Genomic DNA, 72,089 nt, shown 5'->3' with positions numbered 1-72,089 from the left:
ATCAAACTGAACTTGTGTTTGGAACTGAAGGGGCCCGAGCTTGGGCAAGGGAACCCTGAGAGGCCTAAGTGAAGTAGCGTTATCAAACTGAACTTGTGTTTGGAACTGAAGGGGCCCGAGCTTGGGCAAGGGAACCCTGAGAGGTCTAAGTGAAGTAGCGTTATCAAACTGAACTTGTGTTTGGAACAGAAGGGGCCCGAGCTTGGGGAAGGGAACCCTGAGGGGCCTAAGTGAAGTAGCGTTATCAAACTGAACTTGTGTTTGGAACTGAGGGGGCCCGAGCTTGGGCAAGGGAACCCTGAGAGGCCTAAGTGAAGTAGCGTTATCAAACTGACCTTGTGTTTGGAACTGAAGGGGTCCGAGCTTGGGCAAGGGAACCCTGAGGGGCCTAAGTGAAGTAGCGTTATCAAACTGACCTTGTGTTTGGAACTGAAGGGGTCCGAGCTTGGGGAAGGGAACCCTGAGGGGCCTAAGTGAAGTAGCGTTATCCAACTGAACTTGTGTTTGGAACTGAGGGGGCCCGAGCTTGGGCAAGGGAACCCTGAGAGGCCTAAGTGAAGTAGCGTTATCAAACTGAACTTGTGTTTGGAACTGAAGGGGCCCGAGCTTGGGGAAGGGAACCCTGAGAGGCCTAAGTGAAGTAGCGTTATCAAACTGAACTTGTGTTTGGAACTGAAGGGGTTCGAGCTTGGGGAAGGGAACCCTGAGAGGCCTAAGAGAAGTAGCGTTATCAAACTGAACTTGTGTTTGGAACTGAGGGGGCCCGAGCTTGGGGAAGGGAACCCTGAGAGGCCTAAGTGAAGTAGCGTTATCAAACTGAACTTGTGTTTGGAACTGAAGGGGCCCGAGCTTGGGGAAGGGAACCCTGAGAGGCCTAAGTGAAGTAGCGTTATCAAACTGAACTTGTGTTTGGAACTGAAGGGGCCCGAGCTTGGGGAAGGGAACCCTGAGGGGCCTAAGTGAAGTAGCGTTATCAAACTGAACTTGTGTTTGGAACTGAAGGGGCCCGAGCTTGGGCAAGGGAACCCTGAGAGGCCTAAGTGAAGTAGCGTTATCAAACTGAACTTGTGTTTGGAACTGAAGGGTTCCGAGCTTGGGGAAAGGAACCCTGAGAGGCCTAAGAGAAGTAGCGTTATCAAACTGAACTTGGGTTTGGAACTGAAGGGGCCCGAGCTTGGGCAAGGGAACCCTGAGAGGCCTAAGTGAAGTAGCGTTATCAAACTGACCTTGTGTTTGGAACTGAAGGGGTCCGAGCTTGGGGAAAGGGACCCTGAGAGGCCTAAGTCAAGTAGCGTTATCAAACTGAACTTGTGTTTGGAACTGAAGGGGCCCGAGCTTGGGCAAGGGAACCCTGAGAGACCTAAGTGAAGTAGCGTTATCAAACTGAACTTGTGTTTGGAACTGAAGGGGCCCGAGCTTGGGCAAGGGAACCCTGAGAAGCCTAAGTGAAGTAGCGTTATCAAACTGACCTTGTGTTTGGAACTGAAGGGGCCCGAGCTTGGGCAAGGGAACCCTGAGAGGCCTAAGTGAAGTAGCGTTATCAAACTGACCTTGTGTTTGGAACTGAAGGGGGCCGAGCTTGGGGAAGCCCTGAGAGGCCTAAGTGAAGTAGCGTTATCAAACTGACCTTGTGTTTGGAACTGAAGGGGTCCGAGCTTGGGGAAGGGAACCCTGAGAGGCCTAAGTGAAGTAGCGTTATCAAACTGAACTTGTGTTTGGAACTGAAGGGGCCCAAGCTTGGGCAAGGGAACCCTGAGAGGCCTAAGTGAAGTAGCGTTATCAAAATGAACTTGTGTTTGGAACTGAAGGGGCCCGAGCTTGGGGAAGGGAACCCTGAGAGGCCTAAGTGAAGTAGCGTTATCAAACTGAACTTGTGTTTGGAACTGAAGGGGCTCGAGCTTGGGCAAGGGAACCCTGAGAGGCCTAAGTGAAGTAGCGTTATCAAACTGAACTTGTGTTTGGAACTGAAGGGGCCCGAGCTTGGGGAAGGGAACCCTGAGAGGCCTAAGTGAAGTAGCGTTATCAAACTGAACTTGTGTTTGGAACTGAAGGGGCCCGAGCTTGGGGAAGGTAACCCTGAGGGGCCTAAGTGAAGTAGCGTTATCAAACTGAACTTGTGTTTGGAACTGAGGGGGCCCGAGCTTGGGCAAGGGAACCCTGAGGGGCCTAAGTGAAGTAGCGTTATCAAACTGAACTTGTGTTTGGAACTGAAGGGGCCCAAGATTGGGGAAGGGAACCCTGAGAGGCCTAAGTGAAGTAGCGTTCTCAAACTGAACTTGTGTTTGGAACTGAAGGGGCCCGAGCTTGGGCAAGGGAACCCTGAGAGGCCTAAGTGAAGTAGCGTTATCAAACTGAACTTGTGTTTGGAACTGAAGGGGCCCGAGCTTGGGGAAGGGAACCCTGAGGGGCCTAAGTGAAGTAGCGTTATCAAACTGAACTTGTGTTTGGAACTGAAGGGGCCCGAGCTTGGGGAAGGGAACCCTGAGAGGCCTAAGTGAAGTAGCGTTATCAAACTGACCTTGTGTTTGGAACTGAAGGGGTCCGAGCTTGGGCAAGGGAACCCTGAGGGGCCTAAGTGAAGTAGCGTTATCAAACTGACCTTGTGTTTGGAACTGAAGGGGTCCGAGCTTGGGGAAGGGAACCCTGAGGGGCCTAAGTGAAGTAGCGTTATCCAACTGAACTTGTGTTTGGAACTGAAGGGGTCCGAGCTTGGGGAAAAGAACCCTGAGAGGCCTAAGAGAAGTAGCGTTATCAAACTGAACTTGTGTTTGGAACTGAAGGGGCCCGAGCTTGGGCAAGGGAACCCTGAGAGGCCTAAGTGAAGTAGCGTTATCAAACTGACCTTGTGTTTGGAACTGAAGGGGTCCGAGCTTGGGGAAAGGAACCCTTAGAGGCCTAAGTCAAGTAGCGTTATCAAACTGAACTTGTGTTTGGAACTGAAGGGGCCCGAGCTTGGGGAAGGGAACCCTTAGAGGCCTAAGTCAAGTAGCGTTATCAAACTGAACTTGTGTTTGGAACTGAAGGGGCCCGAGCTTGGGGAAAGGAACCCTGAGAGGCCTAAGTGAAGTAGCGTTATCAAACTGAACTTGTGTTTGGAACTGAAGGGGCCCAAGATTGGGGAAGGGAACCCTGAGAGGCCTAAGTGAAGTAGCGTTATCAAACTGAACTTGTGTTTGGAACTGAAGGGGCCCGAGCTTGGGCAAGGGAACCCTGAGAGGCCTAAGTGAAGTAGCGTTATCAAACTGAACTTGTGTTTGGAACTGAAGGGGCCCGAGCTTGGGCAAGGGAACCCTGAGAGGCCTAAGTGAAGTAGCGTTATCAAACTGACCTTGTGTTTGGAACTGAAGGGGTCCGAGCTTGGGGAAAGGGACCCTGAGAGGCCTAAGTGAAGTAGCGTTATCAAACTGACCTTGTGTTTGGAACTGAAGGGGTCCGAGCTTGGGGAAAGGGACCCTGAGAGGCCTAAGTGAAGTAGCGTTATCAAACTGAACTTGTGTTTGGAACTGAAGGGGCCCGAGCTTGGGGAAGGGAACCCTGAGGGGCCTAAGTGAAGTAGCGTTATCAAACTGAACTTGTGTTTGGAACTGAAGGGGCCCGATCTTGGGCAAGGGAACCCTGAGAGGCCTAAGTGAAGTAGCGTTATCAAACTGACCTTGTGTTTGGAACTGAAGGGGTCCGAGCTTGGGGAAAGGAACCCTGAGAGGCCTAAGTGAAGTAGCGTTATCAAATTGAACTTGTGTTTGGAACTGAAGGGGCCCGAGCTTGGGCAAGGGAACCCTGAGAGGCCTAAGTGAAGTAGCGTTATCAAATTGACCTTGTGTTTGGAACTGAAGGGGCCCAAGCTTGGGCAAGGGAAACCTGAGAGGCCTAAGTGAAGTAGCGTTATCAAACTGACCTTGTGTTTGGAACTGAAGGGGCCCGAGCTTGGGCAAGGGAACCCTGAGAGGCCTAAGTGAAGTAGCGTTATCAAATTGACCTTGTGTTTGGAACTGAAGGGGCCCGAGCTTGGGCAAGGGAAACCTGAGAGGCCTAAGTGAAGTAGCGTTATCAAACTGACCTTGTGTTTGGAACTGAAGGGGCCTGAGCTTGGGCAAGGGAAACCTGAGGGGCCTAGCAAAGGTGAACTTTTATTTGGTGAAGCAAGGAGGCATACGCTTGGGGAAGGGAACCATGAGAAGCCTGGAAAAAACAAGTGTAATATTTTTGTATTGTCTGAGACTTGGAAGGATTGAAGCTTGGGGAAGGGAACCCCCAGGAACAAAAGACATTGGCAGTTGTTTGAACAGAGTGCAAGAACTTTGTGGAGAACAATCTCATTTTGATTGTGCTGAACTTTTATGATACTGACCAGGACACACCTGGCGAGAAGACCACCTGAAACCAGTCTTGGTATATATTTCTTTTGAATCAGTATTTTTCTTTCACATTTTATCAGAGAGTGAGGGCAAGCATAGGTTTAGACACAGACGCATTTTGGTTTTGGACTTTCAGACATTGACGGTCCTTAGAAACAACAGTTGAAGGATCCATCCCTTTAGAGTTAGGGCCAGTTAGGTATTACACCAACCCCTGCATTATAGTAAACAAAGGTTTTGAAACTATAACACTTGATTCTGTGTCTCTCTTGATGCCATACCTGTCTCACATCGTCCGGGATCCGCAACGTGCTGACATCATCATAGTGAATCCGATACAAGAAATGCTATTGGAGGATTCCGGTAAATCAGCGTATCACAACTATCTTGTTGCCGTGGCACTAGTACTGCTTTCTGAGTACTTACCCTTTGCTCCTCTCCAGTATGCTGTCCCTCCTGTTTCCACCCTCCTATTCTTCTGCCTTGTCACCAAGGTGGCTCATTTCAGCCCTTTGAAAAAGCTGCTTGTGGCAGAAGTGATGATCCGTTTGTTCTTAAAGGAAATATTCTGTCTACATGCACCGATAGGGGCACACAGTATACCTGCAAGTTCTGGACTGCACTATGCAAAGCTCTGAGAATCCATAGGTCACTCTTGTCAGGGTATCACCCTGAAACAAATGGATTGACAGAACAAACTAACCAAGCACTAGAGCAATACCTCCATTGTCTTGCCTCGGCTACCTGCAACAAATGGGCTACTCTATTACCTACAGCAGAGTTTTCTTATAATAACTCGTATCCTTCTTCCTTATGAATAAGCCCTTTGTTTTGCTCTTATGGCCATCATCCTCTGTTGGCTACCCACATCTTAATCCAATAGCACCAATGTACCATCCGTGGACACAACGATACCAAATCTATACCTAACCCAATAACAGGCCCTGGATAATCTGCAAAAGGCTCAGAACAATGCAAAAACATATGCTGACTGCAAGTGCCCGGATTCAAACATGAAGATCAGGTTTGGCTATCCTTCTGCTATTTACCACCATATCTCACCCCAACAATGTTCTCGCCTCAATACTACGGACCCTTCCAAATCATAAAGAAAATCAACCCATGGCCTACAAACTGCATTTGCCCACAAGTTGGAAATAAATACATCCAGTCATCCATGCATCCTTACTCAAACCATAACTCACTGCTCCAATGCGCTACAAAACTAGGAACCCATCTACACCTACACCATTCGATTCCTTGCTTCAATATGAAATTGAACACATTTGTGACTCCCATTTCAATTGAGGTGTCTTGCAATATCTCATTAATTGGAAAGGCTACCCTACAAGCGGCACTTTCCTTGGATCTTGATCACCTGGCGGGTTTTTTCTCCCCTGAAAAGGTTTGTCTTGCTTTTGGGTCTGCACCCCCTGGACAGAACGCAGGCTGTGGTGGCTAGCGAGATGGAAAGAAACCACTAACGCCCACACCAAACCTCCTCCAGTTCCAAGGTAAGGAGTGACTCTGACAGGTTTTCTACTAGACCTTCTGTTTCTCATGATACATGACAGGTCCCTGCGAGATCTGATTTTTCAGGATTCACAACAGGTCCCATTGGACCTTTGTTTTCAGGGTTCATGACCAGTCCACTCGGGATCACAGATTTAAGGATTCACAACAGGTCCATCCTGGACCTCAGGTTTCAGACTCATGGCAGGGTCTTCCTGGACCTCGGGTTTCAGACTCACAACAGGTCCCTCCTGGACCTTGGGTTTCAAAGGCACAACAGGTCCCTCCTGGACCTTGGCTTTCAGACTCACGACAGTGACAGGTTCCTCCAGAACCTCGGGTTTCAGACTCACGACAGGTCCCTCTTGAACATCGGGTTTCAGACTCATGGCAGGGTCTTCCTGAACCTCGGGTTTCAGACTCACAACAGGTCCCTCCTGGACCTCGGGTTTCAGACTCACAACAGGTCCCTCCTGGACCTTGGGTTTCAGACTCACGACAGGTCCCTCTTGAACCTCGGGTTTCAGACTCATGGCAGGGTCTTCCTGAACCTCGGGTTTCAGACTCACAACAGGTTCCTCCAGAACCTCGGGTTTCAGACTCACAACAGGTCCCTCCTGAACATTGGGTTTCAGACTCACAACAGGTCCCTCCTGGACCTTGAGTTTCAGACTCATGACAGGTCCCTCCTGGACCTCGGGTTTCAGATTCACGACAGGTCCCTCCTGGACCTCGAGTTTCAGACTCATGACAGGTTCCTCCAGAAGCTCAGGTTTCAGACTCACGACAGGTTCCTCCAGAACCTCGGGTTTCAGACTCACGACAGGTCCCTTTTGAACCTTGGGTTTCAGACTCACGACAGGTCCCTCCTGGACCTCGGGTTTCCGACTCACGACAGGTCCCTCCTGGACCTCAGGTTTCAGATTCACGACAGGTCCCTCCTGGACCTCGAGTTTCAGACTCACGACAGGTGCCCCCTGGACCTCGGGTTTCAGACTCACAACAGGTCCCTCCTGGACCTTGGGTTACAGACTAACGACAGGTTCCTCTAGAACCTCGGGTTTCAGACTCACGACAGGTCCCTCCTGGACCTTGGGTTTCAGACTCACGACAGTTCCCTCCTGGACCTCGGGTTTCAGACTCACAACAGGTCCCTCCTGGACCTTGAGTTTCAGACTCACGACAGGTTCCTCCAGAACCTTGGGTTTCAGACTCACGACAGGTCCCTCCTGGACCTTGGGTTTCAGACTCACGACAGGTTCCTCCAGAACCTCGGGTTTCAGACTCACGACAGGTCCCTCCCGGACCTTGGGTTTCAGACTCACTACATGTCCCTCCTGGACCTCGGGTTTTTTTTTAATTTATTTTTTTATTAAAAGTTGTTTTATAAGTTTGATTAACAAACATTTACAACATCATCAGATTCAGTTTATAAAATCAATTCATATAAAAATAAATGTAAGTATTCATTGAACTTCATATTACATATTTCAGTATATATCCAAAAAAGTAGGACAATTTCATACATTTCTTATACGTATGAATTACTAAAAAGATTTACGTCAAAGATTATTTCATTTTTCTTTCTCATCTAGTTCCAGTTCCAATTTTTCAAGAAATGCACATAGTAAAACAATTACTTTTATTGAGTATCCCCACATGAATTTTTTCCAACACCAATCCCTCGCTTCCTGTGTCATACCCAGCACCTGTGGTCCAATTAGCGTGTATCTCAAGGGTTCAAAATGTTCACAATATAAGGTAAGGTGTTTTAGGTTTTCTATCCAGATTTTGCCCTCACAAAATCTACACCATGGGTTCTGTCTGACGTGAGTATCTTTTTCCCATTTAATAGTTTTCTCAAAAGTATGGAACTGATTAAGTTTAAATCTCAGATACAAGTATTTCTGTTTTTTCGCCCGGAATTTAGTCAAATAGGCGATGTTGCAAATTTTGCAGCTTCAGAGTATAGTCTTTTTGTTTGCATTTCCTCTATTGTTGCTAACCAATCCTGCTCGTATAAGCGTTTCCTTACATGTCTCACGCGAAATTCAAGATCTATTGGTTTTAAACCACATTCAGCAAGTTTCTCTATCATACATTTTGAAAACACCAGCAACGATATAGGAACACGATTCCCAATCATAATTAAGAATTCCTCATACAATGGCCCTCATTCCGAGTTAGGACTACACCATGGAGTAAATAGCTCCATGGTTGGCAACCATGGAGCTATTTACTCCATGGAATACCGGCATGGTGAATGGAGTAATTTCCAGTCCATTCCAAGGTTGGATGGACCGGTAATTCCCCATTCACCATAGCCCTTCCCCATTTCTGCCCCCATAGGGCTCAATGGGAATGGGGAAGGAGGTAATTACGGCACCATAAATTACGGTGCCGTAATTTACTCCAAGGTCACTTTGCGGGTCCCGTAATTTACTCCTGCTAAAAGCAGGAGGTAAAGAGGGACCCGCAAAGGGAACTCGGAATACGGAGGTAAGGGATTACCGCCATCGGTGCCCTTACAGGTGCCGGTAATCCCTTACCTCCAACCTCGGAATGACCCCCAATGACTGTTGCGGCGGAAACAACATCTTCCCATAATTTGTTAGCTGTCGCCAATGAAACCTGGTTGATAGGACGGAGATTCCCAACTCCTGTCGTAAGATACAGTTTGGGAGTGATTTTGGTAATCTCAAAGTCGCTTTCCACAATTGCCCTTGGATTTGATCTAATATTGAGTCTATGTTACATAGACATAAATCAAGTCCATAAAGTAGAATTGTTTCCACTTTCAGCATGTAGAATTGCAAGAGTGGTTCCATTGAAAATCTACAATGTTTCATGAATACCATCCGCATTTGTGTCGTTAGAACATTTTTTTTTACGTTTAGATTTGCAAACCACGTTTTTCTTGAGGGTGAGTCAATTACATCATACCCCAAGTATCTCATGTTTAATGCAATGGGCATGTGGATAGCGTTTATAGACCATTGCATCTTAGGAAGTTTCTTTTTCATGTTTTTTAGTATGAAGATACTTGACTTCTCGACGTTACATGTTAGATTGTTTTTAAAAAGATATGCTGCAAATATTTCCAATTTTCTTTGTAGGCCATATGGGGTTCGATCAAAAATCAGCACATCATCTGCAAATGCAATCCATTGGATACGCAAATGTGCCAATCTTGCTGGAAAACTTATTTCCGCATTCCATATTGCCTCAATGTCAGAGATGTATAGGTTAAACAGGGTAGCTGCCAAGTTGCAACCCTGCTTAACCCCCACCTCGGTTGGAATCGGGACAGTTGTGGAACCAGAACTGTAGATGCGGACCAAATATGATGTATTGTGATGAAGTTTGGCCAACATTGCAATTAAATGGTGGGGAATCCCCATTGCATCCAGCTTTTCCCAAAGAAGAGTTCTAATAACGCAGTCAAAAGCTGCTGTTAAGTCCATGGATGCCATATACAGTGGACTCGTGTTTGGAATATTCGTTTGGGCAATTAAATGAGCAAGAACAGTCACATTTAAAGCAGTTCCGATTCCGACACGAAAACCGATCTGAAATGTCGAGAGGATAGCTCGTTGTTTAATGATCGCCTTAAGCTGTTGTAGCAACAAGATAGCCAGAGTCTTGGCACTTGCATCAATCAAGGCAATTAGGCGAAAATTGCTTGGATTTGTTTTGTCACCTTTCTTATGGATTGGAACTATGACCGATTGGAGCCAGGATGAAGGAATAGTAGATGAGCGAATAATCTCATCAAATTGGGTTTTTAATATCGGAGCCCATAATTGGACATTTTCTTTCAATACACATGGTGGAATGCAATCCGGGCGAGGAGCTCTTGATTTATTCAACTTTTCGAGTGCCCATGTGATATCCTCTAATGACCAACCCTCAAATTCTTTCAACGATTGGTCATTAAAGTTAGGGGCAAGTACTTTAAATCTTTCCGGTAGAGCAAATTTTTCTTTGTAATGTTGTATCCATGTTTCTGCACTTATACTGGAACTTTGATTCACCGTTTGTTGGAAATCGTTACCCCTTAGGAGTGACCAGATAGAGCGCCTGCCATTTCTACACAATGAGGCTATCATTGTTTGATTCGTTAAATTATGAAGGTAGATTCTATAATTTTTTATGTGGTTACCATATTTGTTGAGTACTTTTCGTTTTTGTTTATGATAATCACAGTTAGATAGACCCATTCCATTTAATTGCAAAATTTCATTTTTCTTTTGTTTCTTTAAGATTGCAACTCGAGTGGCCAATAAAGCAACTACCGGCGGCTTTGATATTTCTTTAGTTTTTTGAAAGACCAAATATGTGAGCGCTATTGTAATGATTATTGAGTTTTGTTTAATAGATAAGACTGTTGTATTTGAGTCATAATCATTCCTGCCACTATATACTAGCATCTTAATGATAACATTTAGGTTTTTGCAAGTTTTAGTATTCCATCGTAAGGAAGCACCTGGTCGATCTTCCAGAATAAATATACTAAATGGATCTAGTGGCAAGATTGGGATCATTAGTTGGAAAGCTGCATATAAAATACAATGATCACTCAATTCAATCGTCGCAGTCTCTACTCCCTTGCAACCAGATGATAGTTCCCCGGATACCGCAATGTAGTCGATACATGAAGATCTGTTATTTCGGGACCATGTGGTCACCTTTCCTATTACAAGAAAAGGTAGTATGTCTATATTCCAGCGTTTAAAAAATTGATGAAAGCGTATTCCCCGTCTCCTGCTGGACAAAAATTGACTTTGTGGGTGAATTTGAGTTTCGTTTAGGGGAGTTGCAAGACAATTTGAATTAAAATCACCTCCTATAATTATTTTTGCATTAGGCCATTTGCAAATAACTTCGTCAAGCAAGGAATCCAGATCATTCAGTAGAGAGTCCACTGCGGTACCCAATGGGTTAAAGTATACTGATACTATTAAAACATAGTCCATTGATGATAGTCCTGTGTTAATCACGATCGCAATGTAGGATGTTGTCATAGAGGGTAATAACAGGGAGTAAACAAGAACAGTATTTACCAAAATGGAGATCCCCCCTGATGGTCTGCCTTTGGGTACTCGTGTCGCAGGTTTGGAATATGCCATAAAGCCTCTAATTTCAAGTGGTTTAACAGCCATGGTTTTCTGGCATAACACTATGTCAGCAAATTCATGCGGGGCATATCTAATTGCCCACATTTTCAAATTTTTGAGTCCACATGAGTTCCATGATATTACTCGAAGGAGCTTTTTGCTACTACGAGCGATCTATAGTTGGCCCTTCCTTTCGATTCCCCAATATTGCCGGTAACCAAGACCAATCTTTAGATACAGCAGAGATAGCAACCAGCTGTGCCAAGACTGCCGTATCCATTAAATTATTTACATTGGCCGTAGGTACTTGTTTATTTTTATTTATGGTATTCGAAGGAATGGTCTCATTGAAGGTTTTAGCTTCATCAATTGTCTGAATTTGGACAACAGCCAATCCCAGCATTTTTAGCTCTCGTCTGTGGTTCCAAATCAATTCAGCAATTATTGGGGATTGAAGTTCTAAAACCATCCTGTGATTTTTTATGGATGGAAGAGTGATCCATATGATGTCATTTGAAACCAGCGTTCTTAGTGCCGGAATTTTTTTAAAGGAGTGCAATATAAAGGATCTATTCAGATCTTGATCACCATTAATTTCCGGAGTACTGATCCAGCCCAAAATACTTGATATTGGCTTTACAAACATGGATTGATCCACAGATTCCTCCATTGTCAAAGATTTTTTCGGCACCACCTCATCGTCAGCATGATTGAATAATTGGTAGCTTTGAGTTACGTTTTATTTTCCAGAACCAGGCAGGTCCAGTGTCTCCTAATGCTTTGTTGTTCCGTCTTCCTCCAATTGCACTGGGGGTACATTTTTTGTTGTATTGGATATCTGCGCCTCTAACTGCGGGACATTTATTTTACACTTTTGTTCAACCTGCAGTTGAGGAGGCGTGATTTTATCGTTATGCTTCCCCAATGATAGCCTATTGTCTTCTGAGGAATCTACTTCAGTGACAGTCCGTTCAGTAGTTTTCTTGTTGGGAATGGGTTTGTAGAACGCTGATAACAAAGACTGTTGGGAGGAGGACAGTGAAGCCGCAAATTCTTTCTGTTTGGCCGAAATAAATTTATCAGTCACAGACACTTGGGTTATTTCATTAATAGAAGCGGCATTCAATTGAAGTTGCAAAGCAAGGCGACTTGCAATAGTAAGTTCGTCCACATCAATCGTTGCGTCTGAGTCTATGTTGCCAACAGAGGCATCAATGTTTGCCTCAGTTGGCTTTACCTTAGCATTCAATTTTGGATCAAGGTTAAGATTTTGTTTCTGATTTATTTTTTATTGTTTTTGGTTAGAGTTTTGCATACCTTGTATTTTCTCATTGCATAAATGTAATCTATTTATTGCACGGGTATGCAATCTTTTTTGTTTACGTGATAGAAATTGTTTTTGCCCTTGCGGCTCAATATGTGCCTTTTGTGGGGGGGGTTCCAAGTTCACGCCTTCCTTCACCTTTTCCTCTTTTATTAATTCTATCAAGTCCGATGGACTATCAGGTGATTGGCCAGAGGCTTTATTCTGTTCAGTCAACTGATTAGAACCATTCCATTCTGATTGCAGATCATTAGGTTGAGTAAAGAAAATTAATTGGTCAATTTTTTCTGCATGAAGCGTTACCATTTGGCAAAGCTGTGCATGTGAATAAATTTGTATCGTGTCCACATTTTTTGGTGCATTCACAATCTGGGCAAACGTCGAGGAAAAACTGTAAACTGGATCCCCCCCATTCTCTTTAAAAAGATCCTGTGGCTCACTACGATAATTCTCTGTTTGAGATGCTGTCGTGACAGTGCATATGCATGGAATACTAGGCGAGTAACAGCCTTTTTCCTTTTTATAATTCTCAGCAAAAATATAACCCTCCAAGTTGTTAAGTTTAGAAGATATTCCGAGCAACGCTGTTTTTATATCACGAAGTTCGTAATGCGTGTACTCGTGGCCCTTGTCAAGTAAGTTAAGAATCCTTGACATTACGGGGTAGGAAGCTTCAAAGCTCAGCAGATCCTCCACATCAGAAGATGATTTAGGTTGAAAAGTCTCATGCGTTTCGATCTTCGGCAATTTATTGTGAGTGGAATCTCGCGTATCCGGCGAAGAGCACACCACTCCCCTTTTTAGTTGAGAAGGGCCAACATTACACAGGTCTATAGCGACCTGATCGGAGGCGGAATTTTCGAGATCATTATAGGAAATGGCAGTTTCGGGTACTGAAATGCGTGGGATATCACAATGGAGATGTACTTTATGCTTGCCAATTGGCCGTGCTGTCACTGGTGTAGACGGGCCATCAGACATTATGATCCGCTTCTCCAATTCCATTAGTACCGCAGGAGCCAAGATCGAAATGTCAGATGGTGGCCCCATATTAATGTCTTCCATGCTACCCAAGGCGTGATTAATCACTGTCTCTGGCTCTGGGACACTTAAGAAACTTCTCCCTGTTTTAGTTGGGTTGGCGAGATTCTCATACTTATTAATAGTACTACTTTCATGCATTGAATTGTCATTCGTGATGGCATTAATATTTGCGATGGCTTTATTGTTTCCGTACATTTCATCCAATTTTTTCATTGTAGCATCAATGGTACGTTTTTTTGGAATGATTATCGTTTCCTTTAGCCCGCTCCGTAATCGAGAAGACATAGTTTTACATACAACAAAAGTCGTGAAACTTTTTCGTGAGCAGTGGTGGATCACGAGCCGGGCTTTTAGCCTTACTCTTGTTTTTAACAATTCTGAGGTGCTAGCCTCTAAGCGTTAGGGTTTACCCCCCGGATTATGGAAGGATAGTATCACGTGCAGGAGTAGATGATTAACACAGTATTCTTGTTTTCATAAGACCATCACTCCTGCAAGTACAATTCAATTGAAGAAAGGTATCCAACCCACAAACCCTAAACGTACCTTCCAAGTTCCCCAGTTTGATGCTTCCAGCGCACAGCGAACAGCAAACAGTACTTGATTCGTACTTGGCGGTGCGCGCGCGGTGCGCTGGGAGCAGTGCACTGGAGGACACAGAAATAGGCGTTCCCCTACAACGGGCGGAGCCTCCGCTCCGAAAGCAACCTAAACAGAAAACAAACAACTATGGGTTAATGTTCAGCGTATCAAAATTGCGCCAACAACACACTCCAATTCTATGGAAGTCCACAGGGTCCAACAACAACACAACTCCACAGTTAATGAAGCGGTGTACCTACAGTACATACTGTGCACACTAGGTGCACTGTGCACACCCACACCCTATCCCGCCTGCTTACTAAACCAGGGTGGTGGGTACCGTATCCCTAGAGTGGGGTCTTAAACAAAAAGTCACCTAGTTCCTGGGAAGTCAGGCAAAGACTGGTGTAACAGCTTGAGACGTCCTCCAGTCGGCAGGACTTTTCCACAAGTTTGGGCCTTCAGTGAAATCCCTCGAAGTCCGCGACGTCGGAAGCGTGGCACACTCAACAAAGCAGGCAGCAAACTCAGCAAACAGTACTTGATTCGTACTTGGCGGTGCGCGCGCGGTGCGCTGGGAGCAGTGTACTTGAGGACACAGAAAGAGGCGTTCCCCTACAACGGGCGGAGTCTCCGGTCCGGAAGCAACCTAGTTCCTGGGAAGTCAGGCAAAGACTGGTGTAACAGCTTGAGACGTCCTCCAGTCGGCAGGATTTTTCCACAAGTTTGGGCCTTCAGTGAAATCCCTCGAAGTCCGCGACGTCGGAAGCGTGGCACACTCAACAAAGCAGGCAGCAAACTCAGCAAACAGTACTTGATTCGTACTTGGCGGTGCGCGCGCGGTGCGCTGGGAGCAGTGTACTTGAGGACACAGAAAGAGGCGTTCCCCTACAATGGGCGGAGCCTCCGCTTCGGAAGCAACCTAGTTCCTGGGAAGTCAGGAAAAGACTGGTGTAACAGCTTGAGACGTCCTCCAGTCGGCAGGATTTTTCCACAAGTTTGGGCCTTCAGTGAAATCCCTCGAAATACGCGACGTCGGAAGCGTGGCACACTCAACAAAGCAGGCAGCAAACTCAGCAAACAGTACTTGATTCGTACCTCGGGTTTCAGACTCACGACAGGTCCCTCCTGGACCTCGGGTTTCAGACTCACGACAGGTCCCTCCTGAACCTCAGGTTTCAGACTCACGACAGGTCCCTCCTGAACCTCGGGTTTCAGACTCACTACAGGTCCCTCCTGGACCTCGGGTTTCAGACTCACGACAGTTCCCTCCTGAACCTCGGGTTTCAGACTCACGACAGGTCCCTCCTGGACCTCGGGTTTCAGACTCACGACAGGACCCTCCTGGACTTCGGGTTTCAGACTCACGACAGGTCCCTCCTGGACCTCGGGTTTCAGACTCACGACAGGTCCCTCCTGGACCTCGGGTTTCAAACTCACAAGAGGTCCCTCCTGGACCTCGGGTTTCAGACTCACGACAGGTCCCTCCTGGACCTCGGGTTTCAGACTCACGACAGGTCTCTCCTGAACCTTGGGTTTCAGATTCACAAGAGGTCCCTCCTGGACCTCGGGTTTCAGATTCACTACAGGTCCCTCCTGGACCTCGGTTTTCAGACTCACGACAGTTCCCTCCTGAACCTCGTGTTTCAGACTCACGACAGTTCCCTCCTGGACCTTGGGTTTCAGAATCACGACAGTTCCCTCCTGGACCTTGGGTTTCAGACTCACGACAGGTCCCTCAAGGACCTGGGGTTTCAGACTCAAGACAGGTTCCTCCTGATGCTTGGCTTTAATGGGTATTTCTCCCATCCTTATTGAGGGTGCTTTTCAGGCAGCCCCAATTCTATGGCCCTCCTGCCATGGGCCTCAGTCCTCCTCTAATAATTGCTGGCGGAAAAAGCACTGCTATATGCTCATTCGGGGGGAGCGAGGACCTAGAGTGAGGGCTTGCTGAGCTTCCGATGGAAGTTCTATGCTATAGATAGATTATACGAAATCTGAGGAAGTGGTAAGGACTTTGCAACAGCCAAAATAGACTTCGCACGTATTTATTTTATGCATTCCTAAAAAGGCATCGCCATAAGCTGGGGCGGGCAACTGACCTGGAGCCTCATGCCCGTGGCATCTATGGATGTGTTAGGCGGAAACCTGTGCAGTTCCCTCTGGGACCACTGCAAAAGATTTAGGACTACAGGTGTTTGGCAGTAAAGCCACTTGGTAGCAGTCTGTACCACACAGATTCACTTGGTAGCTGTGGCTGAGCAGTCAGACTTCCCTCAAGAAGAGTCAGGCAGTATGTGGAGTATACAATATAGGGCAATCTACACAGTAGAACAAGCAAACACGGAACAAGGCTTCGGTGTAAAGATATAAAGGTATTTATTTATAACAACACATCTATGGAAAACACTCTGGCACTAATACGGCAAACAACTTCAATCACAATTACTATACGAAGAAAAAGATCAATCCCCCTAAAAATAGTTTAACAAGTCTAGGTTCACCGGCAATACTTATTTGCAGACAGAGGTGTATGCTTTAACCTAGATGGTATTGTAGTATTCGTTAGGACGGGAGAGAAAAATAAGGCAGGTTATGAAGTCAACTCGGTACCAATACTTTTTGGACAAATGCAAGGCAAGTAAGGCAAAGTCTACTGCAGATCACAAAGTTCAGAGGCCAGGCCCACTCGGAGAGAGGCAAGGCGATATGTCCCAAAAAGTGTCTCAGTGGAAATGCGCTTCGAGTCTTAATCGCAAAATTGTTATGGAAAGATTGGACCAGTTCAGAACAACACGTTAAAGAAACCTTGGAGGCGACCCAATGGAAAGGCGAGGATTAAGACACCTCACTCGATCCGGCAGAAAGGGAAGCCAGGCGGACACGGTACCTTGTTTGTGGAGAGACAGCTCCGGCGGGGGCAGTTGTTCCTGGTGGTGGATGCACGTCGGGTCTTTGCCAAGAGTAGAGATGATCTCGTCGTCGAAGAAAAGTGAAGTCCGGTACACCACCAGGGAAGAGACCAGCCGCGGGATGCTCTGTCACAAGGCACCACCTTTTGGTCGTGGTACAGGGGTAGTGGCTATCCGGTTGCCGAGGTGCTCTGCACGGGCAATTCGACCACTGCGTCCTGGAGCAAAGAAAAAGCAAAGGGGACTGGTTGTTCCCACCAGTCAGGGGAAGAGACTCTCCGGCAGGGAGATCTCCTCTGTCGTCGGGAAGTGGTGAGTCAGTTCCGCAGGGCTCCACCGGAGGTGTCGTCGTTGCAGGTTGGCTCAGCTTTACCCTCGTCGGATTCTTAGGTCCTGTGGCGACTTCTGAAGATCCAGTCCCAAAAGCCCTGCTTTTATGCAGAAAACCCCCATTCATTCAGCCTAGCCGTCAATCACAACACGCTAAGTGGTGAGCGGGGAGGCTCACCACTTGGGCCAATCACACCAGAGTGCGACCGGAGTTGGCAACGCAACTCGGTCCAGGGTGCCTAAACCCCCTCCCACACCCCTGTGGTAACCCAGACAGAATGGCACCACTTTGGAGGGTCTCTGTACAGAAGCCCGCCAAAAGTGGAACAAAGGGCTCAACCTTTGGTTTAGGAGTCACAGAGACGAACACAGACGCCATTTTACAAACCGAGTTCTGGCAGAAAATACCATCCGATAGACCTATTTAAGATAAGTAAATCGGTGGTATGTTAGAGATTAACGAGAGAATAAGTATTAATCTCCAACAATGGGAAGAATCCCATAGGGTTATATTCGGGGTCGAATATAACAAGTAGTTTCCACTGCCACCAGCCAAAACTCGACTAGGGGGGACGGGACAGTGCCCCCTCGAGTAACAGACCCAGGAGTAATCGAATGACCCCTACTAGTACGTCCACAATAGGATGGTTTGTACTAGTTCTGTTAGTAAATTTGGGTCTAGTAAAGCCAATGGTGACTTTACATGCCTGGGGAGACAGTAGTCAGTCCCTGGGTATGGAGTCTATGATGGAGGTCCGCTTGGACGCCCCAGTATTACGGCACGAAGGGTGCGGTGTAACACACATAGAAAAACATATGAGACCCTATGGAGTAAAATACCCCATAGCTCATAGAACACATAGACATTCAAAGGAATTACTCGCATTCATGTCCAAGAGTGGGAGAAAAAGAGTCTCACTCTTGGCAGGATGGAAAAAAACAAACTCCAGCAATCCAGCAAAGCTGCTGGGGGACTCACTAGGTTAGGAAATTCAGCCTAAACAGAGAATTCTCCCTAACACTCGCCCCCCCCAGACTAAGGGACAGGAGGATTTAATCCACTCCTCAATGAATCTCATACCTCTAGTCGAAGACATACATCCTAGAGAGACCATCAGCATTTTGGTGGTGACACCCTGACCTGTGCTCAATGGTGAAATCAAACCCTTGCAGGCAGATTGACCATCTCAATAGTTTCGGGTTTTCCCCTTTCATTTGCATTAACCATCTCAAGGGTTGGTGGTCAGTCTGAATGACAAAAGTAGAACCATACAAGTACGGCCTAAACTTCTTCAGAGCCCACACGATAGCAAAGCACTCTCTTTCGATTGTTGCCCACCTTGTTTCAGGATCCTTCAGCTTGCGGCTGATGAAGCAAACGGGGTGCTCCCTACCTTTCCCATCCAGTTGACTGAGTACGGCACCTATTCCTACATTTGAAGCATCTGTCTGCACAATGAAGTGTTGGCGGTAATCAGGAGCTCTGAGTACTGGGGCTTGGCAAAGAGCCTTTTTCAGGTTTTCAAAAGCCTGATTGCACTCCTCGTTCCATCTAACCTTTTTAGGAAATTTGGGCGAGGAGATGACATTCAGTGGAGAGGCTACGGTCCCATAGTTCTCGATGAAATTCCTGTAATACCCAGTGAGGCCTAGGAAGGCTCTCACTTGGGTTTGAGTAGTAGGTGTTGTCCAACTTTGCACAGCTTCAATCTTACTGAGCAAAGGCCTTATTTCTCCACCTCCTACCTCATGTCCAAGATAGATTACCTTACTCTGTCCAATTTGGCATTTACTTGCCTTTATGGTCAGATTGGCTCGTCCAAGAGCCTGCAAAACATCTCTCAGGTGGGTTACATGTTCTTCCCAGGAATTGCTGAACACTGCAATGTCATCCAAGTATGCCATGCAGAAGTCCTCCATCCTATTCAGAACCTGGTTTACCATCCATTGAAATGTAGCAGGTGCATTCTTCAATCCGAAAGGCATTACCTTAAATTGGTACAAGCCAACGGGGGTCGAAAATGCAGTTTTCTTCTTGGCATGGTCTGTCAGGGCTGTTTGCCAATAGCCTGACGTCAAGTCAAATGTGCTGAGGAACTTGGCGGCGCCAAGTTTATCCACCAACTCATCTGTTCTTGGCAAAGGGGGGGCATCAATCTTGGTGACTGCATTAAGAGCTCTATAATCCACGCAGAATCTAAGCTCTTTAGATCCGGCCTTTGGTACTAACACAACTGGGCTAGACCATGGACTAGTAGAGGGCTCTAATACCCCGAGATCAAGCATCTTGCTGACCTCACCTTTGATGTGGGTTCATACGTGTTCTGACATTCGGTATCCTCTGCTTTTGACTGGTAGACAGTCACCAGTGAGTATGTCATGCTGGCCCCAAGAGGTCAAGCCTGGTGAAAGCGAGAACAGAGAGGCAAACTGATTCAACATGGATTTGCACTCTTCTTGTTGCTCGGGTGTCAGATTGGAGGAGAGATTTACTCCTTCAATTTGTTCGTCCAAAGGCAAGCCTCTGAGGAGATCCGGAAGAGCTTCACTCTCTTCTTCTTCCTCGGATGATGCTAGAAGCAACGCTCCTACATCAGGTCGTGAGACATACGCTTTGAGTCGGTTGGTGTGGAAGACTGTCGGAGCCTCCTTCGGATTGCCCAAGTCCACCAGATAGTTAACCTCTCCGAGTTTACCCACAACTCTGAAGGGTCCCATCCATTTGTCTTGCAAGGCCCTCTGCCTTGTTGGGATCATAACGAGAACGAGCTGGTCTTGAGCAAACTCAACCATGTTAGCCTTTTGATCGTGCCAGTGCTTGACCAATGCTTGTCCAGCTTTCAAGTTATCGCTTGCTTCTGTCATCATGTGCGACATTCTCCTCCGGAGACCTATCACGTAGTCAGTCACTCTGACTGGCTTGGGGGAAGGAGCACTCTCCAACCCCTCCTTAATCAGGGCCAATGGGCCTCTAACGGGATGACCATAGAGAAGTACGAAGGGAGAATAACCTACTCCCTCCTGAGGGACTTCTCTATAAGCAAAGAGAAGGCATGGCAGTAGAAGGTCCCACTTACGCTTAAGGGGTTCCTCTAAAGCACCTATCATGCTCTTCATGGTTCGGTTGAACCGTTCTACCAACCCATTGGTTTGTGGGTGGTAAAATGTTGAGAACTTGTAAGTAACTCCACAGGTTTTCCACATGGCTTTCATGTAGTGGGACATAAAGTTTGACCCCCTGTCAGAGATTACTTCCTTAGGAAACCCGACCCTAGTAAAAATACCAAGGAGGGCCTTAGCCACAGCCGGGGCTGTAACAGTCCTCATGGGAATTGCCTCAGGATACCTAGTAGCATGGTCTACTACAACAAGTATAAACCTGTTGCCTGAGGAGGTTGGAGGATCAAGGGGACCAACAATGTCAATCCCTACTCTCTCAAATGGGACTCCCACAACTGGGAGAGGCACTAAAGGTGCCACATTCTTGGAGCCAACCTTACCAGAGGTCTGGCAGGTGTGGCAGCTCCTGCAGTGTTTTTCCACTTCGGCCCCCATCTTCGGCCAATAGAAGTAGAGAGAGAGCCTTTCCTTAGTCTTCTTGAAGCTCAAGTGACCAGCCAAAGGAATCTCGTTGGCTAACTGCAAGAACAGTGGTCTGTTCTCTTGGGGTACTACAAGCCGCTTGTAGTCTCCAGGTGCAGACTCGGTCGGTTCACTGTAGAAGAGGCCATCTTCCCAGTGCAACCTGTATTTCCCAGGCTCTTGCCCTTCAGCCTGAGCTTCTGCCTGGTAGCGAAGATCTTCCAGAGTTGGACATTCTCTCTGTCCCTTACTGAAGTCTGCCCTGCTGGGTCCACCTTCTGCCAGTAAAGACTGCAGCTCAGGATGGTCAACAGGATCCAGATCTCCAATGAGTTCCTGGCCTTCCATTAGCTCTTCTTCAGAGTCTAATTCTACCACACAGGTTTGTACCTCCCTCTCAGCCTCAGCTGGAGGTGGAGTTACGGGTGTAACTTTGGACAACCGCGGGGAAGTCTGTGTTGGCTGCACTGAAATGCTGGCTGCTGGTTTCGGGGTAGAAGTTTTAGGTTTCCCTTTCGCTTCTGATTTCTTCGAGACAGCTGCCAACAATTCCAGTGGAGCAGGAGTGATTTCTTTCTTCATCATCTCCTGGAGATTACCGCGCATGGTCCTCTCTCTTGCGGGTCTGGTTAGCTCCTGTAACCGTTTACTAGGAGGTCTGGGAGTATGCGATACAACTCCGAGAGTTTTCAAATCGTTACCCAACAGTACGCGTCCTGGTACCTCACTCTGTATGCTGACAGGTATCTTCACAGTCATGTCGTTACACTGGATGAGAACTGGTAATTGGGGAAGCATCTGCACAGGCCCTCCAGCTAACTTGGTGAGGCGTTTGGGTGCCTTAGCAACATCCTCAGCCTGAAAAAACGATTTATCCACCACAGTTATGCTGGCCCCAGTGTCCCTAATGGCAGGAGTCTCCTGACCATTCACCTGGACACTGTCCTTATAATACTCTTTAGTATTATCAGGGATAGAATTATAGACATCTAAATTCTGTTGTTCCCACAACCCCAGAGATACTAAAGAAACGCTGGCTGAGACTCCAATGGGTTCATCAGCTAGCAGTAGAAAGTTTCCACTTGCCATTTGGACTTCGTCCTCTGAAGCGAAGGCTAAGGAGACAAGCTGGACCCCTGAAGGTTTACCCTTACATCTGGGATCTCCTTTCACGTGGTCAGTCGAGCCACAAACAAAGCATTTACCGAATGCTTTTTGGAATGGTGGCTTGTTCTGGCCTCCTTCCGGTTTGGCACCAGAAGACACACTATTCTGCTGCGGTTTTCCTTGTAGTTTACCCTTCTGGTTTTGTTTGGGGCCCTCTTTGGAATTTGAGTTATTGTGTATTGAGTCCTTGTGAGTAGCCCTGTTGGCAACCCATAAATCAGCAGCCTTAGCTAGCTTCCGGGAATCCAATTCCCTCGAATCAGCCAAGTGCTGTCTGAGCACAGGAGAACAGGCATCATAAATAGACTCCAACATAAAAAGATTCTTCATACCCTCATAAGTGTTCACTTTGTAACCCTTAATGTTTTTGAAAGTTGCTTTTTTTTAGTGCTAAGCTTTGTGGGTAGTTATCCTAAAGTGTTGTAAAGCACTCTAAACTGTATACTCGATACAAATCCCACCGCTGTACACCAGTGTTAGGCGGAAACCTGTGCAGTTCCCTCTGGGACCACTGCAAAAGATTTAGGACTACAGGTGTTTGGCAGTAAACCCACATGGTAGCAGTCTGTACCACACAGATTCACTTGGTAGCTGTGGCTGAGCAGTCAGACTTCCCTCAAGAAGAGTCAGGCAGTATGTGGAGTATACAATATAGGGCAATCTACACAGTAGAACAAGCAAACACGGAAAAAGGCTTCGGTGTAAAGATATAAAGGTATTTATTTATAACAACACATCTATGGAAAACACTCTGGCACTAATACGGCAAACAACTTCAATCACAATTACTATACGAAGAAAAAGATCAATCCCCCTAACAATAGTTTAACAAGTCTAGGTTCACCGGCATCACTTATTTGCAGACAGAGGTGTATGCTTTAACCTAGATGGTTTTCTAGTATTCGTTAGGACGGGAGACAAAAATAAGGCAGGTTATGAAGTCAACTCGGTACCAATACTTTTCGAACAAATGCAAGGCAAGTAAGGCAAAGTCTACTGCAGATCACAAAGTTCAGAGGCCAGGCCCACTCGGAGAGAGGCAAGGCGATATGTCCCAAAAAGTGTCTCAGTGGAAATGCGCTTCGAGTCTTAATCGCAAAATTGTTATGGAAAGATTGGACCAGTTCAGAACAACATGTTAAAGAAAGCTTGGAGGCGACCCAATGGAAAGGCGAGGATTAAGACACCTCACTCGATCCGGCAGAAAGGGAAGCCAGGCGGACACGGTACCTTGTTTGTGGAGAGACAGCTCCGGCGGGGGCAGTTGTTCCTGGTGGTGGATGCACGTCGGGTCTTTGCCAAGAGTAGAGATGATCTCGTCGTCGAAGAAAAGTGAAGTCCGGTACACCGCCAGGGAAGAGACCAGCCGCGGAGTGCTCCGTCACAAGGCACCACCTTTTGGTCGCGGTACAGGGGTAGTGGCTATCCGGCTGCCGAGGTGCTCTACATGGGCAATTCGACCACTGCGTCCTGGAGCGAAGAAAAAGCAAAGGGGACTGGTTGTTCCCACCAGTCAGGGGAAGAGACTCTCCGGCAGGGAGATCTCCTCTGTCGTCGGGAAGTGGTGAGTCGGTTCCGCAGGGCTCCACCGGAGGTGTCGTCGTTGCAGGTTGGCTCAGCTTTACCCTCGTCGGATTCTTAGGTCCTGTGGCGACTTCTGAAGATCCAGTCCCAAAAGCCCTGCTTTTATGCAGAAAACCTCCATTCATTCATCCTAGCTGTCAATCACAACACGCTAAGTGGTGAGCGGGGAGGCTCACCACTTGGGCCAATCACACCAGAGTGCGACCGGAGTTGGCAAGGCAACTCGGTCCAGGGTGCCTAAACCCCCTCCCACACCCCTGTGGTAACCCAGACAGAATGGCACCACTTTGGAGGGTCTCTGTACAGAAGCCCGCCAAAAGTGGAACAAAGGGCTCAACCTTTGGTTTAGGAGTCACAGAGACGAACACAGACGCCATTTTACAAACCAAGTTCTGGCAGAAAATACCATCCGATAGACCTATTTAAGATAAGTAAATCGGTGGTATGTTAGAGATTAACGAGAGAAAAAGTATTAATCTCCAACAATGGGAAGAATCCCATAGGGTTATATTCGGGGTCGAATATAACAAGTAGTTTCCACTGCCACCAGCCAAAACTCGACGAGGGGGGACGGGACAGTGCCCCCTCGAGTAACAGACCCAGGAGTAATCGAATTACCCCTACTAGTACGTCCACAATAGGATGGTTTGTACTAGTTCTGTTAGTAAATTTGGGTCTAGTAAAGCCAATGGTGACTTTACAGGCCCGGGGAGACAGAAGTCAGTCCCCGGGTATGGAGTCTATGATGGAGGTCCGCTAGGACGCCCCAGTGTTACGGCACGAAGGGTGCGGTGTAACACACATAGAAAAACATATGAGACCCTATGGAGTAAAAGACGCCATAGCCCATAGAACACATAGACATTCGAAGGAATTACACACATTCATGTCCAAGAGTGGGAGAAAAAGAGTCTCACTCTTGGCAGGATGGAAAAAAACAAACTCCAGCAATCCAGCAAAGCTGCTGGGGGACTCACTAGGTTAGGAAATTCAGCCTGAACAGAGAATTCTCCCTAACAGGATGCTGCAGCTGTAACGCATCTGGGGGGTGGGCAGATGAGTTACTAAATGTACATCATGGCCCTTCCAGTATGGCCAGCTTGGAGACCCACAGGCTCGTTCATTTTCTTGATTGGCCTTGCGCATCTGAGCCAACGATAATAGGCAGCAGCCTGTAGCCAGTCCAGAGTGTTTCTGCCACTGCTGTTGTACAATAAAATGCAGATCATTGGTAAGCGTCTGCATTTTTGGGGTACAATGGATTGACTCTTTAAATAAACACATGCTCTATTACTTCTAGTGATATCATTCTGCATGAGTTTGCAGCCAACCATAGCCTTTCTGGTAGCTTACTGCACTACTCACAGCAGCTTCTGTGGAATAATTCCAAACACTTATTCACACTCTCACCACACCCTAGGCCTCCGCTGCTGGTCCATTCCACATGGGATCTTGGTTCTATGTCATTTCATCGACACAGTTTTTTCGGAGGGTGTTTTTACAAAACACCTTTGCCAAAAAAACTCATTGAATGTTTTTAAATTATTTTTCTGGGGTTCTCACAATGTCCCCCTCTGCCTTTTTTTGTTATTCCTGACCCCCCCAGCCCTTTATATGACCTTTCACACCCCCCAAAAAACTTTTTTTTGGCAAAAGCGTTTCATAAAAACACCCGCCGAAAACATGGGTGTCGATGAAAGGACGTTGTACCAGGATCTTTTATCCTAACCCTAACTCAAACCCTGTCTTTAAGACTTATTCTAACTCTAACTCGAACCAACAGGCTATTGTAAACTCTAAGCCTGTCACCCAAATGTATTAAAACCCTACTTTTACCCTTGTCTGCAGTCTGTGGGAAATTGCGTTCAACGTGTCCAGAAGGAGGAGAATATTGGAAAGGCACATTCACATGGCTGGTAATGTTCCTTTATGTGCCATTGTGGCTTTTCAATACAAAAAATATTCTGCCATCATGTTCATGGGTCGAGTTCATTTCTTGAAGGTCAAGTAGATAAAATAAGTTACTCGATCTGCAGATCTAGCAGGATTTTAAAGATTTTTCAAGGCCTGTTGCCCTCTCCAAATCCTTGCAACGACCACCTCGATGCGGGTTTAGCAAGAAGAGGAGATTCTGAATCCTTTTAACAATCTTCTTCAATTGGAGTTCATAAATAGGGGACTGTGGAGTACATGGTTCCGGGGTAGGACTCTGTGGAGTAAACTGGTGCCCTTGTCTGCGATTTTGGGTCTGCTTCCAGTCTCTACTTCTTTTTATTTGTAGGCATAATCTGGTTTTTGAAGTAGGGAATGAGGTATCTGGTATGTCAGAGTGTGAATCTGGCTTTTGGATTCATCCCTGGAGTTCCCTGTTTGATCCACACCACACTTTCATTCCTCCTCCCACCCTGGACTCCTCCCATTCAGATCAAGGATTCCCACCTAAATAAGACCCTTCCCTAGCCTCTTGTCTCTGCTATTTCCCCTCCCTCTCTCGATGTCCAGTATCTCTCGACTGTCAATCCACCACATCCTCTGGGCCGGTACCCCTTCTGTACCTTTAGGCTCAACACGTTCCGCCTTGATCATCTTTAATCCAATCCATCTGGTCCCTTACAATCTCCTTGGTTCATAGTGATAGTTTCGACAGGCAAGGTTTCGACACACCAAAGTTCCGACACAAAAGCATCAGGAAAAAAAGTGTTGAATGCATTTCTTTTATTTTATTTATTTATTTTTTTAAATGTTTAATGTTTGGTTTCCCCCAAGCCCCCATTTTCTTTTTAAAACAAACTTTTTTTTACACGAAAAAAAAAACATAACATGAAAAAAAATGCATTCGAAACTTTTTTATTCAAAACTTTGTATTAGGAACTTTTGCATGTCGAAACTTTTTTTTCGAAAGTATGACTGGACACCATCTCCTTTCTGGCCTCCTCCAAATACTCTCGTGCCACCTCCTAATTTTGGCAACTTCTTTCCAGTACTTTCTCCATTTCTAGCTCCTTACTCTCCTCCTCCAGTCTCTTCCCCTTTCTGTTCGCCAACACTTAACACTGTCCTTCCTTTACTCCAAAAACCCAAACACTTGGTTGTGGTGTTTGGCTTTTAATAGTGTCTTGCCCCTTCCCTGGTTTGACGCTCTGGTTATTAGTTTGCACCAGGATCTTATTTTGGGGGCTGTGTTGTGATTGGTTAACCCTGGGCATCTCCTCCTGACGCCTGCCCTGTGGGACATCTTGGCACTCCATTGGGCCAGCCTTGTTTATCCTGGTTGTATGTATGTTGCAGTCCCCAAGACTAGATGGGTTTGGTAAGTGTGTCTGTGTGAAAATCCCTAAGCACTCTGAAGCATCTTTCTGCAGCATTGTGAGGCCAGGGCCAGCCTCGTTTGGTTTTGGTGATGGTGTCTGGGAGTACCATGGTCCAAGCAGCTGGCGTTGGATACACTGATCTGGCAGGACCTACACTGCATTGATGTTTCCAATTGCAAGTTTGAGGACAGAACAGAAGCTGTGTAGTGCTAGTTTGCTTTTTCAGCCACGCACAGGGGCCTCAGATTCACGCACCTTACTGCACGGACCCAAAAATGTTCTTGGACTCAGGGAGGCAATGAATCACACTTAGACCAATAGTTATAAGAAAATAAATGGCTCGTTACAGGCCCTTTATTCACACCCAATACACATACACACAACTAAAACATAACATATAATCAATTATACATAAACATAGAAAAAGAGCATCACTGTTAGTATGGTTGCAGAAGACACCTTCATCTCGGCCACCGCAACACTGCTTTGTCCCAGAGCAGGTAGGCAGAGAGATCACTCGTGCTAACAGGGTCTGGAGTGGAGCGTCCTCCCTTTCAGCAAGACTGCATCCCCCGGGGTCCAACTCTCTCTGTTGTTCATGAGAATTCCTCTTCTCTTTATGGGGAGATCCCTGCCCCTTCATGGTTACCAGACTGCACTCGGCCACAGAGAAGACAGCAAGCATTGGGAGCAAAGAGTGGAAAAATCCAGCTAGAAGTGGAAAAACCCAGCTTCTCTCCCTCACCTTCGTTCCCAGCATCCCTTATCACTGTACCTGAAAAGCTCTGACTCCCTTTTTGGCTCGTCCTTCAGCGGACAATACACCAACTATCCTCCACCGTTAGCTCATCTGACATCATTATGTGACCTCCCAACCATTGCAAAATTCACGTTTGCTTACTGAGCCCACGGAAACGTAGGCTTTCATCATGGTAATGGAAGTGAATGTCAAAAATGGCCGTGCACCGGTGCCATGTTATTTAGCTCATTTTCACACACGCACTACAAGTGCGTATGGGTGTATGGCGACCCGTGAAAGCCAGACAGGTTGTTTCCATAGGCTGTTTGTCTCTGCATTCACATTTAAATGGGCCTGTATGGATTCCCTGAAGTACATGGGGGTATGCTTCAGTTTCCCTAGCCCTAACTCTCAAGGGCTCCGGGTGGCAGGAGGGTTTTGGTGATTTGGGTGGGTTGGCCATGAAACAGGGGGCATTGTGGGATGAATAGTTGTCTTGTGGCAGTCCCTGTTAAGAAAGCGAGCTGCTGCCCGAGGTACTATGGGATGAACTGTACACCTCCTCTGGCCCAGCCATCCTGGTGAACAGTGGGGTCCCTGTCCCCTAAGACGCACACACTGCCAGTACCCAATGCCACGTGGGGGACGTCTTCACAGATCCGTGTCTATTCTTGATAACGGATTCCTTCATGGATGTCATGGCCTCAACAGAATGCAAGACATTCTGAAAAAGCGAAATATGAGAACATTCTTTATAAAATGGCAGAAAATCCACCTGGGCACCGAGCAGTACCTGTGGGTAATTGTTTAATTGTAATAGTACCCTCAGCAATAGCTAGATCTACTCACGATAAAGTGGGTACATCGACTTTGGCCAAGTATTGCTCCATAAGATCTGGAACATGCTTTTGAGCTGTAACACAGGGAAATCATTTGTCGAAATTGTCCTCTTGGCCTCCTCGGAAACCAAACAAGTACTGTTGCAAAAGAAGTTTCTCTGTAGTCATCGGGACAGTTGATGAAGGCACAATTTGCAGAAAACACGTATCTTCATGTATGTTACAAGGTTACAGTTTCTCTTCCTGTATGTGAGTAGCAGTGGCACAGCCAACGGCCATCCTGCGGCCTCCTAGCTCGGATCTCCACTGGCGCACTTGAAACACTCATGTGTCATCATTAACTGCAATGCCAATCACTCACATTCACTAACATTCTCACAGCAAGCAAGGATGACCAGCGTGACCCCAACACAGAGGCTGACCTCCCCCCGAAGAGTCTTCACGAAACTGATGGTGGTGGTGGCAGCGCATCTCAGGAGAGGGGGGATTCACGTCTACCCCTACCTGGACGATTGGCAGATCAGCGCGCGCTCAGATCTACCAGGAGAACATGACACCTACATACACGCAAAACAAGACACAAGTACCCAGATCATTTTATAAAGCAGCCATAGCATTCTGGGAGCTTTACTTCCTAGATTTATTTTCCAGTAAGTGACTGGCTTTGTCCGAATTTGTAAAATAACATTGTTTAGTCTAGTGGAGGATATAGCTGTGTCCTCTAACCAGAGACCTTCCAATGTACCTATATAGTCTCCGAAAATACCAAAAAGATGAAGTGATGACATTCATGCATTAATCAAATACCTATAACAGATGATCCTCTACTAATTAAATGTATTGCATTGTACAAAGCTGACATTGACACAATTAGAGACATCTGCAATACAACTTGGCACATCTTTAAATGTGATGATACTGTGGGGGCTGTTATCCAGCCCTGGAGATAGACTAACAAACTATTTCTTGCTAACACTACTTACAAATACACGTGGTTATCAGATAAACTTTGTTGGCCATGTCACATGTACACTGCACGTGTTAACACCCGAACATGCATGTCATGGACCAGAAATAAGGTGTTGATATCAACTGCACAACAATGTGTGTTCCTCAGGCACTTATTTGTGTGTGTAAAATCATATACATTGGTGCATAAAGAGACATCTTTTTAAACATTTACCGACTATTGGGAATCAAGCCCCTAACTATTGTGAAGCAGAACATTTTCTGCAGATAAACATGAGGCGAGAATTGCTTTTTAACTTCCACATGTCTCTGTGGCGGGGGCCACAACCCCCCCCAAAGGCCTGACCACCGAAGAAGGTTGGAAGGGGGGGTATGGTACCTTGACAGACTATTTCACCTGAATGTCAATGATTTACATTATAAGTTCTTGCACAAAAATACAAGTTGTTCACCTTAAAACAAAAGTGTGTGTGAGTGAAATGTGTAGGGTATGTGTGGGGATTTGGGTGGGGGTCGGGAAATAAATGGTTTGGAGGGCTTCTACCATGTAGGCAATATTAGGAAGGAAGTTGGGGGCAGGCATTTTAGATCCTGCAAACATTAAAATGCAGGATGGAAACTGTAGGTCTGGACTGACACTTGGACTCACTCTTGCCCCCAAGAACCCTGCCCCACAAGAGGGGTGCTGCAGCGTCCACTCAGACACAGCAGAGCAGATTGTACTTCAGTATGGAGTGGGATAAGCCAACCTCACAGGGCTCCTCTCATCTGAATACAAGTCCAATGAGAATGGTCGGGTGAGGGGTTCTAACCTTCCCATGGTCCTTGCGGCATCCCATAGTGGCCCTGCTGCCGCTTCACGCCCAGGAATCACAAGATAAAGATGGCAAAGCTCATAGATCAAATGGCAGTATTGAACAGTCCCTTAGCCATGCAGTGAAAGGGCACTGAACAGTCACAGCTGGTGTTTCGTGGTACTCCACGCCACAACGCTCCTCCTAAAAGAATGGCATCCCACTTGACCCCCATCCTCACCCGCGAGGAGGTAGCTGTTGGAGCTAGATTCTGGCATGGTGATTGACCCAGGATCTCTACAGACTGTAGCCTTCACATCACTAATCCGCCATACAGAGTCTACCCCAGAAGATACAGACAAAGCCACGCGCATCTGGTGGCTGGAACCAGAATGCCACAGTCCAGAGGCTGAAATCCTCACGCAGGCATGGCCATGACAAACGTATTCCAACTTCACAACTTTAAAGGGACACACAGGAAACCAGGAAGCAGCACAGACACAATCTTGCAAGTTTGCAGCTTTCCAACTACAGATTGCATCACACAGGAAAGAAAGTCACCAGACATTGTTTCTCAGCAGAGTGATGTTGCAATTCAGTGCACACCGGCAAAGAATGTAAAGTCTGTACCCAGTGTTTCCTGTGGGTAATGTCGATCAATGACACAAGTCAGGCAGATGTAATTACGTACAACCACGCCCTCATTAATGGTTGCGTACTTGGGATGGGTTGGAGGAATGCCTATGGAGAATAGGGAAAACCACTGAAATAAAAAGAGGGATGTCTCTCATTCCGTGTCAGAAATGGATCAACACAACATGAGGGGTTTGAGATGTCGCTAACACCTCGAAGGCAATCCCGAAACCGAGGAATGCAAAAATCTAATCCTAAACGGTCATTGTTCCTCCTGGGACACCCTACTCTATTCAAAACAGAGTCCAAGAATGGTGGCCACTGAAACGTCCCAAAGCCATTCTTAGGAAGTCTGTTAGCCAACTAGCAACTCTGTTCTGTCCAAACAGAAATATCGTAAAGCCCTTGGTCCAAGCAAAGAGACCAACTCTACCACTAAATGTCCTGCCCGAATCTTGCAAACAACCCACCACAATAAAGGCCCCCAGTCTCTCTTCAGGGATAAGCACATTATCATATGCTTCCTTGACAATCCTCTTGAATCCCCACATTTGGAAAATAATGCCTAGTCTTTTAATGCTTTCTGGTCCCAGGAAACCATGTGACACCGGCCTAACTACAGGGCTCTGGAATTCATCCTAGAAAATCTGCAAAAGTCCTCCCCATCTAAGATTCACAAAGATCTTCCAAACCTTGCTCTTCACAAAATAATGGGGTTATACTAGATCCATCTCTGCAACAAGACCTCTACTCCTTGCTCCTGCATGAGACGACAGACGTCCTGGCCACCTAATGCTTGGAAAGGCCTTACACTTGGCACTCCTGTAAGAACCAGGATTAACAAGGAGCACTGTATGTCCAGCAGCTGATCTCTGGGCTCTATTCCACATATAAATGTAAATGCTACTGACTACCCAACGTCTCTAAAGCCAGACGCCAGACTATACATTATCCAATATCACAAACATCAAAAATCTCTATAGCTAGATGGCAGACTATGCATTATCTGATATCACAAACATCAAAAATCTCTATAGCTAGATGGCAGACTATACATTATCTGATATCACAAACATCAAAAATCTCTATAGCTAGATGGCAGACTATGCATTATCTGATATCACAAACATCAAAAATCTCTATAGCTAGATGGCAGACTATGCATTATCTGATATTCGCAACCGGGAAGGGGTTCTCAGCTAATCAGCGGGTGAGAATACACATTCTCCGCCCACTGTTTCCAGCCACCCGAGGCCCTTCCACAGTTGCCCCATTTTATTCTTTTATGTGGGGAGAGACTTAGTCTCTTTTCCCTATTGCGGCAGACATCCTCCCCCCCCCCACCCGGGAAATTGGTGTCGTGCAATAAGCGCAGCCAAACTCTAAAGAAGAAAAAAAAAGGAAACAATTTGCACCCTGGATAAACCTGGGGGTGCGAAGGGATTTCAGCTCTGCGGCGGGGGACGGACATGGCCGATAACAGCATCCAGCCCTTGCAGAGGCCTGAGTGTTGCCGGCCATGTCTGCCCAGCACCACAGGGATGAAAGCCATATTCTGACCACCCAATGTCACTAGAGTTGGATGCCGGACTCTACCTTATCTGATATTATGACCACCCAGCATCTTTAAAGCTAGATGGCAGACTCTGCATTATCTGATATCCCGACCACCCAAGGTCTCCAAAGCTAGTTGAGGGACTCTGCATTATCTGATATCACAACCACTGAACGTCGCTAGAGCTTGATGGCAGACTTTGCTTTATCTAACATCTCAATTACCAAACGTCTCTAGAGCTAGAGGGCAGACTCTGCATTATCTGATAACTCTAGAGCTAGATGCCGGACTCTGCGTTATCTGATTTCACGACCACCCAAGGTCTCTAAAGCTAGTTGAGGGACTCTGCATTATCTGATATCACGACCACCCAGCGTCTTTAGAGCTAGATGGCAGACTCTGCATTATCTGATATCTCTAGAGCTAGATGCCGGACTCTGCATTATCTGATTTCACGACCACCCAAGGTCTCTAAAGCTAGTTGAGGGACTCTGCATTATCTGATATCATGACCACCCAGCGTCTTTAGAGCTAGATGGCAGACTCTGCATTATCTGATATCTCTAGAGCTAGATGCCGGAATCTGCGTTATCTAATAGCCCAATCACCTAATATCGCTAAAGCAAGAGGGCAGACTCTGCATTATCTGATATCTCTGGAGATAGATGCCGGACTCTGCGTTATCTGATTTCACGACCACCCAAGGTCTCTAAAGCTAGTTGAGTGACTCTGCATTATCTGATATCACGACCACCCAGCGTCTTTAGAGCTAGATGGCAGACTCTGCATTATCTGATATCTCTAGAGCTAGATGCCGGACTCTGCGTTATCTGATTTCACGACCACCCAAGGTCTCTAAAGCTAGTTGAGGGACTCTGCATTATCTGATATCATGACCACCCAGCGTCTTTAGAGCTAGATGGCAGACTCTGCATTATCTGATATCTCTAGAGCTAGATGCCGGAATCTGCGTTATCTAATAGCCCAATCACCTAATATCGCTAAAGCTAGAGGGCAGACTCTGCATTATCTGATATCCCACTTGTTCAATATGAATTTAGTAACATTTCCGGCCTCAGCCCAGCATCGTATGCCACCATGATCAATCCCACCATTATGACCATTTCTTCTTTTCGTTGCCCTTCATGTGTTCATTCCTGAACAGAAGCCGCTCAAGTACTAATTATCTTTATTTTCCACTACACTTGTGCTGCCTTTTCTTGTTTTTTCAAGGACATTGTACTACGGCTGTTGCTTCTTTCTGTCTGGTAATTTTTCTCCTAGGGTCAGTGTCTCCTAGTTTGGAAGATGTTTACATACACTCAGTGATGGGAAGGAGGTCACGCCAGGGCACGGTAGGAAAATGTTCTATGCTGCAAGTAGGAACATGCCACCTTATTTTAACCTTCCTGTGTGCAGTGTACAGTGTCCAGTACTGCAGCTTTTAAGATGTTGGACTTGTTTGCCCTCTGCTGTTGTTGGACAGAGGACTCACACCACAGCAGAAAGGCTATCATTTTATGAAGGTTGGATCTCTGATGCCCTCTCAAGTCTCAATGTTATCACCCTTTGTGCACTCCAGTGGGGCTCTTCGGTGATTGTACAGGTGTGAAATTTGAGTGAACCTTTTTCTCTGCATACTGGTATTGTCTTTCATCTGTGCCAGATTTCAGATGTACCCTCAGATTGATCGCAAACTTGAGTGCTTATTACATTTTGTTCATTCATAGCCTGCTCCCCTGTATTACCGCCATGGTGATTGCTCATGGTTGAGAGTTCTCAAGTTTTTCTTGCACTCTGTGCCTTCACAGCAGCGCTCCCTGATCCGAATCCGCCAATACCTGTATACAATTTACCTCTGTACACTGGGAAGCTTTAACCCCTACATGGGATTTCCGATGCTTGCTCAGAGCTGAGGTGTGACTGAACTTTTTATTGCAATAAGTGCATTCATATGGCTTCTCTCCAGTATGGGTCCTCCAATGACTGCTCAGGGAAGAAGAGTGACTAAATGTTTTCTTACACTCTGCACATTCATAGGGCTTCTCCTCTCTATGGACCCTGTGGTGGCTGATCAGCTGTGAATTCTGAGTGAAGCTTTTCCCACACTCTGTACATTGGTATGGTCGCTCTCCAGTGTGGGATCGCTGATGCTGTCTTAGGTTTGATCGCTGAGTAAAGTGCTTGCCACATTCTGTGCACCCATACGGCTTCACCCCTGTATGAGTCCTCTGATGGATGAAGAGAGCCGAGCTGTGGGGAAGCTTTTCCAACACTCTGTACAATGGTATGGGCGCTCACCTGTATGGGTCTTCTTGTGGCTGCACAGATTAGAGTGCTGAATAAAGCTCTTCCCACATTCTTTACACTGGTATGGTTTCTCCCCTGTATGGATCATCTGATGCTGGTACAGACTTGAGCTTGTAGTGAAGGTTTTCCCGCACTCAGTAAAGTCATAGGGCTCGTTGCCCGCATGCAAACCTTTGTGTATGACAAGGCTGGACCTGTTAGTGAAGCACTCCCCACAGATTCTGCAGGTAAACGCTTTCTGCTTCATGTGTATCTTCATGTGTAGCAGCAGTTGGGAGCGATTGATAAAGCTCTGATCGCACCCTATGCATCTGCTAGGGTTCATCTGTGTGCTCATAGATCCATTTTCTGCTAAAGGAATCAGAATGACCAGGTATTACTATATGTTTCACCATTGTACAACCTAAACATCTATAGAACTGGTGTACAGTTCTGAATCAGTGTGCCTGTTTGCCAGTAACACAATCCATTGCCCACAGACCACCAGAATAAAGCTGTGAAAAGCGGGATATTAAAACCTGAGCAGATTTCACACATTTAGAATCAAACATAAATACAATCAAAATAAACCCTTTAGAAACTTTCCCCATCAGGAAATCAAAACTGACAAGATATACTGGGCAATTTTAGAAATTATCTACATACATGAATTTGCATACATACTTTCTTTGTGCCAAAAAAATCACCAAATATGAAAATGTTCTTCTCGGCCCTCTTCACATCAGATCATTGAGAAGTGTGGTGCTGCTACGTGACAGGCACCACTCACGCCACCCGGCAGGACACAGCAGTGCATGCTGCCACAAGGGGCCAACACCTACTTATTTGTTACTCCCTCTTTTTGATTATATGGAATAATCCAAAAATGTCACCCACAAACATTGCGACATGTCCATTACTGCACCTTTGTGCAGTAATAACATACCAACACCCATTACACCGACTAATGGGAGCGAGGGTTGCGGGGGTAACCCTGCACCCCTTTTTCAGTGTAGTGGGGGTCGGTGGTTGCGGCGGTGCCCCCACTTCCATTAGATGGTAGCAAAGAAAAAAATGTAAACAAAAAAAAAAGAAAAAAGGACCCTGCCACGCCAGTTCAGACCCACGTTAGTGGGTGAGATCTGACGCAGCAGGGTCGGAGGAGAGACGATGGCATACTTCACGGTGTGCCGCCGAACAGGTAAATGGATAAGGGGGCGGCTGTTATGGGAATGGAGGGCACAGTGATGTATGTGATCACTACGCCGCGCCATAATGGGAGTCTGTAATTTAATAGTCGACATTATGGGCGGCGCGGTGATCACATCGATTCGATTAGACTATTTTCCTATTTTCAGGGAGTAAGATAGACTGCTAGGCCGTTTATTTGAAAGGGCTGTTATGTTTTGGACAATGATGCACTATATTGTATGTCTCTTCAACATTTGACGCTTAAGCTCAAGTGAGTTTTGGTAAAAGGGCAAATGTAGATTAACAGAATCAATGGGTAACATAAATTCAATTGAACACATGGAGAGTGTAATTCATTTGAATAGGTTTTATGTAACCGTTCAGAACGTTGCTGTTACAGTTTTGATTATGTTTTGGCTGTTTAAGTCGATAGGTAAATTGCACACCTGGTAAAGGACTGTCCCCTAAACATGCTGTGTCACATGTATGGTAGACAGATGGGGGCCATAGCACAGCTCCACTCCATCAGCAATGGAGTGCAAACATTGCTACAGTTGAGTGCCGCTGGGGTGATGGAACACCGTAGACAGAGGATTAGCTACTCACATAAAAAGTGAGCCAACCTCTGGATACCACACAATTTCTCTGCAATGAGAAACCTCAGAAAGCGTGTAAGTCTTCGGATCAAGAGGATTTTGGTGGTGGACAAGCTGAGCATACTTAGAAGATGGTGACACTAGAACCACATCCTTAATGTTCTGATCTTGGCAAGCGGAAATAGTGAAGCCAGCACTTTCCAAACAAACTATGGGCCTCATTACGAGTGTGGTGGTTCGGAAACAAGGGTGCCGGCAATCTTACCGGCACCCTTGTTTCCAGATCACCACACTACGAGTCTGCCTGTATGGGCCGTTGCACCCAGCAGGTCTGATCCTGTCGGTGCAATGGCCCCGGCAGGCAGACGTGTCATGGAAGCACCGGCACCGCCATTGACGCTGCTGGTGCTTCTCAGTCCCCATTCCCAAGGAGTCCTATGGGAAACAAAATCTGCTGCCTGACTTCCCGCTCTGCTGGGACTTGTAATGTCCTGGTGGCACCTGGAAGTCAAGCGGCGGATTCAGTGTTATGGGGTTGGTGGCAACCCGCTGGTAGCATCGGCGGGTTACCGCCAACCTCCTAATAAGGCCCGATATGTACATTGCAGGGCCATGAGAAGGAACATGTGACCACAGGTGAACCTTTTAAATGAAAGAATTGTGCTCAGAGTCAGGTGAGGTGGACAGTCAATCCTAAAGATGTGGGTTATACTTTTTATAAAAATAGCAGAGCCAGTGGTTGACTCTGAAAGGGAAAACCCTGTTGTGGGCAAATGCAAAGTGCCACAGATGGCACAAAACACTCTGAGGTTTGAGGATAGTTCAAGGATTGTTCTTCTTAAGTGTGTGGGCTCTAGGGCCGCCTCTCTCATCTCCCTTGGCATTCCTCCATAACCCAGGCATTCGTAACCCAAGGTTAGTAGCACTGTTGGGGAACCCCTACTGACTATTTCTGTCTTAGGCTACTCGTGATTTCTTAAGACGCTGGCTCTCTAAATTCCCTCCAGTTATTAGTGTTCTACTAGGTTCACAGGGGAGTGCCTTGCACTGGCTACGTTGGATACACTCATGCCCATGCTTACCTCTTCCTTTCTCTACTCCTACGGTCTCAACCTCCTTCTTACTCCACCCAACACACTTGTGTCCCTCTGATGGTTCACTCCTCCTATGCCTCACCTCCACCCTTTCATGGTACGTCTCCTCCTACCTGTTCCCACTGCTTTTCCTCCATCTACTACCACTCCTCCTCCAACCACTCTATCCCCTCATCCTACTACTATTCAGTCTCCGCCTCAGCCTATGACTCCTCTTCCTCTTGGTCTTACTACCATTCGTAATCCAGCCACTGCTCCCACCACACCTTCATCCAGCTACTACCACGCCTTAGTCTACTACTTCCACTCCACTATTCAGTCACCCTTCTTTCACTCGTAATAAGCCTTCTCACATGCACAGCTTACACTGTCTTTTCTATCCACACGTCTCACACATATTCACACTCACAATGTAGAACCCCTGTACTCACCGAACCAACACCTCTCCTTTTCTATAAGATGCCTCTGTGCCTGTTTCTTGGTCCTCCACCATCTACTCCACTTACCACACACGGGTCACCCACACTTCCTATTTCTTGTCCCCTGCTTAAATCTCTCTCTGTTCATGCTGATTGGCCAGCTCTCTCTAGCCAATCTTGTTTTATCTTTACCTTTTTGGAGGCGTATGAAGTTGAAAGGCATTAACAGGGGGCTAAGCCCTGCTTACTTCCTCTGTGCGGGCATGCCACATTGGATCAATGCCGTCTTGGGATCTTTCCTGTCCCCGCCTGTATTGGGGGTTTCAGACCAAGCTTCTCTATGGTAAGTAGTTCTCCCCCAGAGATAGGACCCAGCCTTTCAAGAACCTGGTTGTCTAGGGTGGCTCCGTCACATGTGTTGGGTTGCGAATTGCACAGATGAGCATTGGTCATGGGGGTACTGGCCTGGTCACAAAAGAACCTGTAGAAGTATATGCCCATGACCTGGGACCACAACATTCAGCCTTCCAGAGTGTCCCTTTGGTGTCCCCAAGCTGCAGAACGTGTGTAAGGCGAATCCGGACTCTGGGTTTCACTGATGTGTTTGGGTATGCGAACCTGTTATGTTGGACTTTCCCATGCGTGTTGTCCTTTTAAGATGTGGGTCCCTCTCAACGTGTATTTCCCTTTTAAGATGGGCCATGACTGTGTCATGGCTCAAGCTAATAGAAGGAGCAACTGCAGGCACGTGCCTCAGGCCGGTGGAACGACTGATTCTGTCTCTCATTTAGGCCTGCAGGGCCACCCCGTGTGAGCACGGGCCTGCAGGCCATGGTGCAGTGGGGCCCTCTCACCAACAAGGTGTGATGCTAGGCCCCGCTCCTTGCCGCTGGATACTCCCTAGCCACGGTCCTCTATGAAGAGGGTGCTCGTGTTGCCAAGGCAAGGTTCTTCCCGCAGCCACTGTGGCTGACCTCAAATACAGAGAATCCACCTGCTCCATGGAAGAGCAGCCCTTGTGAGGAGGTGAGGGCAATGAGAAAGAAATGACGGTGCGCGGGGGACCCGCACCCGCTTCCCCATGAGCCACAGGGCACTGCTGAGGCCCCCTCCAGATCCTGGGGCCATCGAACATGGAGTGAACGCCAGCGCCCCCACCTGCACGTCCCGGGCCGCGGGTCCTTCATTCATGTACGGAGCAAGGGGGCGAGGGTCCGCCCGCAGCCCCCTGCGGCATCCACTGGCAAATCGGGGTTTCAATCCCACCTGGAGGGTGAGAAAAGGAGGGCTCCACAATTGTAGCTCTGGCAGGGAAGTGTGCCGCGCAACATCACTGTGCGGATGAGGTATCCCGGTAGGTAGGAGCAGAAGCGCAGGCCACCCCCGCAACAAAGAAGCAATGTGCCTCCTAGAAGAATGAGGACTTCAAGCCGCCTCTGCCGCGGTATGGAGGCAGAGCGTGGTGCTGGCGGCGCTGCCACAATGAATAAAGACGTCTCCCGCCAGAGAGAGAAATGGGGAGGTGTGGCGGCCCGCCAAGCAAAGGAAAGTGTTTGCTTGCCCTCTGGGCGAGCCGGAGGCGGGGTGGCTATCCAGTGTGCCGCACTGGCTGGCCCAGAGAAATCCCGGGCCCCCGGCGGTGAACATCATGAGTGCTAAATATCCCGGGCCAGGAGGCGGTGAAGATCATGAGTGCTAAATATCCCGGGCCAGGAGGCGGTGAAGTTCATGAGTGCTAAATATCCCAGGACAGGAGGTGGTGAACATCTTGAGTGCTAAATATCCCGGGCCAGGAGGCGGTGAAGATCATGAGTGCTAAATATCCCAGGCCAGGAGGCAGTGAACATCATGAGTGCTAAATAACCCGGGACAGAAGGCGGTGAAGATCATGAGTGCTAAATATCCTGGGCCAGGAGGCGGTGAACATCATGAGTGCTAAATATCCCGGGCCAGGAGGCGGTGAAGATCATGAGTACTAAATATCCCTGGCCAGGAGGCGGTGAAGATCATGAGTGCTAAATATCCCGGGACAGGAGGCGGTGAACATGAGTGCTAAATATCCCGGGCCAGGAGGCGGTGAAGATCATGAGTGCTAAATATCCCGGGCCAGGAGGCGGTGAAGTTCATGAGTGCTAAATATCCCAGGACAGGAGGTGGTGAACATCTTGAGTGCTAAATATCCCGGGCCAGGAGGCGGTGAAGATCATGAGTGCTAAATATCCCAGGCCAGGAGGCAGTGAACATCATGAGTGCTAAATAACCCGGGACAGAAGGCGGTGAAGATCATGAGTGCTAAATATCCCGGGCCAGGAGGCGGTGAAGATCATGAGTGCTAAATATCCCGGGCCAGGAGGCGGTGAAGTTCATGAGTGCTAAATATCCCGGGACAGGAGGTGGTGAACATCTTGAGTGCTAAATATCCCGGGCCAGGAGGCGGTGAAGATCATGAGTGCTAAATATCCCAGGCCAGGAGGCAGTGAACATCATGAGTGCTAAATAACCCGGGACAGAAGGCGGTGAAGATCATGAGTGCTAAATATCCTGGGCCAGGAGGCGGTGAACATCATGAGTGCTAAATATCCCGGGCCAGGAGGCGGTGAAGATCATGAGTACTAAATATCCCTGGCCAGGAGGCGGTGAAGATCATGAGTGCTAAATATCCCGGGACAGGAGGCGGTGAACATGAGTGCTAAATATCCCGGGCCAGGAGGCGGTGAAGATCATGAGTGCTAAATATCCCGGGCCAGGAGGCGGTGAACATCATGAGTGCTAAATATCCCGGGTCAGGAGGCGGTGAAGATCGTGAGTGCTAAATATCCCGGGCCAGGAGGTGGTGAACATCTTGAGTGCTAAATATCCCGGGCCAGGAGGCGGTGAAGATCATGAGTGCTAAATATCCCGGGCCAGGAGGCGGTGAAGATCATGAGTGCTAAATATCCTGGGCCAGGAGGCGGTGAACATCATGAGTGCTAAATATCCTGGGCCAGGAGGCGGTGAAGATCATGAGTACTAAATATCCCTGGCCAGGAGGCGGTGAAGATCATGAGTGCTAAATATCCCGGGACAGGAGGCGGTGAACATGAGTGCTAAATATCCCGGGCCAGGAGGCGGTGAAGATCATGAGTGCTAAATATCCCGGGCCAGGAGGCGGTGAACATCATGAGTGCTAAATATCCCGGGTCAGGAGGCGGTGAAGATCGTGAGTGCTAAATATCCCGGGCCAGGAGGTGGTGAACATCTTGAGTGCTAAATATCCCGGGCCAGGAGGCGGTGAAGATCATGAGTGCTAAATATCCCGGGCCAGGAGGCGGTGAACATCATGAGTGCTAAATATCCCGGGACAGGAGGCGGTGAAGATCATGATTGCTAAATATCCCGGGCCAGGAGGCGGTGAACATCATGAGTGCTAAATATCCCGGGCCAGGAGGCGGTGAACATCATGAGTGCTAAATATCCCGGGCCAGGAGGCGGTGAAGATCATGAGTGCTAAATATCCCGGGACAGGAGGCGGTGAACATCATGAGTGCTAAATATCCCGGGCCAGGTGGCGGTGAACATCATGAGTGCTAAATATCCCGGGCCAGGAGGCAGTGAACATCATGAGTGCTAAATATCCCCGGCCAGGAGGCGGTCAACATCATGAGTGCTAAATATCCAGGGCCAGGAGGCGGTGAAGATCATGAGTGCTAAATATCCCAGGACAGGAGGCGCTGAACATCTTGAGTGCTAAATATCCCGGGCCAGGAGGCCCTGAAGATCATGAGTGCTAAATATCCGGGGACAGGAGGCGGTGAACATCTTGAGTGCTAAATATCCCAGGCCAGGAGGCGGTGAAGATCATGAGTGCTAAATATCCCGGGCCAGGAGGCGGTGAACATCATGAGTGCTAAATATCCCGGGCCAGGAGGCGGTGAAGATCATGAGGGCTAATTATCCCGGGCCAGGAGGCGGTGAAGATCATGAGTGCTAAATATCCTGGACCAGGAGGCGGTGAACATCATGAGTGCTAAATATCCCGGACCAGGAGGTGGTGAACATCATGAGTGCTAAATATTCCGGGCCAGGTGGCGGTGAAGATCATGAGTGCTAAATATCCCGGGCCAGGAGGCGGTGAACATCATGAGTGCTAAATATCCCAGGCCAGGAGGCGGTGAAGATCATGAGTGCTAAATATCCCGGGCCAGGAGGCGGTGAAGATCATGAGGGCTAATTATCCCGGGCCAGGAGGCGGTGAAGATCATGAGTGCTAAATATCCTGGACCAGGAGGCGGTGAACATCATGAGTGCTAAATATCCCGGACCAGGAGGTGGTGAACATCATGAGTGCTAAATATCCCGGGCCAGGTGGCAGTGAAGATCATGAGTGCTAAATATCCCGGGCCAGGAGGCGGTGAACATCATGAGTGCTAAATATCCCCGGCCAGGAGGCGGTGAACATAATGAGTGCTAAATATCCCGGGCCAGGAGGCGGTGAAGATCATGAGTGCTAAATATCCCGGGCCAGGAGGCGGTGAACATCATTAGTGCTAAATATCCCGGGCCAGGAGGCGGTGAAGATCATGAGTGCTAAATATCCCGGGCCAGGAGGCGGTGAACATCATGAGTGCTAAATATCCCAGACCAGGAGGCGGTGAAGATCATGAGTGCTAAATATCCCGGGACAGGAGGCGCTGAACATCTTGAGTGCTAAATATCCCGGGCCAGGAGGCCCTGAAGATCATGAGTGCTAAATATCCCGGGACAGGAGGCGGTGAACATCTTGAGTGCTAAATATCCCGGGCCAGGAGGCGGTGAAGATCATGAGTGCTAAATATCCCCGGCCAGGAGGCGGTGAACATAATGAGTGCTAAATATCCCGGGCCGGGAGGCGGTGAAGATCATGAGTGCTAAATATCCCGGGCCAGGTGGCAGTGAAGATCATGAGTGCTAAATATCCCGGGCCAGGAGGCGGTGAACATCATGAGTGCTAAATATCCCCGGCCAGGAGGCGGTGAACATAATGAGTGCTAAATATCCCGGGCCAGGAGGCGGTGAAGATCATGAGTGCTAAATATCCCAGGCCAGGAGGCGGTGAACATCATGAGTGCTAAATATCCCGGGCCAGGAGGCGGTGAAGATCATGAGTGCTAAATATCCCGGGCCAGGAGGCGGTGAACATCATGAGTGCTAAATATCCCGGGCCAGGAGGCGGTGAACATCATGAGTGCTAAATATCCCGGGCCATTTGGCGGTGAAGATCATGAGTGCTAAATATCCTGGGCCAGGAGGCGGTGAACATCATGAGGGCTAAATATCCCCGGCCAGGAGGCGGTGAACATCATGAGTGCTAAATATCCCGGGACAGGAGGTGGTGAACATCTTGAGTGCTAAATATCCCGGGCCAGGAGGCGGTGAAGATCATGAGTGCTAAATATCCCAGGCCAGGAGGCAGTGAACATCATGAGTGCTAAATAACCCGGGACAGAAGGCGGTGAAGATCATGAGTGCTAAATATCCTGGGCCAGGAGGCGGTGAACATCATGAGTGCTAAATATCCCGGGCCAGGAGGCGGTGAAGATCATGAGTACTAAATATCCCTGGCCAGGAGGCGGTGAAGATCATGAGTGCTAAATATCCCAGGACAGGAGGCGGTGAACATGAGTGCTAAATATCCCGGGCCAGGAGGCGGTGAAGATCATGAGTGCTAAATATCCCGGGCCAGGAGGCGGTGAACATCATGAGTGCTAAATATCCCGGGTCAGGAGGCGGTGAAGATCGTGAGTACTAAATATCCCAGGCCAGGAGGCGGTGAAGATCGTGAGTGCTAAATATCCCGGGCCAGGAGGTGGTGAATATCTTGAGTGCTAAATATCCCGGGCCAGGAGGCGGTGAAGATTATGAGTGCTAAATATCCCGGGCCAGGAGGCGGTGAACATCATGAGTGCTAAATATCCCGGGACAGGAGACGGTGAAGATCATGATTGCTAAATATCCCGGGCCAGGAGGCGGTGAACATCATGAGTGCTAAATATCCCGGGCCAGGAGGCGGTGAACATCATGAGTGCTAAATATCCCGGGCCAGGAGGCGGTGAAGATCATGAGTGCTAAATATCCCGGGCCAGGAGGCGGTGAACATCATGAGTGCTAAATATCCCGGGCCAGGAGGCGGTGAAGATCATGAGTGCTAAATATCCCGGGCCAGGAGGCGGTGAACATCATGAGTGCTAAATATCCCGGGCCAGGAGGCGGTGAACATCATGAGTGCTAAATATCCCGGGCCAGGAGGCGGTGAAGATCATGAGTGCTAAATATCCCGGACCAGGAGGCGGTGAACATCATGAGTGCTAAATATCCCGGACCAGGAGGCGGTGAACATCATGAGTGCTAAATATCCCGGGCCATTTGGCGGTGAAGATCATGAGTGCTAAATATCCTGGGCCAGGAGGCGGTGAACATCATGAGGGCTAAATATCCCCGGCCAGGAGGCGGTGAACATCATGAGTGCTAAATATCCCGGGACAGGAGGTGGTGAACATCTTGAGTGCTAAATATCCCGGGCCAGGAGGCGGTGAAGATCATGAGTGCTAAATATCCCAGGCCAGGAGGCAGTGAACATCATGAGTGCTAAATAACCCGGGACAGAAGGCGGTGAAGATCATGAGTGCTAAATATCCTGGGCCAGGAGGCGGTGAACATCATGAGTGCTAAATATCCCGGGCCAGGAGGCGGTGAAGATCATGAGTACTAAATATCCCTGGCCAGGAGGCGGTGAAGATCATGAGTGCTAAATATCCCAGGACAGGAGGCGGTGAACATGAGTGCTAAATATCCCGGGCCAGGAGGCGGTGAAGATCATGAGTGCTAAATATCCCGGGCCAGGAGGCGGTGAACATCATGAGTGCTAAATATCCCGGGTCAGGAGGCGGTGAAGATCGTGAGTACTAAATATCCCAGGCCACGAGGCGGTGAAGATCGTGAGTGCTAAATATCCCGGGCCAGGAGGTGGTGAATATCTTGAGTGCTAAATATCCCGGGCCAGGAGGCGGTGAAGATCATGAGTGCTAAATATCCGAGGCCAGGAGGCGGTGAACATCATGAGTGCTAAATATCCCGGGACAGGAGACGGTGAAGATCATGATTGCTAAATATCCCGGGCCAGGAGGCGGTGAACATCATGAGTGCTAAATATCCCGGGCCAGGAGGCGGTGAACATCATGAGTGCTAAATATCCCGGGCCAGGAGGCGGTGAAGATCATGAGTGCTAAATATCCCGGGACAGGAGGCGGTGAACATCTTGAGTGCTAAATATCCCAGGCCAGGAGGCGGTGAAGATCATGAGTGCTAAATATCCCAGGCCAGGAGGCGGTGAAGATCATGAGTGCTAAATATCCTGGGCCAGGAGGCGGTGAACATCTTGAGTGCTAAATATCCCGGGCCAGGAGGCGGTGAACATCTTGAGTGCTCTAGCGTTGGAGCTGGAATAAAAATATCCCCGGCCAGGAGGCAGAGAGTTTTTGATGTGCTCCAAGTCGGAGCATAGATAACTGTATGCACATGGCCCTCTGCAGATCCCGGGCCCGGCGGTGAAAGGCCTGACCAGGAACAGAAACGAAAAGTGCTCCTGACATCGGAGTTTCATAAAGCGTGCCTCTCATTAATGACCCGGGCCGCTGGGCGGTGACTTGAATAACAAGCGTCGGCTGGGGAAGTATGCAGTGCTCCTTGCCGGCTCACTGGAAAGAAAAATGAATAGGAAAAGAACTGTTCAAAAGCTTGTCCCAATGCAGGCCCTGCACTTCTTGAACCAGCTGGGTCGTGCAGTGTAAAGAGGTGCATGATTCCACTCCTGGCACCAGACTAGAAAGACAAGCAGTGCAAGACCCCATCTGCTCGCACTGGCAAGATTTTACTATTATAAGTGACAGTTATCACCCAAACAACCAGGTGCATTGGAAAGGCACATACTCTATACATCATGTTTGTACACGTGTCACGCTTCATATTATGAGTACCACCTTTACAGATCGTGTGAATAGTGCACTGCAATGCTGGAACTGGGTGCTGCAAGCACGCTCCATGGTAATAGCTAAAGAAAGAACAGCACTCCCGCCTGGGGGAGTGAAGTGAATGGCACATGCTAGAGGCCTTGCCATCAAGGTCTCGCCACCTGTCCCAGATCCACCGAGAGTGGGGAATTCACCAGGTGCAACTGCCCTGCCAAAAGGCGAGTAGCACCAGCACCCTGCCACTGGTGTGCGCCCTCTGCTACTGAAAGAAGTGGCCCCAGCGCCCTACCGCTGGTGTGCGCCCTCTGCTACTGAAAGAAGTGGCCCCAGCGCCCTACCGCTGGTGAAAGAAGTGGCCCCAGCACCCTGCCGCTGATGTGCGCCCTCTATTACTGAAAGAAGTGGCCCCAGCACCCTACCGCTGGTGTGCGCCCTCTGCTACTGAAAGAAGTGGCCCCAGCGCCCTACCGCTGGTGAAAGAAGTGCCCCAGCACCCTGCCGCTGATGTGCGCCCTCTGTTACTGAAAGAAGTGGCCCCAGCGCCCTACCGCTGGTGAAAGAAGTGGCCCCAGCACCCTGCCGCTGATGTGCGCCCTCTGTTACTGAAAGAAGTGGCCCCAGCACCCTACCGCTGGTGTGCGCCCTCTGCTACTGAAAGAAGTGGCCCCAGCGCCCTACCGCTGGTGTGTGCCCTCTGCTACTGAAAGAAGTGGCCCCGGCACCCTGCCACTGGTGTGCGCCCTCTGCTACTGAAAGAAGTGGCCCCAGCACCCTACCGCTGGTGTGCGTCCTCTGCTACTGAAAGAAGTGGCCCCAGCGCCCTACCGCTGGTGTACGCCCTCTGCTACTGAAAGAAGTGGCCCCAGCGCCCTACCGCTGGTGTGCTCCCTCTGCTACTGAAAGAAGTGGCCCCAGCGCCCTACCGCTGGTGAAAGAAGTGGCCCCAGCACCCTGCCGCTGATGTGCGCCCTCTGTTACTGAAAGAAGTGGCCCCAGCACCCTACCACTGGTGTGCGCCCTCTGCTACTGAAAGAAGTCGCCCCAGCGCCCTACCGCTGGTGTGTGCCCTCTGCTACTGAAAGAAGTGGCCCCGGCACCCTGCCACTGGTGTGCGCCCTCTGCTACTGAAAGAAGTGGCCCCAGCACCCTACCGTTGGTGTGCATCCTCTGCTACTGAAAGAAGTGGCCCCAGCACCCTGCCACTGGTGTGCGCCCTCTGCTACTGAAAGAAGTGGCCCCAGCACTCTACCACTGGTGTGCGCCCTCTGCTACTGGCAGCTTCCTGCCCACACTCCTGCCCGGGGGAGAGAACTAAGCAGCAAGTGGCCCCAACAGCCTGCCACTTTTGTCACCCTGCCTGCCCTGCATGTGGCCCTGACACCCGCCACCAGAAAGATGGGTAACAAGCAAGTGAGGGTTGCAGCTCTGCACAAGTGCTTGTGCACCCTCCTGTGCCACTGCAGTAAAGTGACACTCCTGCCTGGGGGAGTGTGGCCAAGAAAAGGGGGGTAAGTAACATGCTGCCACCCCATGCCCTGTCAACGTCCAGCAGCATTCCTGCCTGGTGGAGCCTGAATGTGGTGCAGCCTTAGACGCCCTGCTACCTGCGTCTCTCTGCCTGCCCCAATATCAAGGGATTTACTGAGCCTGAATGTGGCGCAGCCTTAGACGCCCTGTTATCCGCGTCTCTCTGCCTGCCCCAACATAAAGTGATTTACTGAGCCTGAATGTGGCACAGCCTTAGATGCCCTGCTACCCGCGTCTCGCTGCCTGCCCCAACATCAAGGGACTAAGCCGATGTGGCCCCTGGTACCTCCAGGTGCGGCTTCACCAGCCTTTGAACTGTACCATCAACAGACCTGGACCTGTGGTAGTGACTATCCTAAATGCTAAACGGACACTGAAGCAAAGTGAACTGCTTTCCTGCAGTCCTGCAAGTGCTCAAAGAAACGCAGTAAACACATGTTTAGATGCTGTGAGCCTGCATGTAGATTATGTGCTTAAAGTGGTCCCAGTTAAATGGATGTGATGCTCTGCTCACGAAGTTGTAGGCATGCTCCAAATAGTGCCATCAGCTAGCAATGGCGTCATTCAGTGGTGGAAGTTCCACTTTCCCCAGGTTAATAAAGGGTCTTGTAAAATATGGTAGAACTGCCAACATTCCACTGGCGGTTTGCCAACCACGACTGTCACCCGCTGTTCAGAGTGTGTCAATAAGTGTTTTATGTTTGTAACGGCATGAGTCCCTATGTACGTATCAGTGGCGTATCCTACTATCTATCCACCCTATAATTCCCAAGTGGTATAAGTATTGTCATTCTGTAACATGGGGAGGAGATAATTTATGTTTCAGCAACATTTGTTTTGTTTGTTATGGAAAAGGAGGAGTGTTATGTGTGACCCTCCCATGTGTATTGCCCTTTTAAGATGTGGGTCCCTCCGAACATGTATTTCACTTTTAAGATGGGCCACCGCTGCAGGCACGTGTAACAGAATGGATGCAGACTCCAAAGTGGAACATAGAAAGAAAAGAAGACAAAGAGAACCACAAAAGATGAAATGCAAAGATGGACCAGTAATACTGTACATATGAATATCAAGCAAATGGAATTCTTGCAGAACAAATGACATTCAAATAGAAGATTAAAATGGAGGACGATAGAGGAGTCCTTGGGAGCATTAACTGCATCAGATCGCACAGGAGGGGAAAAAAGGCAGCACAAAAGAGATCATTAGAGCACAGACAACATCTGGCAGTGAGGTTGATCCAACATCGAGTAACTGAAGTTACTCCTGCACAAAGTGAGGGTGACCAAGACTGGACAGCCACGCCACCCAACTGTTCCAGGCTAAAAGGTCATGCTCAAGTGAAACAACCAGTAACAGACAGACCAGAGAGCTGAAACGGTCTGTGTCCATCCCTGTGCGCAGCAGTAACAGCAAGATGGAACAAACCAGTCACTCGGCTCAGATCCCTCAAACCACAACTCTAGTCTGCCGTCCACATGAAGCACCGCAACAGAAACAGAGCAACAGAAACAGAGCAACAGCAACACAGCCATAAAAGGGAAACAATCCTCCAGATGGACGAAAAAGCATCATGGGGTCCTCAGAGATAGACCAGCTAGTCGCAGTATTAGGAAAGCTCAGGGCATAAGTGCATGCAACTCGAGCAGAGACCAATGCCTTGAGGAGGGAGCTAGTGATTAACAGAGACCGCACAGAGGAGTTAGCCCGACGACTCACACAGACACAAGCTGGCCAAGGCCGGTTACCAGGATCAGGACCATCTGCATCACAGGCGCTCCAACCGGCACCCATTCAGACGCTAGCACCCACCTCAGTCCGGTTATCCCCACCAGAGCGCTTCACAGGAGACCCACACAAGTATGCAATATTCATGAACCAGTGGCGGCTCCATTTTCTTTGTAGGCCAGGTGCCTTCCCTGACGAACAAATGAAAGTGGTCTTTGTGTTGTCGTACTTGGAGGTACACGTGGCTACCTGGTAGATTCCGTTAGTTAACAGGGATGATGCAATTTTACGCAATTTCCCAGGGTTTCTACGAGAATTGGAAAAGCTCTTTGCCCGCAAGACACAAGGACACACGCTTGATAGCGAATTACTATCCCTGCGATAAGGGTTCACAGGACCTCCTGGCCTATATCGCCACTTTCAACAGGTTGGTGGCGCAGTCAGAGTGGCCGGAAGAGAAACAAACCATGCTCTTTTACAGAGGGAGCTCAAGAACGTCTTGGCTTAGGTGGTCAACCCACCTGGCAGTTGTCGTGAATACATAGACTTGGTTGTTGAGCTGGATCACCAGTTGCAAGAGCGTAAGACAGACCATTCGCGCTCTGATACGCGACCAATGTATATCCGCCCCAGAGACAACACCCACACCATCCGGAGTGTCCACCGGAGCCTATGCAAATGGGCAGCGTCAAGGGACCTCGGACCAGGGAGGAAAGAGACCAACGCAGACAACAACAGTTATGCCTGTATTGTGGAAAGCCCGGCCACTTCCTAAGAGACTGCATGGTTAAACCACCTAGGAGGACAGTAGGGGCAGTAGATACCACCACAGCCAATACCAAACCCTTAGAAAACTGTGCAGCCAGACAAGAATAGAGGCCGGCTTGTCGAGCAAGGGGAAGGCATCCACAGTCTCGCATCTCGCTGGACCCGTAGTTCTCATTTGTTCCCAACAGCCATAGTTGATGCATGCACTCGAAGCATATGTGGATTGTGGGGCTGTGGGCAATTACATGGACTACACAATGGCTCATAGAAGAACAAGTTACTTTCTTACCTGGTAACGTTCTTTCGATGGGATGGTCCGACGACGTATTCCATATCTATGACATGTAATCACCACAGCTGTGCTGCTTCGGAAACTTTTCCGGCGTCTGCGTCCTGCGTCGATGACGTCGATGCGCCGACGTCGAGGACCTCCTCCGACGTCCGACGTCATCCGATGTGATAAGTAGGACGCACGACGCCCGTAGCCTCAGTTGTAGTTTTTTCCCCCCAGAACGTGTGACATAAGTCAACTGCCAGTCAGACACAAAGCCTTGCTGAACGTAAGCTGCAATCGCAAAAGAAATTCTGCAGCGGGGAAGGCAGGGCGGGAGCGATATGGAATACGTCGTCGGACCATCCCATCAAAAGAACGTTACCAGGTAAGAAAGTAACTTGTTCTTCGAGGGGATTGGGTCCTCCGACGTATTCCATATCTATGACAGACTCCCAAAGCAGTACCAAAACAAGGAGGAGGGAAAGAATTTAGAAGCAAAATTTTAGAATAGCCAATCAAATAGCCGAGCAAAGGACCGCCTTGCCAAAGGCCAGATCCTGCCCTCTGATGGAATCGAGGGAATAATGCCGTACAAATGTATGTACTGAAGCCCAGGTGGCTGCATCACAGATGTTGCGAATAGGAACACCCCTCTGCAGGGCAGTAGATGCAGCCACACCCCTGGTAGAATGGGCCCGCAAGCCAGCCGGTGGGTCCTTACCCGCCAAGCGGTAACACTCCGAGATGGCCAAAATAATCCAGCGGGACAAAGTCTGTTTCGTCACAGCTTGCCCCAAACGCTTTCCAGCGTAACCAATAAAGAGTTGATCGTCCACTCTGACCCGGGACATGCGTGAAACATAAAAGCTTAAAGCTCTCCTAGGATCAAGCCTATGGAGCCTCTCCTCTTCCTTACCAGGATGCGGAGGAGGATAGAATGCCGGAAGAACAACCTTCTGGGCTAAATGAAATTCCGTCACTACCTTCGGAAGAAAAGAAGGACGAACTCGAAGGACAACCCTGTCCTTGTGAAAAACAGTGAAGGGTGGCTTAACTGAAAGTGCCTGTAACTCACTCACTCTGCGAGCGGAAGTAACCGCAACTAAAAACACAGTTTTCAGAGTTAGCAGCCTCAAAGGGCAAGAATGTAAAGGCTCAAACGGAGCACCCATAAGAAACCTAAGAACAAGGTTTAAATCCCAACCGGGCACCAGGAAAGGTGACGGAGGGAACACATTAGTGAGCCCTTTCAGAAACTGTGAAATTAAAGGGATTTTAAAGTAAGAACACTCTTCAGACGAGCGCTTAAAGATGGACAGCGCCGCCAGGTAACCTTTAATGGTACCGACTTGCAAGCCCCTGTGGGCCAGAGAAAGCAAAAAGGACAGAACCATGGGGATGTCACATGCAAAAGGATCCACATTCCGAACTCTGCACCAGTCGCAGAACTTACGCCAACGGCAACGGTACAGAGACTTCGTTGCTGGCCTACGGGCCGAAAGCAACACCTCCATCACGTCTTCAGGGAGGTCCCAATCCATATACCTCAACCTTTCAGAAGCCAAGCGTGAAGGTTGAGGGATCCGACCTCTGGATGGAGAACCTGACCCCCCTCCCGTGAGAGCAGATCGTCTCGGTAGGGAAGACGACGTGGAGGGCAGATGGACAAGTCGAGAAGGTCCGGGTACCACGTCCTCCAAGCCCACGCCGGAGCAATGAGGATCATCCGGGAACCGAACTTCCGTAACCTCCGCAGCACTTGCGGGATGACGGGGACTGGAGGAAACGCGTACAGCAGCGGGAATGACCACTCCACCACGAACGCGTCTCCCAAGGCTCCTTTCGGAGGAAATTCCCACGAGCAAAACCTTTCGCACTTCCGGTTGACACTGGAGGCGAAGAGATCCACTTGAGGGGTCCCCCAAAGGGCGAAGATCTCCAAGAGAATCTCCTGAGCCAACTCCCACTCGTGAGAGATCGCGCTCTGCCTGCTCAGAGCGTCCGCCGTCATGTTTTCGTCTCCGGCCAGATGAACTGCCGAGATCGAAACTTCCTGCTGGATGGCCCAGAACCCGAGCTGCATCGCCTCCCTGCACAGAGGAAGTGACCCTACCCCCCCTTTTTGTTGAGGTAGTGCATGGCCACTGTGTTGTCCGTCAGGATCAGGACATTCTTTCCTCTCACAGTCGGCAGAAAAGCCTTCAGGGCTAGCCTGATGGCCCTCAGCTCCAACAGATAGATATGGAGTCTGGACTCCGACAGAGACCAACGACCGCTGACTGTCAGCCCGTTGGCATGAGCTCCCCATTCCGTGAGGGATGCATCCGTCACGATTGTCACCTCCAGCCAGGGAAGCCAAAATGGAGCCCCCTTCATCAAGTTGCCTTCGACGGCCCACCACAGAAGGTCCTGGGCGACCGAGGGCGGCACCTGGACCGGGTCCGACATCCTGCCGGAGGACTGCGACCATTGCGTCTTGAGTGCCCACTGCAAAGATCTCATTCGCAGGCGAGTCTCTGGCACCAGAAGAATGCAGGATGCCATGAGGCCGAGCAACCTCAAGAACTCGAACGCTGGGAGCGTCTGGGCCTGCTGAAACTTGTGCACCATCTGCTGAATGTGAAGAGCCCTCACCTGGGGAGGAAAACACTGCCCCAGGGAAGTGTCGAGCACTGCTCCGATGTACTGGAGCCTCTGTGTTGGCGTCAAATGGGACTTCTTTAAATTGAGGGAGAAGCCCAGCCTGTGAAGGGAGTGGCAGGTGACGGACAGATGATCCAGGACTTGCTCGGGAGAGCTCCCCCTGATCAACCAATCGTCCAGGTAGGGGTAGACGTGAATCCCCCCTTGCCTGAGATGCGCTGCCACCACCACCATGAGCTTGGTGAAAACCCTCGGGGCGGAGGTCAATCCGAACGGCAGGACCCGAAACTGAAAGTGCGAGTCGCCAACCGCGAATCTCAGGTACTTCTTGTGCTTGGGATGGATCGGCACATGGAAGTAAGCATCCTTGAGGTCGAGTGACACCAACCAGTCCTGAAGCTGAAGGGCCTGGAGGACTTGAGAGAGAGTAACCAACTTGAACTTGTCCTTCCTGAGGAGTTTGTTCAAACCGCGCAAGTCCATGATGGGTCTCAATCCCCCGTCTTTCTTGGAAATCAAAAAATAAGGGGAATACCATCCCTTGTTCCTCTCCGCTACAGGCACCAGTTCTATAGCGCCCTTCTCCAGCAGGGCTTGAATTTCCTGCGCAAGGAGCGGATCCGGACACTTCAAAGAGAGGTTCCCCGGTGGATTGTCGCGAGGCCTGTGCCGAAAGGGAAGACAGTAGCCGTGGGTTATGATCTCCAGAACCCACACATCCGAAGTAATGGCTTGCCACTCTACAAGTAGCTGCGCCAGCCTTCCCCCAACCGGCGAACCATGGGACCTGGCCTCATGACTGAGTAGGAGCGGCTGCGGCGTTACCTGAGGGCAAAGAGGCAACTGCCCGAGCGGCCTTGGCACCACGGGTACCCTGTCGTCCACCTCTGGTACCCCTGCGTTGGCCTCTTTGACTGCCAGCTCCTCTCGCTTTACTGAAGGACGAGTAATAGCGAAAGGAACCACCCCTCCACTGCTGTCCCCTAGGACGAAAAGGCGGATGTTGGCGAACTGCAGCGCCCAACGACTTCGCTGCAGCTTTTGAGGTCTGCAACCTCTCAAGGCTCTCGTCAGCCTTGCTGCCAAAAAGATGTTCACCGTCAAAGGGCATGTTGAGGAGCCGGGACTGCACATCAGGAGCAAACCCCGACTTCCGCAACCACGCAAACCTGCGTATCACGGTGCTCGCCGCCATGGACCTACTGACGCATTCAGCCAAGTCCAGACCCGACTGAACGGACTCACACATGGCATCCTTACCATCCTGGACCATAGCAAGGAAACCATCCCGTTCATCCCCTTCGGGAATATGTTCAGCCGCTAACGCAACACAGTTCCACAGAGTGTGCGTGAAACGTGACAAGGCACAAATGGAGTTGGCCGCCTGAAGCGCCATACCACCAGAAGAAAACACTTTCTTCGCCCAGCCATCAAAACGTTTGTCGTCCCTATCAGGAGGGATGGTAGGGTACGACGCCTGCTTTGCCGGGGCCGTGGCCGCCTGCACCACCAAACTTTCCGGAGTGGGGTGCCTGGTCAAGTAGCAGTGGTCGCTACTGGCTGGACGGTATTTACCCGACAAGGATCTGCCCACCGCCGGGAGACTCTCCGGAGCAGTCCAAGCCGCCGCCACCCTTCTCTGTAAAGCCATATGGAACGGCAGTACCGGGTCAGTTGGGGGACCAACATCAAGGATGTCCGTCAGATCATCCTGCACAAACTCCCCTGGGGGAGCAGACCATCCCAGATACTCAGACACCCTAGCCATAAGGCGCCGGTACGAGGAATCGGCATGGGAGCCAGGCTCTGGCCTACAAAATTCCACCTCCGGAGAGGTGTCCAGTCCACTGGCATCATGCAGTGACTGCCTCAAATCGTCAAACTGACTATGGCCCGAGACAATGTCATCTGGCACCTGACTAGGAACCAGGCCATCAGAATCCTCATCCGCCTCTGAAATATATTCCAGGTGGCGAAAAGGCACCCGAGAGTGCTTGCTCTTAACCAGAGCCTTCCTAGGGGGTACACCCGTGACACGGGGCACCTCCGACACGAAAGGCGTCGATGGCGTCGAGCGAATCGGCGCCGATGTCGAGAAAACCGGCAACGGGCCGAGGGGCCGAGAGGATCGGCGTCGACGTCGAGGAAATCGGCATCGACGTCAGATGCAGCGCCTCCAGTATCGGCGGCGTCGACACAGCCCTCGAAGCCGTAGCCCCGAGCGTGTCCCTCGACGACCTGATCGTCGACGGCTTCGACGACTTCCTCGAAGCCGGAGCCTCGAGAAAGCCTGTCGACGCCCTCGACGCCTCAGACGTCGATGTCTTCCTCCAAGACTTCACAGGAGCACACGGTCTCGAACGCGTTGAGGACCGGGACCTGGAACGGGTACGGCGAGAACGAGCCTCCTTGTCCGAACGGGACCGCTCCCGTGACTCGTGCCGACCACTCTTGCGAGCGGTGTCTCTCGACCTCTCACGGCCGACCCCACTCGGGGGCGCGGACGGCTGAGTACCCTGCGACTCAAGAATCGCCAACATTTTCTTCCCGAAGGAAGCCCATTCCTCCGGCGTCGCACGGCTGGTGGGGTAACCGACGTGCCGTGCAGAATCCTCGGAAGAGGACCTGGAAGGCGACCGGTGACGGCGCTTCCGAGAATGCCTCGAAGAGGCTGAGGAGTGGCGAGACCCACTCCTAGAAGAAGACCGACGAGACTTCCGACGATGACGCGGAGAGTCACCCCTCGAATCATCCGTCGAAAGCCCCGCCGACTTCGACTTCTGGGGCTTGGACATCCGACCTACCGACAACTTCTTCTTACGTTCGCGTAAGGCTTTGGACGTGAGTGACTGGCAGTCGATACAGTCATCGGTGTCGTGGGCCTCCCCGAGGCACCAGAGGCAGGCGTCGTGCGAGTCAGTCACCGACATCCTGGACCCACACTCGCCGCACTTCTTAAAGCCCGGACGCGGGGTTGAAGACGAAGTGGAAGACATCGCCGAAGGAAATTCACAAACGAACAGGTTCGAAGAACCAGAAAGAACAGAACTCCAAAGAGTCGAGGCTTAGAACCGAGAAACACGAAGCAACACGTTCGCGGAAAAAACGGAACTGAGGCTACGGGCGTCGTGCGTCCTACTTATCACATCGGATGACGTCGGACGTCGGAGGAGGTCCTCGACGTCGGCGCATCGACGTCATCGACGCAGGACGCAGACGCCGGAAAAGTTTCCGAAGCAGCACAGCTGTGGTGATTACATGTCATAGATATGGAATATGTCGGAGGACCCAATCCCCTCGAATTGGGGTTTTGTTATGACAGAAGGCTACTGCAGACAATGTAGTGGCTGTAGACATCACACAGTTGACCTCCGGGCCAGTGACCCAGTGTACAGAAGAAGTTATGCTCCTCTGCCAGGATGGGCATCTAGAACATATCGTGTTTGACCTGATCAATGCCCCACCGTTTCAGCTCATTCTAGGCATACCCTGGCTCCAATCTCACAACCCAGGTATTGACTGGTGAGCTAAGACACTAACCTTCTCTCCTGACTGTGTGAACACCTGCTGTAACACACCCTCAGAGGGTATGCAGTCCCTGTCTGCAGTGCCATCAAGGCATCCAGAAGTCGTGTTGGGCATCGTGGGAACATTACCACCTGAATATGAGGATTACCAAGACGTATTTTAGAAAGAACAAGCTAACACCCTGCGTCCACAACAGCACTACGGCTGCCAGATTGATCTCATGCCAGGGACACAAATACCTTGCAGTCACATTTACGCCCTGACAGAACAAGAAAACAAACATCTCCATACCTATCTAGACCAGTACCTGGCAAACGGGTTCATACGACCATCAAAATCACCAGCAGCCTCTGCCCTTTACTTTATTCCAAAGAAGGAGGGAGACTTGAGAACCTGTATAGACTACAGAGCATTAAACCAAATCACAGTGAAGAACCGATACCCCCTTCCTTTGATACCAGTGCTCCTGGACCAGATGAAAGACGCTAACATTTATACAAAACTGGACCTGAGAGGGGCATACCATCTCGTACGGGTCAAAGCCGGTGACGAATGGTGGACTGCTTGCCACACCAAGTTTACGAGTAAGCGGTCATGTTGTTCGGTTAGGAACAAGTTACTTACCTGTAACTGTTGGTCTCCAGCATGGGTCTGGCATGGATTCACATGCTCATGAATATTCCCCGTCGTCAGGCTGGGAATCCTCGGTAAAGAAAAAACCAGTATCAGTTTCGTTTCTGATCTGTCTTTCGTAGTAGTAACCAATCACTGATCTCTGCGTCATACTGACCACAGCCAATGATTGCCCTCTACCTAAGCCCCGCCTCTGGCAGCCATCTTCAGATTTGGTAGCACGTGAAGTGGCAGTATGACCAAGTGAAAAGCCGCAGAGGGGTATGCGGGAGGGTTCGCATGTGAATCCATGCCAGACCCATGCTGGAGAACAACAGTTACAGGTATGTAACTTGTTCCTTCTCCAGCATGGGGTCTGGCATGGATTCACATGCTCATGAATAAAGAATACATAGCAGTACACACATGCACAACCACGGGAGGTGGCAAAGGCTCAACATTAAGCATTACATCAAACTCAACATTAAGCACATCTTTTCTCCTCACCAGGCTCACCTTAGGCGAACAGGTTGCGCAGCACTGCTTGGCCGACCCTGGACTCCTCCCTGGAATCCCGATCGATGAGTAGAATTTCGTGAAGGTGTGCGTCGACCTCCACGTAGCAGCCCTGCAGATGTCCAGCAAGGGCACACCAGATAGGAACGCCGTGGTAGCTGCGATCGCTCTGGTGGAATGGGCTCTCGGACGGCCAGGCAGCGGTCGGTTTGCCAACCAATGACAGTACATGATACAGCCAAAGAGCCATCTGGAAATGGAAGCCTTCGAGAGAGCCTTCCCCTGATTGACAGGTTCACAAAGAGTTGTGACGTCTTCCGAAAACACTTCGTGCGGTCCACGTAGAACTTCAGCGCTCTAGCCACATCCAGCGAGTGCAAAGTCCTTTCAGCCGGCGACGAAGGCGACGGGAAGAAAACAGGCAACACCAAGGATTCGTTGAGGTGGAAGTCCGACGGCACCTTGGGCATGAAGGAGGGGCGCGTCCTGAGCACTACCCTCGTGTCGTGAAAAGTCAAGTACGGGGCCTTGCAGGAAAGGGCCTGGATCTCTCCCACCCGTCGTGCGGAGGTGATGGCCACAAGAAATGCTGTTTTCCACGACAAGAACTTCAACGGAGCCGAGTGCAGAGGTTCGAACGGAGGTCCCATGAGCTTGGTCAGCACCACGTTGAGCTCCCACGCCGGGGCCGGAGCCTTCACCGGCGGGAACGATCTGAACAGTCCCTTCATGAACTCTTTCACCAGACGATGAGACCACAAAGACGTCCGCCCCGTGGTTCTGGTGTATCGGGAGATCGCAGCAAGATGAATCTTGATGGACGCATGCGCCAGTCCAGCTTTGGCCAGCGTCAGTAGGTACGGCAGTACTTGGGGAGCCGTAATCCGTAGAGGGTTAATCTTCTGTGCGTGGCACCAGACAGAGAACCTCTTCCATTTGTGTCCGTAGCATTTAAGAGTTGAGGATGCCCTGGCCTTTGCAAGAACCTCTCTGCAGTCGGCCGGTATGTCGTATCCTCCAAACTCTAACGCTGCAGGAGCCAGGCCTGCAAGTTCAGCGACTTCGGGTCGTGATGGAGGATGGCGCCTCCTTCCCTGGAGAGAATATCCGCGTCCACTGGCAGCTTGATTGACGGGGACGCTGACAAGTCCAGAAGGTCCGGGAACCATATCTGCCTCGGCCACACAGGTGCGACGAGGATCATCCTGCACCGTGACCTCTTGAGCTGGTTGATGAGCCGGATCAGCAATGGCAATGGAGGGAACGCGTATAGAAACAGGCCCTCCCAGGGGAACGAGAAAGCATCGCCCATGCTCCTCGGCTGGGGAAACCTGCTGGCGAACCTCCGGCACTTGGAGTTCGTCGCCGTCGCGAACAGATCGATCTGGGGTGTGCCCCACCGTCGGAAGAGGCGGTCCACTAGATCCTGTCGTAGTTCCCACTCGTGGCACGAGCGCAGCTCCCTGCTGAGTGAGTCGGCGATGGCGTTTTTTATCCCTGCCAGATGAAATGGCACCAGAAACATCCCTTGGGTGACGGCCCAATGCCACAGATCCTGCGCCTCCCTGGACAGGGCTGGGGACCTGGTTCCGCCCTGTTTCCTGATGTAGAACATGGTGGTGGTGTTGTCGGTGAAGATCCTCACCACCTTGCCCTTGAGGGACGGAAGGAAGGACCTCAGGGCCCATAACACTGCACGGAGCTCCAGGACGTTGATATGGAGGGACTTCTCCGTCGGGAGCCAAAGGCCTCTCGCATGCAGATTTTCGGTGTGCGCTCCCCACCCTTCCAGGGAGGCATCCGTGGTCACTGTCTCCTGGTGGCTGGGGGTCTGGAAGTCCATGCCCGCCGTCAGATGTGTGCGGGTGCCCCACCACCAGATCGCTCGTCGGAAACTCTCGTCGAGTGTGATCCTCTCCTCGAAGCTGCCTGTCGTCTGGATCCAGCGCGCGTCCAGGAACTCCTGCAACGGGCGCATCCGGAGCCTGCACAGGGGGATGAGGTAAATGCAAGAAGACATCATTCCGAGGAGGGCCTTGATGGACCTCACTCAGGCCGTGTCCGCAACCAGCATCCGCTGCACCTTGCCCAAAATGGCCCTCGTCCTTTCCTCCGACGGAGAGGCCAGAAGCGACACTGTGTCGAGCTTCGCTCCCAGAAACAGTGCGTCTTGCGCGAGCACCAGGTGGGACTTGGCGTAGTTTATGGAGAATCCCATGTCCGTGAGAAGTTGGACGGTCCTTGCCGTGTCCTCCACAGCGAGCTCCTTCGTCTTCGCTCGGATGAGCCAGTCGTCCAGTTAGGGGTAGACGTGGATCCCCTCTCGGCGCAGCTGCGCCGCCACCAGTGCGAGGCACTTGGTGAACACCCTGGGTGCCGACCTCAGTCCGAAGGGAAGGGCTCTGAACTGATAGTGACGCCCTTGGACCACGAACCTGAGAAACTTTCGGTGTCCCTTTAGGATGGGAATATGGAAGTAGGCATCCTCCAAATCCAACGACGACAGGAAATCGCCCTCCTCCAGCTGACCCAGGACGTGTTGGAGGGTGACCATCCGGAACTTCTGTGCCTTGATGAATTTGTTCAGTCGTCGTAGGTCCAGGATGGGACGCCATCCTCCCGTCTTCTTCTTCACGAGGAATTATCTTGAGTAAACTCCGGAGCCCCGAAGCCTCTTTGGGACGAGCTCGATGGCGCCCTTCTTGAGCATCGCCTTTACCTCCAAGAGAAGTTGAGGGACGTGGTGTTCTTTCCTGGACACTGGGGGGACGCGCAGGTACCTCTTTAGAAACACGAGCGTGTGACCCTGGGCTAGGGCGTCCAGCACCCAACGGTCGGTGGAGATGGACTCCCACACGCTGACGAAGCTCGCCAGCCGGCCTCCCACCGAGGTGCTTTGGTGGGGGCCCGACCCCACGGCCGGTTCAGTCCTGCTTCGACGAGGCTTTGCCGCCTTGACCTCCTTGGCGACGACGGCGGGGTCCGCCTGACTTGCCTCGTCCCCTGTAAGCTTCCTGCGACGACGAACGGGCCGCTTGACGGTAGGTGGAAAATCCGCCGCCGGAACCTTTGGAGGTATCCTGTTTGCCTCCGCCGCTCCGAAAGGGCGGCCGCCGTTGCTGGAGAACCCCAAGAGCCCGGGCCGTCTCCGTGTCTGCCTTGATGGCTTGAAGGGAATCGTCCACTGTTTTCCCAAACAGGTTGTTTTCGTCGAACGGCATGTCCAAGACTCTGGTCTGCACGTCCTGACGGAAGTCAGTAGCCTTGAGCCATCCACACCGCCTAAGGCACACGCCGGTGCCCAACTGGCGAAATCCAGTGTCAGCGATGTCCGTCGCAATTGTAATGGCGTGGTCCGACGCCACCTCTCCTTCCTGCAAGATCTCTAGGGCATCCGCCCTCGTGTCGTCCGGTAGGAAGTCTAGCAGGGGGGCCAGTTTGTACCACAACTCCCTGTCGTAGCGGGCTACGATAGCCAAGGCGTTGGCCGCCTTAATCGTCGTCGCTGCAGACGAGATGACCCTGCGTCCCATCGTATCCAATTTCTTTCCCTCGCCGTCCGGCGGGGAGGTCGACGTAGAGGCCGCGCCCTCCCCCCCCGCTTTCTTCCTGGCCGCCGCAGAGACGACCGAGTCGACAGGCACAAGGGGCCGCGTCCGGGACCCGGTACTTCTTCTCGTACCGATCCCTTCTAGCCGGCGTCGTGGATTGGTTCTTGAGGAGGGCGAGGCCCTCATCCCAAATATCGTCCAGTAGAGGCACGGAGAGGACCGTCTTCCTCTTGGCCTCGCGCCGTTGATAAAGGAAACCTTCCTTCTTCTTCTCTTCCGGGCAGAGCTGGAAAAGCTCGGATGCCCTGGCGATCATGGAGTGAAACGATCCAATCTCGTCGGGCGGGGAAGCCCGGGTGGGAGGTGACGACGGCAGATCCTCGTCGTCCGTACCTGTCGCGGCCGTGTCAGTCCCCGTATCATCCCCACGAGTCGTGGACGGGGAGGAGGGCTGAACAGGGCGCGATGGCTGAAAAGGAGGTGGAGGATGAATCCTTCTTCTCTTAGGGGGAGGGCTCCCAGAAGGGCCTGCCTCCGGGTCCCCCGTCGGGAGCGGTTCCTCCGCTGGTGGTAACGGCAGTCTCGTCCTTATCTCCGAGCATAAGGACTGTATAGCCAACAAAATGGCCGCCGAGTTGTCTTGCGGCACTGGTTGAGGGGAGTCCGACGGGCGGTCAGGGGCCCGGTCGGCACCCTCGACGTTATCGTCGTCTCCTACGTCGGGGTCCCTCCCGATGGGCTGGTCTTCTTCCACGCCAACGCCGTGGCTTAAGACTTCGATCAGCTCTTCCTCAGAGGTTGAGGCCGAATCCACGATGACCTCCTGCCCCCCCTTTTTCTTCTCCGTCGGAGGTTTCACGGGGGTCCTGTCGATGGGCATAAAAGAGGACTCCCTCCGCGGTGGCAGGGAGACTCTGAGCCCCGAGGTCGCCACCACTGGTGTAGCCTCCACAGGCTGAGCCAGGGCCGCCGCGACTGTCTCGATAGAGGCCTTTGCCGGATGGATTAAGGCTTTCACCACCTTAGGTGCGCTCACCGCCTTCTCCTTGGGGGGAGGGTCACTGCCTCGCTCTCCCTCCGATGGGGCCTTCGAGCTCGACCGGGGCCTCTCCAGGAGCTTCGCCGGGTGCTCGGCCTTCCTCTTACCTGAACCAGAACGTTGGCTCATGGTTGATGGTGCCGCGGAGGATGCGCCCTGCCTGGTGCCCGTAGAGCCCGACCGTTCGGCACTCCCAGTGCCAGCGGACTCGCGGTGCTTGGCCTTGTGTTGGACCCCCGTCGCCGGGGCGTCCTCAAAGGTCTTAGATGACCGCTCGGATTTCTTCTTCTTCTTCTCGCCTGACAGGCTCTTTCCTTCCAGCCAGTTGGCGAGACGTTGATGGCGGTCCTTCATGGTCCGCTCCGACATATTGCCGCAAAACGCACAGTCCTTCTCCACGTGCGTCTTGTCCTCATGTAGGCAGAAAAACAAAAGGAGTGTTCGTCCTCCTTAAAGACATTCTGAAGCTGGCAACCAGGGCAGACCCTGAACAGCTTTCCGGGCGTCGAGCTTCCCTTCTCCTGTGCCATGTCCGAGATGGGCCTGAGAAACTTCTGGAGTCCTCCAAAAGCGTGGCTCGACGAAATCTTCACCCTTGAGGGGCGTAGACGAATCCGACACGGGTCCCCGTTGAACGGATGAAGAAACAGTGGAGCTTAAGGCTCTTTTGACCGAAAAATCGAAGTTTTTAAGAAAACAAAACGTGAAAAAATAGCACTAACGCTCGAGAGCAATATCACGAGGATCCCAACACTTGAACGTGCGGTAAAAATCTGAAGATGGCTGCCAGAGGCGGGGCTTATGTAGAGGGCAGTCATTGGCTGTGGTCAGTATGACGCAGAGATCAGTGATTGGTTACTACTACGAAAGACAGATCAGAAACGAAACTGATACTGGTTTTTTCTTTACCGAGGATTCCCAGCCTGACGACGGGGAATATTCATGAGCATGTGAATCCATGCCAGACCCCATGCTGGAGAAATGTAATGCTCCTGCTGCATTCCAGTACTTCATGAATGACGTGTTGTGGGAGCTTCTAGATGTCTATGCGATTGTTTACACAGACGATATCTTGATCTATTCATCTTCACACGTCAGAGCTGTTCTATAAAAATGTCAAACTCACACAAGGAAGAGAGTATTGACGCTCTCCCCCGAACCACAGAAGCCGACTAGATTCGACCCCCTCCCCACTGTGGTTGGCACGGGCGCCTGATGTCAAAACTACAGGTAACCACATGGCAGCCAATGGGGGAGCAGGGATTAGGAAGAGGTTGTGGATAGGATGGGGGAAGTTGGGAAAACCAGAAAAAGGATAAGGGAAAACACAGTTGGATAGGTAAGGGGATGTGTTGGGAAAAATAAATTTGCATAACAAACCCATCAACAGTCTTGTAACCCTGCACCTACCTGCCACATACTAAGCTGATAACCTCCTGTACCCAAGACTCTCTGCAGTATTATATCTCTCCATCCCAGAGGGAGCATATGGTGAATAACCAGACATATAACATGAAACAAATGAGCATGAAACATGGACCACACTTAGCAAGACGGTATGAAACACACAGGGATTCTTTACCATATGAATGTAGAAACACATAGCCGCAAGGGCAAGCAAAACATGACATGATAATAAATCAGCTTGTTAGCCCATAACATACATAGCCTTATAGTGTCCTGAGCGGAACTGACACGGGTTATCTAAGCACACGTGTCTTCAGAAACTCAAAATATTACACCGCTTCCTACAGCAGACCCATAGCCCCTTGCTCGTCTTTTCCTGACCCAGGACAGGTGAGGTGTAAACAAACAAACATTTCCCCCTTAGGAGATTTTGTTGTAGCAGTTCAAAAGAAAACGTCAGAATTCCAACCATATCATCATAATGCTGTACAAATAAATGAGCATGCCACTTAGCTTTCTGTCCGGGAGCCCCACCGGACTACCCGGACTGGAAGAAGTTGAACGTTAAGAAGGGAAAGCCTCCAGTCACCATCACGCCGTGCCACCCATTTCATTCCTTAGCTGACCAGACCTTCAGCGTTCTGCTTTCCTTCCGTGGATTTCCTCCGATGCCATAACTGCCCGTAGTGAATCTGAATAATCTGCACATGGCACGGGCGGATGACGTGCTAATAAACACTCTGTAATTACACACAGCTGCTGCACTGCACATGCAGCAAACTACACAACTCACAAGTCCTGCTGGGCAATGAAGTTTCTTTCCCCATTCCAGTTTCCTTAGCAGTTCACTCACTGTCAGCATCCTTGTCTGCCCCAGACCTTAATCCTGACAGTCCCTCCTCTCCCAGGGCCCTTCCCAGGACCTGGTTTCTAAGGGTGTCGCAAATGAAATTGTCGCACCAATTTTGGAGCATGCACAGCACCTGCCGGTTCCCATTAGCAGTCTTCAGGACCATAACCGGACCATTGAATGAGATACCAATAACCGGACCATGTAATGAGATACCATAACCCTTGTTGCTTTCTTTTGGAATCCACGATCCATTTCACCTCGTATTCCACTTGGCCTTATTTCAGAATCGCTGGTGGTCGTTGCGTAATCATCCCAGGAGCTGCAGGTTTCAGCAAAGACACATGGAACACTGGATGTATCTTTAAAGTCTTTGGCAACCGCAATTTCATAGTCATAGAGGACACGCACTGTATGATCTCATAAGGCCCAATGGATCGGTGGGCAAACTTGCGAGGGCCCACCAGAGGAAGATTTCGAGTAGACAACCATAGCCTATCTCCTTACCTTGTACTTGGGAGCTACCTGACGTTTCTTGTGAGCCTGTGCTTTATACGCATACTTAGCCTTTTCCAAATTCAATAATTCCTTCTGTCTGATATCTAGAAACAAGTGCTTGCGCTCCTGAAGAACAGGAATCTGTTCCACCTCAGGCAATCTTTTGAGTATCATGTTTTGCTCATGCCCGTACAAACATTCACTGGGTACCATGCCCAGTGGCGCATGCTCTGTGTTATTATATGTGAATTCCGCCAACCACAAGGCTCTCACCCAAGATTCCATACCGTCCCCCAAATAACATTGCAGATATTGTTCTAATGTTTGGTTGACTCTTTCCATCTGTCCATCAGTCTGAAGGAGATAATTCGTCGACAGAGCACAGTTCATTCTCAACATCCGGCAGCAGGCATGCCAAAATTTAGAGGTGAATTGTGACCCTCTATCAGAAAAAATACTCCTAGGGAGCCCATGCAGCCTGACAATATGTTGTAAAAACAACTCTGCCAATTGACCTGCCCCAGCAATTCCTACACACGGAATAAAGTGAGCCTGTTTAGACAGGTAATCAACTACCACCCAAATAGGACGTGCTGTTTGTCTGGTGGGAGGTCCGTAATGAATTCCATGGAAATGTGTGTCCATGACCTCTCAGGGGTAGGCAAAGGCTGCAACAATGCCATCTTTTTTGTGTGGGCCGCCTTGTTGCAAACACAGTTTTCAGACTGCTGAATATAGGTAACAATGGGCCTCATTCCGAGATTGGAGGTAGTCATGGCGCTAGTTGCACCATGACTGCCTCCAATAACGGGACCGAGTCCGGTGTGGTGCAATGGGGACTTTTTGGAGATTTTGTTGTAGCAGTTCAAAAGAAAATGTTGGAATTCTGACCATATTATCATAATTCTGCACAAATAAACTAGCGTGCCACTTAGCTTTCAGTCCATGAGACCCACGGGACTACCCGGACTGGAAGAAGTCGAGGGTTAAGAAGGAAAAGTCTCCAATCACCGCCGTGCCGCTGGTTCATTCTTTGGCTGACCAGACCTCCGGCGTTCTGCTTTCCTTTCATGGATCTCCTCCGATGCCGTAACCGCCCATGCTGAATCTGAATAATCCGTACCTGGCAGGGGCAGCCGGCGTGCTAATAAACACTCTGTAATTACACACTGCTGCTGCACTGTGTGTGTAGCAAACTACAAAACTCACAAGTCCTGCTGGGAAATGAAGTTTCTTTCCCCCATTCCAGTTTCCTTAACAGTTCCCTCGCTGCCAGCGTCCTCGTCTGCCCCAGCCCTTAATCCAGACACAAAGCTGAGTCAACACAAGCTCCATGCGAAACTTGTGAAGTGTTCCTTCCATGTTACTGAAGTGGTGTTTCTGGGCTTCATCTTGACACCGCAAGGAGTCTGAATGGACATTTGCAAAGTGGAAGCAATCCTTCAGTGGCCGTCGCCCACTTCTGTCAAAACCGTACAGAGCTTCTTAGGGTTTGCCAATTTTTATCGGCAGCTCATACCTGACTTCTCAGATATAGTGCATCCCATCACGTCATTACTTTGAAAAATCAAGAGTTTTTCCTGGACCCCTGATGCGGAACAGCCATTTAAAATCCTCAAGAAACGATTCTATATGCCTATTCTACAACACCCAAAACCCGAACTCTCATTTGTCGTGGAAATTGATGCCTCGAACGTAGCCATGGGGGCCGTTCTATCCCAGCAAAATCTGGTCACACAACAACTCCACCGAGTGGCGTTTTGGTCCAAGAAGTTCACACCTGCAGAACGTATTTATGCTATCACAGACAAAGAATTACTAGCCATCAAGGCCGCCTTCACGGAATGGCGGCACTACCTCTTGGGGGTAAATCCAGATCATCGAAAACCTGCAATACCTCAGATCAGCCAAGGTACAATCTACTCGACAACTAATGTGGGCTCGGTTTTTCACCGGATATGACTTTGTGGTAACTTACCTACCTGGAGTACGCAACGGGAAGGCCGATCCCATGTTCCAAATAGTTTGCAGTGAAGAAGAAAGTGATGCCTATGCATTTCCTAACCCTGTGGCAATAGTCCCAGAACACAAGTTACTGGAAGCCGTAAATATTGCACCTCCCGTTTTGGAATCTTTACAAGAGGTGATTAAACAATCCATGTCATCAGAGGAGCGGCAAGCATGGGTCGCTCAGGATCCGTTGCGAGAGGACAGAGAGTGTCTACCTTACTACGGCAACCGGTTACACCTACTTGAAACAGCCATGAAGGTGCGCATAATGCAAAATTACCACGCCTTGATGGAAGGTCATCCCGGAATCACTAAGACCCTAGCAAATGTCCACCAACACTATTGGTGGCCCACCTGGCGTAAAGACGTGAAAAACTATGTTCAAACCTGTGACATATGTGCTCAACATTTTTGAGAAAGTGTGCTGATCTGAGGCTTGTATTGAACAAAGAGAAGACCAAATAAATGGTCTTCAGATATAGTTGGTTAGGAAGGTCAAATTGGTCATAGACGTAGAAGGAACCAAAATCGAGCAGTCACCAGTTATGACTACCTTAGGATTAAGTTTTCTGAAAACGGGCTATGGACCAACCAAGTAGTAAAGTCGACCGTTACACTGGAGAAGTACAGTGGGGGCATTAGACAGTTTTACCATACCAGTGGAGCATTTACTCCAGCGTTATCAGTCTCAGGCACTTGTCTCTGCCTCATATGGAACTGCAATATGGGGAAGCTCCAACATCCAGCCGTTGAGCATTGTCGAAAATACATTTTTGAAACTTGTATTGATGTTGACTATGAGTACCGCCGGAGCCAGTCTACAAATGGAGTGTGATCTTCAACATGTCAAGGATTTTATTATGCTGAAGGCATTGTTATACTGGGCAAGATTGTGTTCCTCCCCGGGACTGGCATGTTATAGAGAGGCATTGAAGCATATGCTGTCCCTGGAGGGGTCAAGGTCACACGCTTGGTTGAAACACGTTAAAACATGGTTGATGAGGTTGAACCTAGGCACCTTTGGTTAAACCGGAGGTCATGGCTAGGGAGGCTAAGGGGGTCATCAAACAGGTAAGTGTTGAGTTCTACAGGCACTCCATGGTGGAAGCCTGTGAAAAACTCTCTACCAGGACAAGAGACCTCAGAAACAAGGCCGATTTTGGCTTTGAAGCTTATTTGGACATTTTGAACCCATGCCTCGCGCTAGGACTCTGTATTGAACTCCGTATTAATACCTTGAAATTGGGCTTGTTCACCAAGGTTTGGCAAGGGGACCTTGGGGCCGCTTGCCCAATATGTGGAGTAATCACCTATTCTCTGCTTTTTGTAAGGGTATGATGATGTCAGAGTGAAATATCCAGTCCCGTTGTGCAAGCAGGTCGGCATCTGGCAGGTTGAGTTGGCCATGGCCTTGTGCCGAGACAGCAGCAATTTAGCTGTGGCTTTTGCTGTTACTAGGCATGTACATAGCACGCGGCTGAGGAGATGCAGAAGGATTAGTGCTACGGCCCTTATTACTGGATGACTTGCTTTGATGTAGTAAAGGGCTTGTAGATTAGGAGTTCAGGCCATATAATTGTACTGTACTGTAATGAACTTTAACCTTCATTTATTAAGACATATTAGGTTCCAACTGTCTGTTATGTTAAGATGGTTGAGGAGGCGTAAAAGAATAGTGCTCTGGCCTTCATTGCTGGCTGATTTGCCCCGATGCTGTAATGCACTTGTAGACTAGGTGGTGAGATTATATAATTGCACTGTATTGCACTGCACCTTAATCCTTGCAAGTCATGAAATATGTGTTGGGGCATAAGCAACTATATAAACTGGAAGGATATCACCGTTATGCGCCGCCTTTGTTTTGCTCTTTACTAAATAGAAGTTTTATGATACTGACCTAGGTTTTAAATGCTTTCGGCTCCTGTATGCTACGTATTAATGTGTTGTGTTTCTATTAAACTGTCATGTCTCAGCATTGCACTCTAATGTATTACATACATTGCGGTTGTAAATGTAGGATTTAAGTTGTGCTTATAGACTGCATTGGCTTCTATTTAATTGTACGTATCTACAAATCTTTATGGTTGTGTGCCGAAATAAAGCAATTTTGAAGACGCTAAGCGGATGTACCGCTCATATTGTTCACTTGCATCAGACAATTGAATAGAGAGGTGCTTCTATAGTCCATGCAGAAGCAGGGGATTTGCCCACCGGGTTCCAGCCTTTATGCTAAGGGGGATTTCCCAGCGGGAGACCCTATAAATAGCTGCAAACCCATGCCCTTGCTGATGTCAGGCCGGAGGCTATGCCAAGCGGTGTAAGCTCTAAGCTGCACCTTACGGGCATGTTAGATTGAAATGCAATGGCTTTTAGCTTGATAGAATAGTGTGCAACAATTCTGCTCCTTTGGTATCTTGATGCAGTGATTGTGTGCTTTGCATTGAAGATTGTAATAGATATATATTGAAATGCAATGATTGCTTTATTGATTTAAGCTTCTGGACTATTTTGAAGACCACAGAACTGCGCCAGACAATATCGCTTACGTGATAGAATCGGGTTGTGTACCTATACACAGTATTGCTCCAGACAATATTGCTTACGTGATAGAATCGGGTTGTGTACCTATACACAGTATTGCTCCAGACAATATTGCTTACGTGATAGAATCGGGTTGTTTACCTATACACAGTATTGCTCCAGACAATATTGCTTACGTGATAGAATCGGGTTGTGTACTGTGAGAAACCTGAAGGTGTCTCTCTAGCTAGCCCCCAGGGATCTGTCATCCAGATGGCCAGGTGTTAGGCAGAAACCTGTGCAGTTCCCTTAGGGAGCACTGCAAAAGATTTAGGACTACAGGTGTTAGCAGTAAACCCACTTGGTAGCACTCTGTACCACCCAGATTTACCTGGTAGCTGTGGCTGAGCAGTCAGACTTCCCTCAAGAAGAGTTAGGCAGTATGTAACACAATAGGTACCCAGACACAATAGTACAAGCAAACACTGACCAGAGCTTTGGTATCAAAGTATATAATTATTTATTTAAAAACACACAGATTGAAACACTCCAGCACTATTATTGTAAAACACTCTAAACAGTTATTAATGAAAACCCCCAACCCTTATTCCTTATTTAGACAAGTCTTAGTTAACACCACTTATTTTCAGACAGAGGTGAGTGCTTAACTATAGATGGCACTCTAATAAGTATTTGAGAAAGGGAGGGAAAAAGACAGAATATGTAAAGGTACACCACTCTAGGATTTAGGAACACTTTTAGCAAGGCAGAAGCACAGAAAGTCACAGGTGAGTCAAAGTCAATAGGCAGGGCCCACTCTTTAGAGAAGGCAGAGCACAAATGGGCCCAAGATCACACAGTTACTTTAGATTGTGAAAGTCTTGCAGGGAGTTCAGAAAAGAGTTAGGGAGGCTCAGAAAAGTTTAGCCAGGGTGTCCCAGGCTAACCCAGGATCGAAAGCCGGGGGCTAAATCTACCCCGTACACTCGGTGGAAAGGGAAGCCAGGAGGAACACCGTACCTTAAGTGGGAAGGATCCTCCAGCGGTGGTAATTGTTCCTGGCAGTGGGTGCAAGTCTCGACGTCGTTCAGAGGAGGAGAAGACCTCGCTGTCGAGAAGAAGATGAAGGTCGTTGCACTGCCAGGGAAGACACCAGCCGCAGAGTCTTCCGGTTAAAGGGTTGCCCTTTACTTCGCGGTTGCGGTAAAACGTGGTATTCCGGTTGCCGGGGTGCTTTGCACGGGCAAGGCGGCCACGGGATGCCTCAGGAAAGTGAAAAGAAGGTGAAACTGGTTGTCCCCACCAGTCAAGGGAAGAAGACTCTCCGGCGGGAAATCTCCTCGGTCGTTGGGAAAAGTGGTGAGACGGTTCAGCAGGGCTCCGCCGGTGGTGTCGTCGTAGCAGGTCGGCTCAGCTTCTCCCTCGTCGGATTCTTAGGTCCTGTGGCGACTTCTAAAGTTCCAGTCCCCAAAGCCCTGCTTTTATGCAGAAAACCCCCATTCACTCAGCCTAGCTGTCACTCAAACATGCTAAGTGGTGAGCCGGCCGGCTCACCACTTGGGCCAATCAGGACGGAGTGCGACTGGAGTTGCTTAGGCAACTCAGTCCAGGGTGCCTAAATCCCCCTCCACCCCTCCTAAGTACCCCAGACAGAGTGGCGCCACTTTGGAGGGCTTCTGTGGAGAAGCCCGCCAAAAAGTGGAACAAAGGGCTCAACTTGGGTTGGAGTCACAGAAGAGAACACAAATGCCATTTTAGAATCAGGTTTTGGCAAAAAATACCAACCGGAGAATTAATAATAAATAAATAAACCGGCAGTATGTTCGAGGCTACCGTAAATAATTAAATAAAGGTAGTAGCCTAAAACAATGGGAAATCCCATAGGAAAATATTTGCGGTCGAATATAAAAAGTAGTTTCCACTGCCACCAGCCAAAACTCGATCAGGGTGGACGGAGACGTGCCCCCTCGACTAACAGACCCCGGGGCAATCGAATTGCCCCGGCCAGTTTGTCCACAATTTGATGGTTTGTACTGGTTCTGTTCAGGATTTTTGACTAGTAAAGTCAATGGTGACTTTACATGCCCTGGGAGACAGTAGTCAGTCCCAGGGTATGGAGTCTATGTTGGGGAGTCCCTAGGACACCCCTGGGTTACTGCACAGAGGGTGCTGTGTAACCCACATCACAAAACACATGAAGCCCTATGAAGTAAAAAAACCCATAGCCCATTAAGCACATCTAGAATCAAAGAAACACACTCCAAAACATGTCCAAGAGGGAGGGTAAAAGAGTCTCACTCTTGGCAGGAGAAAAAAATAAACCCCAAAAATCCAGCAAAGCTGCTGGGGGATTCACTAAGTTGGGAAATCCAGCCTAAACAGAGAATTCTCCCTAACACCAGGACACGGCTATCACTATTGGAACCAGTTCCTGGGGGTGTACCAGTGAGGGAGGATCACCTGGATGGGGGGTCATCTGGGAGTGGGACACTGACGAGTGAGACACGGTATCCCCCTACCTTTGACACCTTTTCCCCGCTCTCTCATGTAGGACATTCAAAACCACTACCCCCCCCTTTCCGACACAAACACTTTTGCACAACACAAAGAACGACGGACTAACACCAGAGCCGTTTACCTGACATGTCCAATACAAGGGTCAGGCAAAGTCAGGCAAATAACCTGAATCACAAAC

The 72,089-nt window shown here is 49.5% G+C and overlaps 1 protein-coding gene across 1 annotated transcript; it reads right to left on the bottom strand.

Moving 5' to 3' along the window:
- Positions 1-32,178: 32,178 nt before the first annotated feature.
- LOC138487580 (zinc finger protein 501-like) lies at positions 32,179-65,038 on the bottom strand. The gene is made up of 4 exons (XM_069614053.1): positions 64,874-65,038; positions 64,370-64,520; positions 34,651-35,010; positions 32,179-34,567 (listed from the first exon to the last, which is right to left on the bottom strand). Exons 1-4 carry the CDS (start codon positions 65,036-65,038, stop codon positions 34,155-34,157), a joined length of 1,089 nt encoding a protein of 362 aa, XP_069470154.1. The 3' UTR covers positions 32,179-34,154.
- Between the last annotated feature and the right edge of the window lie 7,051 nt (positions 65,039-72,089).

Source organism: Ambystoma mexicanum, chromosome 9, assembly GCF_040938575.1.
Source record: "Ambystoma mexicanum isolate Mex_15411 chromosome 9, UKY_AmexF1_1, whole genome shotgun sequence".
Lineage (NCBI taxonomy): Eukaryota > Metazoa > Chordata > Amphibia > Caudata > Ambystomatidae > Ambystoma > Ambystoma mexicanum.
Note: the sequence above shows the minus strand (reverse complement) of the source record. Positions and strands in the feature narration are given on the sequence as shown.

What these genes read in the sequence shown, in the direction of transcription:
- LOC138487580 (XM_069614053.1), bottom strand. Translation starts at nt 65,038, where the DNA reads ATGATACTCAAAAGATTGCCTGAGGTGGAACAGATTCCTGTTCTTCAG. An exon ending in AGGTAGCTCCCAAGTACAAG is followed by an intron (nt 64,521 to 64,873) that starts GTAAGGAGATAG and finishes ATGGTCCTGAAG; the next exon opens with ACTGCTAATGGGAACCGGCA. An exon ending in GGCAGACAAGGATGCTGACA is followed by an intron (nt 35,011 to 64,369) that starts GTGAGTGAACTG and finishes TGATTCCTTTAG; the next exon opens with CAGAAAATGGATCTATGAGC.